This window comes from Solanum stenotomum, chromosome 8 (assembly GCF_019186545.1).
Source record: "Solanum stenotomum isolate F172 chromosome 8, ASM1918654v1, whole genome shotgun sequence".
Classification (NCBI taxonomy): domain Eukaryota; kingdom Viridiplantae; phylum Streptophyta; class Magnoliopsida; order Solanales; family Solanaceae; genus Solanum; species Solanum stenotomum.
Window position 1 is genome coordinate 18,248,984 of NC_064289.1, and position 59,403 is coordinate 18,308,386.

General features: G+C 32.5%; 3 protein-coding genes and 3 pseudogenes across 3 annotated transcripts; all 6 read left to right on the top strand.

Moving 5' to 3' along the window:
- Positions 1-1,087: 1,087 nt before the first annotated feature.
- LOC125873569 (uncharacterized) lies at positions 1,088-1,627 on the top strand (annotated as a pseudogene).
- Positions 1,628-8,510: 6,883 nt separating this feature from the next.
- Positions 8,511-9,271, top strand: LOC125873570 (vesicle-associated protein 1-2-like; annotated as a pseudogene).
- A 6,465-nt stretch (positions 9,272-15,736) lies between these two features.
- Positions 15,737-17,647, top strand: LOC125872710 (stearoyl-[acyl-carrier-protein] 9-desaturase 1, chloroplastic-like). Its single transcript, XM_049553479.1, has 2 exons — positions 15,737-16,354; positions 17,093-17,647. The coding sequence occupies exons 1-2, from the start codon at positions 15,737-15,739 to the stop codon at positions 17,645-17,647; spliced, it is 1,173 nt and encodes a 390-aa protein (XP_049409436.1).
- Positions 17,648-23,033: 5,386 nt separating this feature from the next.
- Positions 23,034-24,393, top strand: LOC125872714 (stearoyl-[acyl-carrier-protein] 9-desaturase 6, chloroplastic-like; annotated as a pseudogene).
- A 21,640-nt stretch (positions 24,394-46,033) lies between these two features.
- On the top strand, positions 46,034-52,241 carry LOC125872711 (stearoyl-[acyl-carrier-protein] 9-desaturase 6, chloroplastic-like). The gene is made up of 2 exons (XM_049553480.1): positions 46,034-46,670; positions 51,588-52,241. The coding sequence occupies exons 1-2, from the start codon at positions 46,065-46,067 to the stop codon at positions 52,140-52,142; spliced, it is 1,161 nt and encodes a 386-aa protein (XP_049409437.1). The 5' UTR covers positions 46,034-46,064; the 3' UTR covers positions 52,143-52,241.
- Positions 52,242-55,071: 2,830 nt separating this feature from the next.
- LOC125872712 (stearoyl-[acyl-carrier-protein] 9-desaturase 1, chloroplastic-like) lies at positions 55,072-56,994 on the top strand. The gene is made up of 2 exons (XM_049553481.1): positions 55,072-55,694; positions 56,455-56,994. The coding sequence occupies exons 1-2, from the start codon at positions 55,077-55,079 to the stop codon at positions 56,992-56,994; spliced, it is 1,158 nt and encodes a 385-aa protein (XP_049409438.1). The 5' UTR covers positions 55,072-55,076.
- The last annotated feature ends 2,409 nt before the right edge of the window (positions 56,995-59,403 follow it).

Sequence of the window (59,403 nt, forward strand, 5' to 3'; positions counted from 1 at the left end):
CTCGATGATTAATTTATATTGTGGAGGTCCAAAATTGGGAGTCAACAGAGGAGAGAGGCAAGTGAGAGAGGTGAATTGTATTTGTATATCGATTAGATAATTGTATATATGTAAATACTATGTATATGTATCAATGATTGTGTTTGTATATCTGCATAAAATTTAAATCCGTATACAATTGAATCGAGTTAAAATATTTGTATTTGTATATCAAATCTCTCTCTCACTTTATACAAACACAAATTATACATAAAGCGAGAGAGAGAGAAAGGCAAAAGAGAACTGGGTAGGGGAAGATTTGTATTTGTATAATTATAAGTGTATAAGACGGATAGATATGTACTTGTATTTGTATATACAGTCTCTTTCGCTGTATACAAACACAAACACAAATTATGCATTTGTGTTTGTATAAAGTGAGAGAGGCGAGGGAGAGATGATTGAAAAGAGGAGAGTGGCAAGCGAGATTTCAAAGAGAGGGGAGAGAGACGAATGGCAAGAAATTTGTTGCGAATTGGAATTAAATGAGACTGTAGCTATAGCATTTATTTTGAACTAATAGTTTGCTATAATGCACATTTTTTATTAAAAAGATTTGCCCTGAAAAGCTAGGGGCCTAAAACATCCCATACTTTATGGCCTTTACCCGAACCTGATCCTGTTAACGCATATAGGTGAATGTCAACCCTTCGAGCTATCAATTACTTTGTTTCGTTTTAATTATATGATATGATTTGGTTAGATTAAAAAAATTAAATTTATATCACATAAATTGAAACAGAGAAAAACACATTACTCGTTACCCAATGTATATGAGAAGTCTAGCTGCCTCCAATGTTAGGCCTCAAAAAGATACTAGTATGTGGAAATTGGACAACAAAGGATGATAATCCGTGAAAAGTGGGTATCGTCTCCTTTATAATCAAAACATAGCACCCAACTCGCAGGACCAACTTTGGAAATTCATCTGGAGCATATCATTACCCCCAAAGGTGCTTAACTTTATCTGGAGAACTTTGAGAAATATTCTACCTACATGTGAGAGCCTTTTCAAGAAAAAATGTGTAGCTAGTTCAATTTGCCCTCGATGTTGGCAAGCGAAGGAAACTGTGAAACATTGTTTGGTAGATTGTTAATTTGCAAAACAATGTTGGATTCAATCAAATTTTGATTGGCATGATGCACTAGGAGATTTTATGGCGTGGTTTGAAGGACAAAGAAAGAGCAATGCAAAAAAAAAAATGGAAGAAGCAATCATGATTTTGTGGATCTTATGGGAAGCCAGAAATAATTTATGTTGGAATAATAAACAAAATGTGTCCGCTGCCACTTTGTACCGTGCCAAGAAGGAGCTGGAGGAATGGAGGAGTGCCAATACGGGAGCCCAGATGAATGTTGTTGCTAAAAAATGATAACTAAATGGGAGTGACCTCTGCCTGACACAATTAAATGTAATACAGATGCCTCTTATGATATCAATACCGATTTGGCAGGAATAGGCATGGTGCTGCATGATCACTTGGTTCAATTTATTGCTGGGAAAACTTTATTTCTTGGTCGTGTGGCTAGCCTGTTGTTGGCCGAGATCATAGGCGTGCGTGAGGCTCTTAGTTGGCTTAAGGAATAGTTTAGTAGAACGAGGCTGGTTGTGGAAATTGATGATCTACTTGTGAAGCAAGCTCTGGAAGAAAATTTGATGAATTACTCTTATTTTGATTCTTTAGCTTTTGATTGTAAAACTATTATCAAAGAGTTAACTTTTCTCTCTTAGTCGACTGTTAAAAATTAGCGAATCAAGTTGCCCATTATCTTGCTAGAGCATCTGTTTTTATGTCTGGTTCAATGGAATGAGATACTAACCCTCTATCTCTCATTATCAATATACTCATTTTCGATTTGAATAATACATGATGAAAGAACCATTTTAAAAAAATGTAAGTGAGAAGTTGTAGGAGATCTAAAGTAGTTAGTATCTATATATATAGTAACTTTTATATATAAGAGATTGCAATTTTAGCATAATGTATGTAGCAGTAGTACTATTTTTCTCTTTCCTGACATTTAACAATTTCGTAGAATTTTAAAAAAAATTCACTGTGGATTGTGACTTTCATCAAAAGTACTACACCAACAATTATTAAACTCATTTTGTTCCATATTACTTGATCACTTTCTATTTTTCATGATACTTAAAAATTATAAATAAAAAGATAATTTTATTAATTCACTTTAAAAGAACTTTTTGAAAATTATACAAACAAATGTAAACACTTTAAAAAGAATTAATTACAAAGGTAATATAGGAAAAACTTAATTAATGCTTTATTGATTTAATAAAATGGACAATTGATATAAGATAACTAATTTTAATAAGGCGATCAACTAATATGGGATAAAGGGAGTAAATACTGATCTATATAAGGTTACTAGCAAATTTCACTATTTCAGTATGAAGGGGCTTAAGGCTCAATTAGATTCCTTACTTGCTTCAGGGACATTTTCGATTCTGCGATGCGCTGATGGTGCTATCTAGGGGTATTAAAATGAGTTTAAATATACGTAATTTATTTAGCCAGTTTAGAATATTATGAGTTGTGTTGACATTGAATTTTGAACCTCCCTGATAATAATTAGTTTTTGAGTTTCTTGATTCTCAAACGATTTAGAATAATTAGCTTTATAAAGTTCCAAATAGTTTGAAGGATTTTAAGTAATATCAATTAGTTTTTATAGTATTTTGAATAACAAATATATTTCATATAATTATGTACGCAATTAGTATATTTTATAAATATTTGAGAATCATATCAAAAGGTTTCTACATTGTTTTAGTAAATACTTTATTAATTTAGTCTAGTATAATTTATAGTTATAATTTTGAGTATTGAAATCAGTTAGTTTATGTTCAAATTAATTATTTTGTTTCGTTTAAAATTTAGAAGCTCGTTAATTAATTTATATTAATTGTAATGATTAGTGAAGCTTACTAAACTTGATCAATTTGGTTAAGGCCTTAACTTCCATCGGCCATGACTACAATTTTTCTCAATTGCCATATTGGCCAAGCTTCACCCCAAATTTTATATCATTTTTTGGCCCAATCTCGTATCAATTGCAGCCCAATATAATGACAATCAGCAACCCCCAATTTTGTCCAATTATTTCCAGCCCACCAACATACAATTATAACAAGTTACATACAACAATACCCATCAGCACAATTCCATACGTACAGCGTACCAAATACCGACCCGACCCCAGAACCTATGTGTTCTTCTTCTCCTCCAGCAGTCCAACGCGAAGAAACCCAGGAAAAACGAATCCAACCCAGAAATCGACCCAAAACGAGCCCAACTTCAGCGATTGTGTGAGCCAGAGACAGTACACGGCGTCCCTTGTCGTCTCCTTCAAACGTCGCTTTCTATCGTACTGATCCCAACAGATAAGCAAGCACGCGTTTTCTCCCCTTTCCTCTTTCGAAATGGGGCGAAAATTGCAAGGAAAAGATGTCGTCCCAAATTGGTGAAAGTTTTTGGATTTTTGAAATTCGGAATGGGCCCTATTTCTATCCGTTCTACACCCTTTCCCCCCACATCCGAAACCTACTTTTCCCTTCTATATATTTCCTTTTATTCACTGTGAGGGGGGGGGGGGGGGNGGGGGGGGGGGGGGGGGGGGGGAGTTGGAGAAAATTCTTGAAAGGAAATTTTTGGGTTGGAAAATTTTCCACAGAGAACAACTTGAACGAAATAGCTAAAGAAATACCTACTAAATACACTATAAGAAATCAGAAAAGACAAGTAATTTCAGCCTGTAGTCGATATTTTCTGCCCATTTTTCTTGGCTGCTGCTCATGGTCGAAGTTCTGCGTGGTGAAGTTCGTCTCTCAAGCCCGTCGCCTCAGTTCGTTGCACTAAGAAAGGTATGAATGTTACTTTGAATTTTTTCCATTCATTGCTCATTGCCCTCCACGTATAAAAATAATAATAATAAATAAATAAAATAAAATAAAAATAATATATATATATATATTATGTCTTCATGAATTTCCCATTTATATTAGAGTTTAAATATTGTGCTACTTACGACTAATTGATATATGCTCCGCTTATTTATTCATTTTTATCTTATCACTTTATTTCATTCCCGAAAGTGCTAATTCTGCAATTTGTTTATCGTTTGCATGTGAAATCGGCCCGAGTTCACCATGAACTCCCATATTTTTCTTGCATATCGAGAGAGCCATAAAGGCTCAAATGCCACTTCTATTGAGTCAGTCAATCGCTAAAATTGACGAACAGGTCCCCAAGTCGAAAGAATATGCAACAGATTGGAGAGTTGAAAAATTGGGCCAAAGGCCCACTCTTTATTTCAAAATTGTATTTTACTATTTTTGGGCCTAAGCCCTTTATTGTAATTATTCTTATTTGTTAGCTATTAAGACAGGTACAAGGAGACAAGAATTGGGCCAAAGGCCCAAAGGAAAGCAAAATTAAAAAAAAAAATTAGTTTAGGACAGATACTAAATACTAGGCCTTTGGTCCCGAAATAAAAATTAGGCCCAAATACTGGCCCAGGCAAACAGGAAAACCAGATTTGGGCCCGAATCTCTTCCCCTCTTCATAGTGATTATGTTTATTTACGTGTTGATATTTGTTGTTAATCTTAAGGTCAAAAAAATTCAAATCCCCGGAAGGCGCCCATTTTAATCTAACTAAATCGGTCTTTTAAATGAACTTGAAGAATAATTTTTGAGAGATATCTCACTTAAATACTAAGTTCTACATTCCCCTCGTTTTTCCTTTAAAATGACCTCAACTATAAAGAATAAAAAAATAAAAAAAAAAGTTCAATTTTGCCATTTAAGTTAAGTTAAATCATGTTAGCCAAATAATTAATTGTCGGATAACTGCATTAGCGGGTGTTCTAGGTGCTTTAAAACTCTTCCTAGAACACTAATAGAACCCCTGAACCCCCTTATATTTTCAAATTGATTCTCTGTTTAATCGATTGAAAAAATAGTTTTCTTGATTTTTCTTTAAAAATTAAGTGGCGACTCTAAAACCAGTCAAAATATATTTTCCTTATGAAACAAGTTGAACTCAAGATAATTTAAATTTGTTTAATTCTAATGTATTCAAGTCTCCATTTGGATTGACTTAAAAACATAGCTTTTAAATTAAAAATAAAAAGTCAAACTAAAATAATTTTTAAGTCAAAAAATAAAAAGTAGGAGGAGATCTACTTTTAATTTTTGACTTATTTTAAGTCATTTTTTCACTTTGTCAATCATTCCTAACTTATTTTAAGTTATTTGTGACTTACTTTAAGTTATTTTTTATACTCTCTCTGTCCACTTTTATTTGTCATGTTGCGTTTTTCAAAAGTCAATTTAACTAATTTTCAAAGTTAAATTAGATTATATTAATTCGATATTTTAAACAAAAAATTTAGATATTAAAAAACTATACGAAAAGTACTATATATTGCATTTTTTTGCATATCAATATGAAAAAATACATCGTAAAGTGTTAGTCAATGTTTTTATAGCTTGACTCTAAAAAAGGAAACTATGACAATTAAAAGTGGACGGATGTAGTATTTGTCAACACTTCGAGAAGTCAAAAATTGAGTTAAAAGTAGGTATGACCAACTTTTAAACCAATCCAAACACCCTCTTAATCCATTTAAGAAGAATTCTCAATTGTGCCAATTTAATCTCCAATTTTAATCCATTTTAATATTCTTTATTTGCATAAGTGTAATATATGTCTCCGTATTGACGGTAATTGATATGCATTACCATTTATTTTATATCTTTTAGAATTTTTCTATCTATTTGTTTTTTATTTTTTTGAGTTGAAATTCAATTTATGGTTATAAAGATAAATAACAATATGTTAAAAATATTGAGATTCAATGGGTCAAATTGGGTTGGATACCCAATCCGATTTTTAGTTCATTTGAACCCAAATGTATGACCCAATTTAATTTCTATTTTAACTCATTTAATTTTAATATTTCTAGTTTCAATCCAACCCATTCATTTGACACTCTATCTCCCGATCGTCCTTGTCTGATGTCTTGTGGATGAGCCTTCTAGAAGTAATGATTTAGATAAGGTGGCAAACACTTCTTGAATTGTATTAGATACTACTTTTTTAGACCAACTATTAGATACAGCTTATGTCTTTTATGACTTGTATATCGTTATTGAACGTCTTTTATTGGCTTTGTTGGTGGTTTTTGTTTGACCGTTGAGAAATTTCGTGTTGGACTTTGAGGTGGTTTGGGTTGGAGGATGGTCTATTAAAGTTTGGGTGAAATGTTGGTATTGATGGTATATTGTAAAAAAAGATTTGGGTAAACAATACAAATTCTATTAGTTTGAGTAAATTATTTTTTTCATGCAAGTTTTTAATATTACGAAAAGTTATTAGAATCTAAGCTTTGGATACATGGGTGATGTGTAAGCGACTAAGTTGCGTTCTTGAAAAATAACAAGCAAGAAAGGAAAGTAGCAGCAAACAATAATATCTATATTTCAATAGTTTATGCGAAAGTTACAATCTTTATGAAATCTAATGAAAAAAACGTAATCCCCTGATTCTATTCTTTACGTTTGTCAACGGAAGAGTTTACTTTGTCTTAAGTTGATGAAATTCTTGCAGCTCAACACTTGAAGATAGAGACTTATGCGGGCGACTTGCAAATCATCTGGTGGTATGAAAATCCCTTTACATGTGTGAGCTAGGTTTTAAGGGTATTTTGGTCTCCAAGTAACTTTAGAGGATCTTGGGCTTGAAGAGCATGGGTTGGACTTGTCTTGTCAACTTAACAGACTGTCCCTAATGTAATTTGGACTTTAATTAAGTCATATAATTTTATCTTAAATATTAATCTAACTTTATTAACCAACAATTTAACTTGATCAACATATCATAAATTTATGATTTAATCCAAACTTAATATGGATTTATCAATAAAACTTCACAGTCGATAACATTTATCTCGGAAACAAAGGTCAAATTAGGATTGGTAAGGTAAGGCCTGGCCATCACTTACTCTCTCACTCTCTTATCTCCTATCTCGCCTCTCTCCTCTCTCGCTCGCTTCTCTCCTTATGTATTTGTATTTCATATTGTTTCTGGGGTATCTAGTATAATTCACATGTATCTGAGATATATAAACTATCACTACAAGAAAAAAGGTCACTAGGGACGAGAAATATGGTCCCAAAAGGTCTAATTCTGGTCTCTAAAGGTCACTAGCGACGAGAAAAATCTGGTCGCCAACCGTCCTTATAGGTTCCGTCGCTAAAGGTCAATAGGGATGAGATTTAGGTGCCAGTCCATAAATCTATTTCGCGACCGGATAATGTTCTAGTCCCTAAAACTCTTTTAGAGATCATAATTCTAGTCCTTAAATATAACAATCAATTAGCACCTTAAAATTTCACGACGAACTTCTCTAGTCCTAAAAAGGTCATCACGACCAAAAATCTAGTCCCTAAAACTCTTTTAGAGACCATAATTCTGGTCCTTAAATATAACAATCAATTAGCACCTTAAAATTTCACGACGAACTTCTCTAGTCCTAAAAAGGTCATCACGACCAAAAATCTAGTCCTTAAATAGTTTTAAGGACTCACACACTGTTGGTCCCTAAAGCTGTATTCAAAAATTATTTATTTATTTCCAATATTAAAGATGATTTATGGCCAGAAAATGTGGCACATAAATAACACTTGCTTGTTCCTATCAAGGCTCTCTTAGATAATATAGATTACTAAATGCATCTAGATAATTTTAATTAAAAGTATTGATCAACATCCCACAAACAATATACTCACAAGACTATTACACAACTCATTCACCAAAAAAAACTAATATTTCTAACTATAATATAATATAATGTGTTGCCAAAAAACCCTTAAAAAAAATGAGCAATTTGTCAATTGTTTCAAAGTATTCCAACTTGCAGCTTGACTTGTAAACGGATCTCCAAATCCTGTGAAACGTACAAAATAAATTTGTTTAGAAAAAAAAAATTATGTACACAACCAAATCACACAATATATTTTAGTGTTGATAAGAAAAAAATTATGTGCACAACCAAACACTTCAAAGTCATTCAAAATATCTTCTCTTTGGAGAGTCCCTTGCCATGCTTGGCTTAGGAACCTAAAAACTTAATCACAACTCACAAGAGAACTCATAAAGTAGGTCTTTTAAGTCTTCTTTTCTCACAAGTCCATTAAGCTGGTCGTACTCACAAGAATTCACAACTACGAACATAATTTTTTTAATAAGAATACCTTATATAACAACATGAGTACGCGCAGAACCTTGATGTTCATGTCCAATAACTGAAGTCAAATGATGTCGATCCTCAAAAAGAAAATCTGAACTTGATGTATTTTCATAGTAGTAATTAACAATATAAGGAATCATTTCTTTGGATTCATTGTGCTGGGATATAGTTAATCAACTTCTTATCCTGCATAATACATGCCCCAAATTCAAGTGAGCACCTGATGATCAATCATTTGAATATTTACTGCTAAAACTTTAGAAACGATACAACAATAAATTTAGTGTAATCACACAAGTAGAGTCTAGATAGTGTGGTGCTGTTGAAGTGCAACAATGATATCAGGAAGAACAATTCGGCTAATTATATTGCTTTCAAGGTGAAGACCACAAATCCAAAGAAGTATTGTGTGAAGCCCAACACTTGAATTGTCATGCCTAACTCTTCCAGCGATGTCATAATTAGAATGCAACTGCGGAAAGAGGCTCAACCAGTCATGCAATGCAAGGATAAATTCTTGCTTCAAAGTGTTGCTGCAAGCCCTAGAACTACTGCAAAGGACATTACTCCCGAGATGTTCATTAAGGAGTCGGGGAATTGTGTGGAGGACTGCAGGTTGAAAGTGATTTATGTTCCCCTCAAGTGCCACTGCCTATAAGGGAGGGGTCTGAGGAAGGTTCTCATCCTAGGACTTTAGTATCCGAAAATAGAGCTGTAAATATATTCGAGCTTAATAATATTTCAAGGTCATATAATGCACAACAAGACAACTCGTTGGACAAAGGCACTAATTTGAAAGCTGACAGAGGAGAAAATTTCTATTATGCAGTAAAATAACAAGCGTCAGCAAGAACATAAGAGAAGCCGTTGCATTGCTGGACATCCTTCTGGGCTATCTTCTCACGGAAACATAATCCTTACGCATTCTTGCTATATTTTCAATGCTCCAGTTGTTTGAAAAATTTCAGAACCTTAAGTCAATTAAGTGTCTGGTTGACTTAAATTTGTACACGTTAATATCATTAATTTTGTAATGACCTTTTGCTTCTGGCAATCTTCATATGACCAACTAGTTTGACTTCCTACTTTTGGCAACTCGAGAAGACAACATTAGTGTATTGATCAAGTGTATTTTTTAAGTTATGAATAAAGCCAAGTGATGGATATTATTGAAAATTCATTGTAGTAGATTGATTTTATTGACATGATGAATTACTTGGATTAAAAAAAAAGACAAGAATTTTAAAAAACAGATACACATTAGTAGCACTCACTTGTCCCTTGGCAATGCCTTCTTGATTTCTTGTCTTCCTCTGTTTTCCGATATCTTTTTCAGTCATTTATCTGAGTTGCAGATACTCCAATAATTCTTTTGGAAGTTGTTTGGTTTTTTCCTCCTCATAATCCTCTTTACCACACTCATCCTCTTCTTGCTCTTCACCTTCCTCCTCATATTCATCCAAATATTTATACTCCTGAATGAACACAAAGAAATTGTCAAATCAAAATAGAAGCTAATCTGCGAACTCAAAAGATCATTGCAAGAAGAGTTGGAAATGATATTAACTTTCTCAGAAAAGATCAATTTCCCCAACAGTATTTAAATGACTAAATCGAGTGTGTTCACAAACATCAAAATGGTCTTATAATTAAAAAACATATCTGATAAAAAATTACACAGACTCGTCATAAGTAGATAAACAAAAAGGCTGATTGATGATTGCTCTAACTCTCAGTTTGCTCCCTCAGTCTTCGGATTGTGCTCCTAACTGTCACAGCACTTGCAGTGCTATTGAAGAAAAAGATGAATCAGATACTCACACGAAAAATTGAAGAGAAATATATGGATAAGGGAATAAATTATTACTTCAATGTATAAGCACTTCTTGCTTTCCTCTTCACTGCATACTGCTCATAGTGACAAGTATATCTTCAGATCACATGTATATAAGACAAACCAAGTAGAGCAGAAAGGCATTCAGGAGATGGTGAAATTCTGTTGCATATACCTGCTAATTTATCCAAAAGACTAAGAAAAACATACTTTCCACAAAACTCGCATAAGTACTTGCTATGCTGGCAAACCTCCATTTTCTTAATCTGCTTTCACAGACTGGCACCATAACGGGTACCTAAACATATATGACATATTTAGAAACATAACTTTGCTGGACTAATAACGGAACACATTCTATTCAACTGCAGCAAAGAGTAAAAGGCAATCTATGTACAAATAATCAATGTTAAATGAAAAGTCTATGATGTAGGAGTTCTAATCAAATAACCAATGGAACACAAATGGGATAACTAGATAGATGCAATTATTGGATATTCTTAACAGACCAAAATATTTCTGCAATTTTCTATGGGAGCTCTTTCTATTTGCTCGAAAAAATTGTCAAAAAATTATCACATTAAATTTTGCAGCAAGTATTTGTAGATTGAATAAGCTAAAGTTATATTATAATCAAGAATACAAGGAATATTGACACATCTTTGTTTAAGTAAGGTGCAACTAAACTGTGATTTCAATTCTTCAGATTCAGCGTGGCTGCCATTCTAGCTTAATACCAAAGTAATTTGTGAAATACATATTGAAGCAAGTTAATCAACCATATTCATGCATATAAAACACAGCTCTATTAGTGTACTTATGTGTACAAATTTACCACGTGGACAATGCAAATTTTTTGTGCAAGCTCCCACAATATCCTTGATAAAGTTGAACCCCACCTTACCAAATTCTTAGAGCTCAAATAAATCATCTATCAATTTCTATAGATAACAATGCTATAACATGTGGAGAAAATATAATCACACTGTAAGTGCCAGAGCACCAAACTTTCAATAACAACATAGATCAAAAAATGAGTAGAGTAAATTGAAAATGTTTAATCTCTCTGATTCACTTAACATGTATACCCACTTCAATATCAATATCATAATCTCAAAGATAACCCTAACTCATAAAATAATTCTCACTTGAAATATCAAGATCTTAATAGCAAAGATAACCCTAATTCAGGAATCAATACCATTTGAACAGAGGAAACTTAATCTAAAATAATTTTAATATGGAATATCATTTTAATCCTCTTAAAGATCATTGTGTAACAAAACTATGAGGCAAAAACTCAAAATAAAAAGAAAAAATCGAGCTGGATATAAACAAAAGATCTAACCAAACAGAGAGATCTGAAGAGATCAATGGTGTCTATACATAGCTCCAAACTCGACCATGAAATTTCTATGAAAAAGATCAAAAGTAGAAGGGAAGATGGCGGCATGAGGAACTAGAGATTTGTGGAGAATCTCAGAAGAGCGTTTTTGAAATTGCTCATCTGAGAGATGGTGTAGATTAGGGTTTTCAGACAACAAGTGAATTTTTACCCTTCAAGTTTACTTTGATTTAGTTTTTTCTTTATTTATCTCACTCTTTTTAAGAGTCAAATTTGTAAAGTGATGCTCTGTCCCATTTAGTTTGGAGTATAGGGACCACTTTCTCATCATTTTAGGGACCACATTTAGTCCCTTTGCTATAAAATCGAGAATTAGGGACCAAAAACACATATCGTCCTTGCAGATATACATTTAGGGACTAGATTTTTTATCCGTCACAAAACTCTGGTCTTAAATAAGGTTTTTTCTTGTAGTGTATATCTTGAAATCTGAAATAAAATTATTAATTAGTGAAATATTATATAATTATTTCAAACTATAAACAAAATTAATATATATGGTATAAATATATGTCTACTAATGTAATTTATAGTTCTTTATAACTGGTATGGCATAGATATAGGTCTACTAATGTAATTTATAGTTCTTTATAATTGGTAGGTGGCATCTTATATTGTAAAATAAATATTTGGGTTGGGTTGGAGGATTGACAATGGTAGTTTGGGTGATTAATTGGCATTTATTGTATATTGTAATGTAACGTAATATATGGTAATGTACTGTCATTGTAATTGTTTGGCATTTTTTGGGTTGGAGGATTGACAATGGTAATAAATATTTGCCGACAGTTTTCCTAACAGAACACCAACCGACTCTGGTGAATTGGTTTTATATTTTTAAAAAATACGTAAAAAATATGTTCAAATTCTTTTTTAAATTAATTTTATATCTAAATTAATGAAAGTGTGAATTTTATGTCCAAACTATCACTGATAAATACACTTCTCTCTTTTATACATTCTATTGATGATGTATACTTTCAAAAAAAAGAAATTATCACCTTGATAAAAATAAAATAAAATAATAGTATTAGTTAAAAGTTAAGAGAAAATGGCCAAATGACCCTCTAGACTATTACCGAATTTTCAACCACACACCTATACTTCACGAGAGTCTTATTACCCTCTAAACTATTTTAAAATAGAATAAATAACCCTTAAGTGCTGAGTTGACATATAGAGTGTAGTTCACTCACTTTGAGGGAGTGAGTTGTCTATTCTTTTTAATTTCCTTTTTTTTTCTTTTTCTTTTTTTTTATTTATCCATACAATTATACTTTCTTCACCATTATCATTGTTGAAGCATTATCAATGGATGTTTGGTATAAAAATTATCAACAACTAATGCATTTTATGAATTAATAATTTTTCAATAGACTTATTTAGAATATAGCAAACAAATTAAATTTATTTTTAAAAAAATTACTGATTTTTTTTTTTAACCATCATGGACTCAAGAGTAACAAAATCAAAGTGAAGTAATTATATTTTAAAAAATAATATTTTCAATCTTATTAGAAGGAACTGAAACAAAGCAATTTCTTCTACATTTTTAAAAGAAGGATCCTACATATTCTTCTAAAACTCATAAAAAATTAAAATAAAAAACTCACATTAGAAATTAATTATAAAAGTTTAGAAGAAGAGAGACTGAGGAAGAGAGAGATTTCTCAAAGTGGTGTTACAAATTGGTTTCAAATTGATCTTCTTTCACTTGGTGCATGATTTATAGCTCACATTTCCTTCAAATTCCACCCCCTCCCCCCCTATTTTCCCATAAAAGAAAGAAAAAATTCCATTATTTAAAAATTGTCCGTTCGAAATATATTCTTTTTTGACTTTTCCCAAACCAAGCTCAATAACTCATTCACGAGAATAACAAAATATCTTATATATTACGGGATGTGCAAAAATCGAACAAATTTTTTTAAAAACATGAATAAATTATTGAATTGGTTGAATGAAAGATTTGATTAGGACCGTTATCTTCTAGGTTCTAGATATTTGGAGTCTATGAAAAGACGACTTGAATTTTCGTTCTTATAAATTATTAGAGGTATAGAAATTTATTAAGGTAAAAAATCGTGTTCATTATAGTTAGGGTTGAAGAAATGATTTGGGAAGAAAGGAGGAGGAAGGAGGATAATTTTTTTTTTAAAAGAATTATTAAATGGTTAAATACACATGTCAAGTGCGTGTATTTCACCACAAGAAACATGTCTGGTAATGACGTTTTAGGAAGGAAATAATTTCACTTTAAAATTGCTCAGGCGGGTAATAGAATTCCCGTAAAATATAAATATGTAGTTGAAAATCCGATAATAAATGGGGGGTCATTTGGCCATTTTCTCTAAAAGTTAATGACTAAAGTATCTATCTATAAAAAAAAAAACTAAAACATTTTTCTTGCCCCAATCTACCATCTCCTCCCACCGTACCCTTTTTTTTTTTTGATATATATATAAAATCTTACTTCATAATGATTTGGGAAGAAAGGAGTAGGAAGGAGGATAAAATTATTAAATGGTAAATACACATGTCAAGTGTGTGTATTTCACCACAAGAAGCATGTCTGATAATAACATTTTAGAGAGGAAATAATTTACTTTAAAATAGTTCAGGCGGGTAATAAAACCCTCGTAAAGTATAAATGTATAGTTGAAAATCCGATAATAGGTTGGGGTCATTTGGCAATTTTCTCTAAAAGTTAATGACTAAAGTATCTATCTAAAAAAAAAAAAACATTTTTCTTGCCCCAATCTACCATCTCCTCCCACAAAAATCTTACTTCATTCACCCCCCCCCCCCTCCAACCCGTTAGACACCCCTTCATTCCCAATTTTTTCTAAATATTATTTTAAAATAAAAAAATAAAAAATTCTACCCAACCACAACTAACCCTCCACTTATAATTTTTTTTTTTCATTTTGTGTTTGATATATGCATATATTTTTAGATATATATTTTTACTTTTTGCGAGATATATTTTAAAATTAAATTTCATTTCTATTATATTTGACAACACAAGACAAGAAAAAAATATTTTCCTAAAATACACACACATTCAATTTTGGAAAGGGTGGGGGTGCGGGGGAGTGGTGTGGGTTGAAGTAAGATATTTTCAAACTTCTATATAAGAAATTTTAAAAAAAGTTGGGGGCGGGTGGTTGTTGTACCGGAGGGGAAAGAGGTGGTAGAGTGGAGTAAAACAACATATTTAAATTTTGTTTTTATTTTTAAATTTTAATAATTTATTTAATTTTTGTCAACGGAATATTTTTATCAATGTGAAATATGTTTAAACTTAATAATATAAGTATGAAATTTAAAAACATGAATTAACTTAAGTGTGCTTTTGAATTTTGATACTTCACTCATAAAAAGAGAAAAAATAAAAAGCAAAAAATTGAATAACTAGACAGAGAATTTCACGCTGTCAGTATTTTAATGTGATAAATAATAATCTTCAAAAACATTTGTAATTAAAATAATGTTTTCTTTTATTTCACAAAAAGAGAAGATAAAAAATATTTTAAAATAACGCATATTTTTTCCTTTCAAACATTCAATAACCACATTTTCTCCTTGGAATAATTTTGGTATCGTTTAATTCTAAAAACCTTTTGTTTTTTAATTTTTTATTTTTGGTTTCGTGTTCCTTTATTTTATGGTTTTTTTTTCAACATTGATAATTTTTCACTATTTTTTTTTGTTTCTCAACACAGTAGTATAATATTTCAAGAATAAAGTTTACTAGTATAGAAAATTGTTTAGTTGATTCTCACCTTAAATATCATAAAATTTAATATTGAAATAAAAAAATATAATATGGAATTAATGATATTAATAAATATCAATTTTTTGTATGGAATATTGTAATTTTTACTTAATTTAGAGAGTAGTTTTCTAAAATTAATTGGCTTGATTATGATTATGATATTTGTTAATATAATATAATTTTGACATTTAAACTTTAAATAAGACACATGTCTCTTATCTAGAGGTGCACTTGACAAAATGGAGAAAAGGGGGTAATGCAGGGGGCCGGATCTGGGAAAACCTTATAAAATACATTCGATTAAAATAATCAACAAATTATATATCCATCCATATAAATAGGATTTCCTTGAAAGCAATATTTGTCACTCATCTAATAACACTCTTTATTTAACCTTCTTTTAGTCATGATGCAGACTACAAATTTCTCCCAATTCAACATTCCATCGATTGTACCGGCGTCACGTTCCCCTACAACTACCATACTCCGTCGCAAAACCACCTCATCATGGAGGTTATCTCCGGTCCTCGCGGTGGCTTCACCCACAACTTCTCCATCACGCCACCAGGTCACTCACTCAATGCCACCAGAAAAATTGGAACTCTTCAAGTCATTAGAACCTTGGGTTTCCGAAAACATCCTCCCACTCCGCAAGCCCGTAGAGAAATGTTGGCAGCCCATTGAGTTTCTCCCTAACCCATCTCAAGGCCCCGAACAATTCGAGGAAGAGGTTCGGGCCCTAAGGCAACGAGTTTTAGGGCTTTCGGATGAGTACTTTGTTATGCTTGTGGGTAATATGCTAACTGAGGATGCTTTGCCTACTTATCAGACTGTGATTAATACGTTTGATGGAGTACGCGATGAGACTGGATCCAGCCCGTGTCCATGGGCAATATGGACACGGGCATGGACAGCTGAGGAGAATCGACATGGTGATTTGCTACGGACCTATCTTTATCTTTCAGGGAGAGTGGACATGTTGATGGTTGACAAGACACTACAATACTTGATTGGAGCTGGAATAGTAAGGCTTCTTCTGAAAATCTGTAGAGAATTATTTAGTTAAATACTGTACCAGATAACTAAAAGATGCCATAAATAAGTTAAATATATATGAAACCACCAAATATATGATATTTCTTTGCACTAGACAAGTACATGAAGCATAATAAATAAAGATATGCTAGATGGGAGTTACACATTAATTAAGTTTGAAGTATTTGTACCTTATTCATATTATTAGATGACCGTTAAACAACGACGTTATTATTTTTAAGAGTATATTGTTTTAAGTACTATTTTTTAACCTGGTTTAAATGTGAGAATAAATAATTGACAAAGACCTATGATCATCCAATTTTGAGTGTACCACAAAAAATATATTTTTCTATAGTTATCATATATATTAAAGTTATTCAACTTTAAGATTATCACACATAATTAACTTTTTTAGTTTTTGACACTTAAAAGTCATTTAACTTTAAAATTTATCGCACAAAAGACAAATGAAGCAAAACATTTAAGGAGGTTTATGAAATTTCTCAATCATAATTAATTTTATTTTTGTAATGTGGAGTCATATTTTTTGTACAAAATATATAGAAAAGTCGTGATATTTATTTTATAGTTAACTAAGTTAAAGTTGAATGAATTATTTGATCATGTAATAAGTAGTTTTTGAATTTGAAAATACTATAGGCAGTGGTTGCATGCAACTTCTTATAATTGTCATGTATTTTTGAAAATTCTTTGCATATGTTAGGACATCGGAGTAGAGAACAATCCGTATTTGGGCTATGTATACACATCATTTCAAGAGCGAGCCACGTGTTTGTCACATGGAAATATGGCTAGGCTAGCTACAGAAGGCGGAGACCCCATGCTAGCACGTATATGTGGAACCATTGGTGCGGACGAGAAGCGACACGAACATGTCTACACAAGAATTGTTGAGAAGTTGTTAGAAGTGGATCCAAATGCGACTATGCTAGCTATTGCACACATGATGAAGAAGAAAATCATAATGCCAATGCATCTTATGTATGATGGGCAAGATCCGAATATATTTGAGCACTTTTCTGCCATTAGTGAAAGACAAGGGATTTACACATCTCGTCATTATGCTGAAATATTAGAATTTTTTATAATACGATGGAAATTGGAAAAACTTGAAGGCTTAATTGGCGAAGCAAGGCGTGCACAGGATTATGTGTGTGGACTTCCACCTAGGGTTAGAAAGTTGGAAAGTAGAGCCAAGAAAATAGAGCCACGTCAAGTGAAGTTTAGTTGGATCTTTAACAAACAAGTGATTGTTTAGATGAATTGATTTGAAATAAATATATAAAGCTAAACTTGTCCTTTCACTAATAATAGTTTTTTATTGCCTAAGCTACCAAAATAAACTTGTTTTTGAGACATACCAATTTTAACGGATGTCTGTACCTCCTCTGCCCTTAGGGGTAGGTGCGCACGTATATACTACACAGTGTATTGTGCTTTATATTAAAGAAAAAATGGTCAAAAATATCCTAACCTATTAGAAATCGTTCAAAAATATTCTTCTTCCATCTATTGATTTAAAAACGCTCTTAATATTTTGGGCAAATTACAAAAAATACATACTTTAAAGGCAAAATTACAATTCATCCCTTAAAAGTTTATAATTACAGAAATCCCTCATTTTCGCACATCAAATTAGTGTATCAGCGCTTATATTATTGTATCTCGCGCATCAGATTAATGTATCAACACTTATATTATTGTATCTCGCACATTTTGTTAATGTATTAACGCTTATATTATTGTATCTCGTGCATGTATCAACACTTATATATCTTTGATACATTAATCTGATGCGCGAGATACAATAATATAAGCGTTGATACATTAATCTGATGCGCGAGATACAATAATATAAGCGCTGATACATTAATCTGATGCGCGAAAATGAGGGATTTTGGAAATTTGTAAAATTTATAGGGGATAATGGTAATAAGTAAACTAAAATGTGGAATTTCTATAATTTTTCCTAATATTTTTCTTAGGTTCAAAAATGCTCTTTAGTTAACAAAAATATAACATGGAATTTAACTAAGCAAATGGTCAATTTTCATTGTCCACATAATTATTTTATCAAATAAAAAATCCTCATCCAACCCAATACCCAAACCCGTTTTCACAGGCAGTTTTCAGCTTTTCTCTTTTCCTTCTTCTTCCTATGTTTTCTTTCTTTAAAAAACAACATTCAATTCCAAAAATAGCAGTAAATTGCAACACTTTAATTTGGCCAAAAAAACAACTACATTGCACTATTTTAACAAGACAACATTTAAAATCCGTATTCTAACAGCTAAATTGCAGCACGCATGATAAATAAAATGTGAATTTTAAGCCTAAAAACAATAAATTTCAACCAACAAACAAAAATTAAAATGAAAGCTTGAAACCCAAAAAATAACAGCTAAATGTAGATTCAAATCCTCCAAAATTACATAGCAGATTTCTTATCCATTTCTCCACCAAAATAAGTTTAGAACTATATTAACAAGTCTTGTATTATATTTTTGAAATTTTAATGTCGCAGGGTGGGAATTTACATACAATATTCATCCGCATCCATATCATGAAATGATTTGCAATCAATATTCAATAGCGATTACATGATTAGCCTTGAATAAGACAAGAAAAATGATTTTTTAAACATTGAATTTGAAATAAGGAAACACAAATTAAATTAAAATGACAGATGAAAGAAAGGGGAAGGAGAAGAAAGAGGAGCAACTTTCACATATAGCAAACATAAAAATCATATTTATATGTTATAACTATAGTTTGCATAATTGCGCTCCATAACAAATTTTATGTTTGCTATGAAGCTTTTGATTTGTATAATTCGCTACAAACATTCAATTTTATACAAATTGTTTAGTTTCGTATAAATTCATTTATACATTGTAATTTGTATAATAAGATCTGTATTTGTATAATTATAAGTGTATAGGATGAAAATATATGTATATGTATTTGTATTTGTATATACACTTTTCTCTCGCTTTATATAAACAAAAATACATTTTATATCGAAATGTATAAAATGACTAATTGTATACCGAATCAGATGACAAAAAAAGAGGATGTTTGCTGTGAATTACAATTAAAATAAATTATGGCTATAGTATTTAATTTGAATTAATAGATTGCTATTTCATACAATTTTCCCAAGAAAGAATGGAGAGAGACAACAATTGGGTTAGACTTATTAGAAACGGGCTTCGGTGTTGGGATGGGTGAGTTTTTTTATTTGATAAAAAAAATTAGGCGGACCAATGAAAATTGACCATTTGTTTAATTAAATTCCATGTCATATTTCTGTTAACTAAAGGACATTTTTGAACCTTAAAAAAGCGTTAAGGACATTTTTAAAGCAATAGATGAAAGGAGGATATTTTTGAACCATTTCTAATAGGTTGAGGATATTTTTGACCCTTTTCCCTATATTAAATAATAATATCCATTATCAAAGAAATATAAGTACAGTGCATCTCTTAAATTTGACTTGCCATGCACCACAAGAAAATGTTCAACTTATGAGGTTATTTTGTCGATTAATAGCAGTTTAGAGCCCAACAAATTGAATTGCGAGCATTTTTAAAATCAGTACAATTATTCTTGCCATCAATATATTTGCGGCCGTTAAATTTGTGGAGATTTTTAATATTAATTTGTTAAATTTATAGAGATTTTTAATATTAATTTGTGACAGCTTAGAACCTTTATATTTTTGCATCTTTGGTTGTAGACCATTGTATTTATGATCCTATCAATTGGCTTCATTTGTCAAAGGAAGTCATTTTTTTTATATCGTATGGGGATTTGGCCAGACTCCTATCTTATATATTATTTAGGTAAAAAATATATAAAGGGATCAAATCTTACCGCTAGTTACAAAGGATGCAACTTGCAAGGGGGGATCATTTCACTTGTAGGATATAGTTAACATTAATGTCATAACTTGTAGATAATATAACATGTGGCTTTGGCGCAAAGTTGTAAACTATGGTAGTAGAAAAAAATTCAATGTATCCTCTGTGGTAGCAATTACCAACAGCTAAATGAAGGGGTCTAAACCCTCTACTTAAAGTTAGGTATTGTGATGTAATATTAAAAATGATTTTTAGTGGTAATTAATTAATGATAATAATTTAGTTGTTGTTAATTTTATTTTTTTAAGGCAAGACGTAATGTATCTAACGCCGTCATTAGCTTTAAGTTTTTTCTCTTGTTTATTTTTGTGAATTGTGTCAACGTTTTTAATTCCCCAGCTAAGGGTGTCAAATGGCGGATTGGGTTGAAATGAGAGACATTAAAACGACTTGAAATAGAAATTGGATTGGGGCATGACTCGCTCAAATTTACTTTGGGCTCAAATGGGCAAAAAAGGGGGTTGGATCATGACCCGCCCAAGTTTACTTTGGGTTCAAATGGGCTAAAACAATTGGTTGGGTCATGACGCGTCCAATTTGACTCGCTTAATCTCAATAATTTTAATATATTGTTATTTAACTTTAATAACAACAATTTGAATTTCAACTCAATTTTTTTTTTTTTAAAAATTACAAATGAATAGATAAATCATAGAAGATACAAAATACATATCTTCAATATAGAAACATACATCTCTCCGCTAATAGAATGTTATGCAGTTCTTTTCGCATAAAATCAAAAAATTGTGCCTTTTTTTTAGTTCCATATAATCTTTTACTGTTTTGTTGGTATAAAATTAGAAGGACAAATTCTATACAGTGATAACTACTGTTTTGAGATGAAGGAGAAAAAGAGAGAAGAAGAGAATATTAAGTAAAAAAATATCTATAAAAAAATCTGTTTTTTAAGAAAATTAACAGGTGGGAGAAAAGACAGTAAGTGTTTTGAGGTAAACAAGGAAAATGAATATTTTTTTTTTGTTATGGCCTATTATTAATTATCATTATTATTTTTAATTTGTTTGTAAATTTATATTCCATTTTTTCTAACTTACTTTTATTTAACAAAATGTTATATTTCGTAATTGTTTAATGTTAAAACTTGAAAGATAAAGAATAATGTCATAACTAATACTTCCTCCGTCCCATTTTATGTGGCAACATTTGACCGGGCACGGAGTTTAAGAAATAAATGAAGACTTTGAAATGTTTACCAAATTGCCCTTTAAAAAGTAGACTCTTTTTTCTCTCTCCTCATAAATGTATTGGAGTATTATTTTAAGATTAAATGGGACCAACAAGGATAAAAGAGGAATTGTACCTTTATAAACTTACCATATAAGGAAATGTGACATTTTTTTTGGGACTGACCAAAAAGGAAATAGTGCCACATAAAATGGGACAAAGGGAGTAATAATTAGTCTTATATATGTCAATTATAAAACATTTACATCAATGCAAATAAATAGTCTTAAAACTAATTGAAATTAAAGATAAAATTGGGCTCAATTGAAAATTCTTTTAAAATGAATTAAAGCTTGAACGAGTTGAGATTGAATTCAATTCAAATTATCTTTAAGTCCAGTCCAACCCATAAAATTTTGAACAGATTAGTCAGGTTACCTATGCTTTTGGCTCATTTTTTACGCCCCTTTCCCAGCCGTAAAATACGTGTGTACACGTGTCAGAAATCAAAACCAGTTGTATTAAACATTACTGGACCTAAATCTATCGCAGGGACCTTAACGATTATAACATATGGTATACTGTACTCTCTTTCTAAAATTAGATAAATGTACGGGATCTAAACACTCTAGTTAGTAAAGTTAGGTATATCTCAAAAAGAAGGGGTCAAATCACATATAATCTCAGTGTGCGCGTCAATAAAATGGTTAAAATGAGACTTCTTATTTCTTATTAAAAGTTCAGCTTAAAATAGACATTTCAGGTAAACAATTTTTTTTTTTTTTTTTTAATAAAAAAATTGGTTGGATGATTTTTTTATAGATGAAATTCTAGTAGTTGAGTGACCTTTGAGTTATAAAACACAATTGATTGACTTTTTAGGAGAAATATTTTTAGTTGAGTAACTTTATTAAAAAAAAAAATCTTTAGTCTAGTGGCTTTTAAATCATAAAATAAAAATGACCGACTTATTGAGAAAACTATTTACAATTGAATATTTTTAGGTTATAAAACAAAGATTAGTAATTTTCTAAGAAAGTCGTTCATAATTTAGTGATGATCCAAAATATAACTACTTTCGTTTCGTTTTATCTACGTCATTCTCCATCTGATTATATCTCTTTGCTTATCTAAAGAAAGAAAATACCCAAAAGTGATGCATTAGAAATAATGCAATGTTAATTGTCTCACAGTTGCTTATTGGGCTTTATGAACGAATTACATTCTACTTTTTTTAAAATTACAAAAATTTCTTAAATTTGGTGGAATTCGGATATCATCCCAAAAAGTCCCAATACTTTGCGTCCCGATTTCGAATATATCCCTCAACGTATAACGTGTAAAGCTCCCTGCCCAAATTAAATTGCAAACAATCATGGAAACTATAGAGTAGCTATACTTTTTTTTCTGTGTCATTTATGAATTAGGGCAATCAGTTAAAGAATCAACAAATTATATATCCATCTATATAAATAATAAGATTTCCTAGTAAACAATATTGGTCACTCTTTAGTATTAAACTTTGTATTAGTCATGATGCAGACTACAAGTTTCGCCCAATTCAACGTTCCATCGATTGTAGGGCGTCACCTCCCCCTACAACCACTATACTCCGTCGCAAAACCACCTCATCACGGAGGTTATCTCCGGTCCTTGCCACCAGGTTACTCACTCAATGCCACCAGAAAAATTGGAAATCTTCAAGTCATTAGAACCTTGGGTTTCCGAAAACGTCCTCCCCTTCCGCAAGCCCGTAGAGAAATGTTGGCAGCCCATTGAGTTTCTCCTGACCCATCTCAAGGGACCGAACAATTCGAAGAAGAGGTTCGGACCCTAAGGCAGAGAGCTTCAGGGCTTCCAGATGAGTACTTTGTTATGCTTGTGGGTAATATGCTAACTGAAGATGCTTTGCCTACCTATTAGATCTTGTTTAATACGTTAGATGGAGTACGCGATGAGACTGGATGCAGTACATGTCCATGGGCAATTTGGAGCCGGGCATGGTCAGCTGAGGAGAATTCATCATCCTCCTCTATCAAAATGATCAAAAAGGAAGGTGAGCTTGCTTCTTATTCCCGTGTTTTATCTCTTCACGGACTTATCTTTATCTTTCAGGGAGAGTGGACATGTTGATGGTTGACAAGACACTACAATACTTGATTGGAGCTGGAATGGTAAGGCTTATTCTGAAAATCTTTATATATTCATCTTTTTTTTTTATTTTTCCAATATATATTTTTGAACGATCCAATTGAAACAACATTATGTAATCAACTGTTGCATGCAACTTCTTATAATTGTCATGTATTTTTGAAAATTCTTTGCATATGTTAGGACATCGGACTAGAGAACAATCCGTATTTGGGATTTGTATATATACACATCATTTCAAGAGCGAGCCACGTGGTCGTCACATGGAAATATGGGTAGGCTAGCTACAGAAGGTGGAGACCCCATGCTAGCACGTATGTGTGGAACCATTGCTGCGGATGAGAAGCGGCACGAACAATATGCCTACACAAGAATTAGTGAGAAGCTTCTAGAAGTGGACCCAAATGCGACTATGCTAGCTATTGCAGACATGATGAAGAAGAAGATCATAATGCCGATGCATCTCATGTATGATGGGCAAGATCCAAATATATTTGAGAACTTTTCTACCATTATTGAAAGGCAAGGAGTTTACACATCTCGTCACTATGCTGAAATATTAGAATTTCTTATAACTCGATGGGAGTTGGAAAAACTTGAAGGCTTGATTGACGAGGCAAGGCGTGCACAGGATTATGTGTGTGGACTTCCACCTAGGGTTAGGAAGTTGGAAAGTAGAGCCAAGAAAATAGAGCCACGTCAAGTGAAGTTTAGTTGGATCTTTAACAAACAAGTGACTGCTTAGATGAATTGATTCGTTAGGCGAACCCAAGATTTGAAGACTTTGGATGCACCAATATTATCTTAATTTAAGCATTAGTGAAACTTTCAAATTAAGGTCAAGGTGGGTTTGTTCTATTGAATGATCATGGATTTGAATCTCTTATCTAGCAATTTAATGTTATAAATAAGCCCCCTTTAAATTCAAAATTTATAATAAAAACAGTAAAATATAGTTCTTGCAACCTAGGTCACGAGAGCGGATGCACTGGCCTTTACCAACAGTACCAAGTGTCATCCTATGCTTTCCATGGGTGCACTATTACTTATATTTAGTTTATGTCAGTTTCTCAAGATAAATATACATATATATACATATTTTTTTCTAAAATTAACGGGTGCACATGCCTATAGGTGGGTCTGCCTCTGGTCATAAAGATGTAAAACAAAAGCTTAATTATCCTTTCACTGATAATCCTTTTCGCTAAGCTGGTAAAATAAACTTATCTTAAGACATATATACTTCTTATTAAATCCACATAGGGTTACCATTAAATATACTTCTTGTTTGAATAATCTTGTCATAAAAAATTAAAAGCACCTATATATTTGGGAGAAACTACGTACTTTTGTCAGTTTTTGCTTTAAAAGATGGAAACTAAAACAATTTTTGCAACCACTCAAATCACTCACTTTCACCTATAATCACTACAAGAAAATAGAAACTAGCTACAAAGTAAAACTAGTACGTCGTTGTAGCTAATTAATTAACTATGGCGAGCAGAACATATATGCTTGCAAATGAAGAGGCAAAGACACTACGTTTTAATCATCTAATACATTTTTCATTTTTGTTATATATAACAGACAAACTAGCTAGGAACTATTTTTTTCTGGAACGGTTTTGAATTTTACTACACCCTCCGTCCCATTTTATGTGCGGTAGTTTGGCTCGGCACGGACTTTAAAAAATAAAGGAAGACTTTTAAAATTTGTGGTCCAAAATGAATGATAGAAATTTGTGTGGCTGTAAATCATTTCATTAAGAATAAAATAGACATGATTTCATAGTTAAATTATTACTTAATATAGAAATGTGTCATTCTTTTTTAGACTGACTAAAAAGAAAAGTAAGTCACATAAATTTGGATTATATAGGTTAGTCCTTCGCATGAACACTAAAATGTGAAAGGCTTGGTTCATTTTGTTTTAATTAACTCGTGAGTTTATTCTGAATTTTACAATCTTGATTAAGGATCATCAGATACGCATCAATCCGATCTATTGTAGGAATATAAATGGAACTATCTATCTCTCAGATGGATCGGGAAACTAATGAGGAACTAAGGGATTAAGAGTTTAATTCCTAGGTTGCAAGAGGTTATAATCTGAAATTTTTTCTCAGTGATTTAGTGAAGTTATTGAAGAAATACTATGTGAGAAAACGTGATTTTTTCTTCCTTGAACAAGGAAGTTTCCATAAATATTATGTGTCTTGATGTTTTGTAGTCTTTTTACTTATGTTCTTACACCGTTCTCAGTTAAGGACATGATCCCTTGAGTCGTGGTGGATTCTCACAAGCCATCAAGAGAAAATGATATTTGTATTGTTGATTTCTCAGATGGTCACTCAATTTATATGTATTATATAGAAAGTCATTTTCTTTATTGAGAAAATGAAAATCAAGAAAAAATGTGACTTTATGAGATAATAACAATTAATAGAATGATTATCTGAAAAATTAACTCTTCGAATTCTAATAGGTGTGCTTGATCAATCACTACAATAAAAATAACTTTTAGTGGCAATAAATAGACGCGTTAATAAAGGGTGCTAAAGTCTTTACCGACATTATAAGTTAAGTGTCATTAGATTCAATGTCGATAAATGCTTTAGGGACATATATAAAGAGTACTAATTGTAACGACATGTTCCCGTCGTTATAGAAAAGTCAATGGGGAAAAATTTGGGGCCGAAAAACTTTTTCGTAGTATTTGGATTTTCCCAACCTTGTCCAGATTTAGATGAAATCGGAGTCCTTAAGGTGTAGGGAAATCTGGTAACAATCGGGTGAAGTAATTATGTTGTTGATTACATGATTAGTTAGATAACTCGTTGAAGAATCGGTACGACTTTACGGAATTGAATTCGGGTGAGTAGAACTCCCAGAATAGATCTTGGCGTAAATGATATTTTCTGAGCGTCGTTGGTTAGAGGTGTGCTGTGAAATGGGAATCTTAGATTTCTTGAAATAACTTTCTATCTTGCGTAACTCGTTTTGGCGCTGGGTTTTGCATCTCTGGCGGGGCTGCTATAGCGGGGTGACGACCACTGTGGATGGTTCGACGCGAATTAAAGTCGTTAATAAATCCTTAAACAACTTCATTATGCACTTTTTGACTTTTAGAGCTAAGGAACGAACCCCAGGCGACTCCTACTCGTTTTTCACCATTCTTGAGGCTTAAGGTAAGCTTTTCACTCTCCGAATCCGTTTTTCGATCTGTAAAAGGTAATAGAATTGGTAAATATTGATAGGGGAGGGTTTTGTTATAGATTCTATGGTGGAAATAACCCTAAATTGGATAATTGGGATAATGGGTTTGATCTATGGATCATAAAATTGTTAGTAATTCGGGTAATTAGTGATTTCTTATTGATTCCCGTATTATATTGATTGTTTGTAGACCAAGAACAAGCGGAATGAATCCGAAAAGGGAATGATCAAGTTTCTTAGGGTTTCAAGCTTGTTTCGAGGTAGTAGGTGATGGTTGTGATACTATGATTGTGTGATGTATGCTTGTTCTTGCTTCATTATGATACTTGTATACGTATGAATGTTACAATGTTGATCACACTTGTTGTAAATGAGATAGATGAATGATGATTGCCATGAAATCATAACTTAAATGTATGATCTTGATGATATACTTGTGATTGTGATTGTGGTGTGTTGAATGGATCGGTTGCCACGTTTTGGCATAACTAACTTGGATTGGTTGCCACGTTCCGGCATAACTATGGGATCGGTTGCCACGCTTCGGCATAATTATGAGATTGGATACCACGTTCCGATATGCTAACTATTTGGGTTTGGGTTTCATGAGAGGACTAATGATTTGATATAAATGTGAAGTTGTTCGTTGTTCGAAAATATTGATAATATTGTATGTGTTGATATATATGCATGTGATTATAATGTTGTCTTGACTTGCTTATGTTGCGCGCACTAGTGGGATAACCGCGTGATCCTACCAGTACACTGGGGTTGTGTACTGATACTGCACTTGCTCTTATTTTTGTTAAGTACATGGCATCTTCAAGTGGCTATTAACAAACCTCGCTTAGAAGATCAGTGATCATCTCGAATTCAAAGGTGAACCAATTCTTCCGGGCTGCCATGATTTCTCTTTCTGTCTATGTTCACATTTTAGACTTAGACTAGTTCTTTAGATGCTTCTTGTGTTAGTTGGGTTGTACCCATTTCTTGTTTAGACTTGGTCATTGTTAGTAGTTTTGGTACATTGACTTTCAGGTTTTAGATAGTATTTCCACATTTGTTTAGTTGTTAGACTTTTATAGGAGTTTATGGGAACTCCCTATTTCTTTCTTAGCCTTTAACTTGCTTCCGTAATTTAAATGCCTTAGTTGTGGTTAGTTGCTTGGTTTGGGTTGTAGTAGCGGTTCTCCTACCGGAGTGTTAGTGTGGGTGTCAATCACGACGGTCTGGGTCGTGACAAAGTTGGTATCAGAGCGTAGGTTCATTGATCTCGATGTACCGAAATGAGTCTAATAGAGTCTTGCCGAACGGTATGGGGACACCTTTACTTTTCTTCGAGAGGCTATAGGACTTTAGGAAATCTCTCTGTTTTCTCTTGTGTCCTTTCGTGTTAATAACTTGATTCCAATTGGTATCTGTCGATTCAAATTGGTATCTAACCTCCTTCAATCTTATGTCCGCAGATGGTTAATACTAGATTTAACGGCGTCAAGCTAAAGCCTCCTGTCGATTCAAATTGGGCTTTGTTATGACTGGTAATGAGCATGAAATGTTGACTAAGTTTCTGAAGCTAAAGCCTCTTGTGTTTCTTGGTTATGAGAATGAGGATGCTTATGAGTTCATTCTGGATTGCAATAAGAGGCTTCATAAATTGGGTATTGTTCATCAGCATGGGGTTGAGTTTGTGTCTTTCCAACTTCAAGGTGAGGCTAAGCAGTAGTGGAGAGCTTATATGGAATGCAGATCTTCTACTTTACCTTCACTTACTTGGACCCAATTTCATGCTCTGTTTCTAGAGAAATATGTGCCTATGACTTTGAGGGATCGCAAGAAAGATGAGTTTATGGCTTTGGGGCAAGGTGGTATGATCGTGACTGCTTATGAGGCCAAGTTCCATGCTTTGTCTAGATATGCTACTCAATTGGTGACTACTGAGGAAGAGAGAATTCAGTTATTTATTAGGGTATTAAATTTTGAGTTACAAGTATTATCTGTTCATATGACTTCTGCAGGGAGAAGCTTTAATGAGGTGACAGACTATGTTAAGAAAGTGAAGGGGGTGAGGCGAGGCGGACAAGCTAAGGCATGGGAAAAAAGGCCAAGAACTCGAGAAACTTTTAAGGTTCTTATTCCAAGGGGTTCGGAAGGCCAACGCTTGCAGCCAAGCCAATTCAGTCCGCTATGCCCGCCTCTACAGGTAGTTACTCGGAAACTCCATCTCATAATTTTCAGGATAGTCAGGGAGTCGCGCCTTCGACGGGCGGCATACCATCTTTTGATCGTATTTGTTACAACTGTGGAGAACCTGGGTATATGAGGAGAGATTGTCCCCACCCACTTGTGTTAGATTCCGCGCAGCAGCAGTCTAGAGCAGTGGTACCAGCGGAAAATGGTAATAATGGTCGAGTGCGTCCACAAGGTAGGCGAGGAGGTAATCAGCGAGGCGGAGGAGGTAGAGGAAATGGTAATGGTAACGGAGGTAGGGGTAACGTGCAACTAGGCAGGGAAGCGGTTCGTCATGATGATAAGGCTCATTGTTATGCTTTTTCGGGCAAGAATGAGGCGGAGACGTCTGATGTGGTGATCACAAGTACTATTCTTGTATGTGATCGAATGACTAATGTGTTATTTGATCCGGGTTCTACTTATTCGTATGTATTCATGAGATTTGCCTCAGATCTTGATATGATTTGTGATATTCTTGATGCCCCTATTCGTGTTTCTACCCCAGTTGGAGAGTCAGTCATAGTTACCCATGCCTATCGTGCTTGTCTTATTTTGTTTGTGGAATTTCCGACTTGGGCTGATTTAATTATTTTGGATATGATTGACTTTGACATAATCTTAGGCATGACTTGGTTGTCCCCTTATTATGATTTGCTTAATTGTAATACTAAGTCCGTAACTTTAGAAATTCCGGGAAGAGAAAAATTATAGTGGTAAGAGGTGTACAAGCCTAAGCGAACTAAGATCATATCCTCCATTCAAGCTAAGAAATTGATAGGGCAGGGATGTTTGGCTTATTTGGCTCATATTAGGGATGTTGAGATTGAAGCTCCATCCATTGGGTCTATTCTTGTGGTGTTGGAATTTGTAGAAGTGTTTCCTAATGATTTACCCGGTATGCCTCCGGATAGAGAGATAGATTCTTGCATTAATTTAGAGCCTGGTACGTGTCCCATTTCTATCCCTTCATAATGCATGGCTCTGACAAAATTAAGAGAGCTTAAGGCTCAAATCCAAGAGTTTCTTGATAAGGGGTTTATTCGTCCTAGTGCTTCCCCATGGGGTGCTCCAGTTTTGTTTGTTAAGAAAAAGGATGGTAGTATGAGAATTGTTTTATTTTTTAAAAAATAGACTGGTTTAGAATCGTCACTTAATTTTAAAAGTAAAATTAAGAAAACTGTTTTTTCCAAAAAATTAAAACAGAAATCTAATGAAAATATTAAAAGGGGATTTGGGGTTTATATTAGCATTTTGGAAAGGGTTTAAAAACACCCAAAATGCCCACTAACATGCGATTATCTGGTAATTAACTATTTGACTAAAAATTTAAAATAAAAGCATGCTTTATTTGAAGAGATAACAACTTAAGACTTGAAATTATTTTTAATTAGAAAATGGGATAGTATAAGGATATTACTTAAATAAAATATTTTCAAAGTAATTTAAGTAGTGAAATAAGTATAATTATTTAATCTTTAGAAAATCTAGAAACGACTATCTTTTTGGGGAAATCGAATTAGGAAAACCTTAAAATTAACTAGCAAATAAACAATTAAACAAATACGAAATAGAAAAGAGAGAGAGAGAGCGAGAGAGAGTCTTGGGCCTAAGACCGGGTTTCTGTTCGCCTTGATCAGTACTTGAGCCTAATTTCATTTTGGGCCTTTGACCCATTTTGTACCTATTCTAGACTAACAAAATAATAGCCAAAATAAATGGGCCTTCTGGCCTAATAATTACAAAATACAATTGCTGAAATTTTAGGAGGGCTTTTTGGCCCTCTTTCTGCCGTATCACAATATATACAACATGTATACAATCCTTGATCTCACTCCGAACATTTGCATTTCAGCTCTCGTGGACCTGTTCTTCGGCTTTTCAGCCTTATCTGCTTCATTTGCACCTACTGCCTGACTCGATGGAAGATAAATTGGGCCTCCGTGACCCATTAAGAGATGCGAGGAGAGGAGATAGAGTCCATGAGAAACTCGGGTAGATTTCATGACAAGGAAAAAAAGAAAACAAAAACAAAATAAAATTAATGATCAAAACTGGAAGGACTTATTAATAACTAAAAATGTGAAATGACTAAAATATATTCTTCCTAGTGAACCCAAATCAAAATTTCAAGACACATGTGACGTTAACAAACAAATCCATACTTGGCATTATATAAATTGCATTTTGACATGAAATTTTGAGGTAACATTTGAAGCAGTCAACCAGAGATTTGAAAATATTTTAATAAAGAGCAAACTCAGAACCGTTAAACGTTTGATAAGGGACATATAAACATTCTTTAATCAAGATAAGAAAGAAAACTTGTCAAGGACAAATGCTTTGGTCCCATTTAATGATTATCATTGTTTGAAACACATAAGAGAAAAGCATAACAGTAACATCCCAACATTAATGCCTTCACAAGACTTGAACTTTCAGGACAAAACACCTATTAGCACTAATTGGAAAGAAAACAAAACCAAGGAAATAAGACACCAGTGACTAAAATACATTGTGGACTACTAGCAGTATAAAAGAAGTACCCAGATCGAGTATCAATCTACTTTAATAACACGAAGACTAAACCTTTAGAGAGATTAGACATCCATGACTCAAAAATAAACAATTGAAATGATATGATCTCACAAGGTAACACTACTAAACTTTAACAAGAAAGTAACTTTTTAAGCACTTACTAAGGGTATTGTAAACGAACAAAATCTTAATATACCATTTTCATGAAACATAGCAGAATTTTTTAAGCAGCACATTAAGAAGATTTAAACAAAAAAAAAGGGATAAAATATGACTCTTTTCGGATAAGCTTACACACACAAAATGAACCAAACATCCTCATGAATATGGAATGACATATATACGACAAATGAGATAGAGAACAATTATGTATGACGATAATACATTGAAATTGCCAACTACATATTAGAAAACACACCAATGATTGAAAACTCAAATCATGACCAAAACGAGATAATTACTATTTCAAACATATTTCATATAGAATAAGACGAGCTCAAACTTAACTAAAACGAATGCACAACTACTTCATCAAATTGATCGCTAACCAAAGTAAAATAAGGGGAGAGAGGAAATTACCCTTTTCGAGGTAGCGAACTGGACGAAATGAGCTAATCACAAAGACGATTCCACCAGCGAAATGAGACTTCGAGAAACAGCAAAAGTGCCGAGTTCAAAAAAGAAATCGAAAGTTGAGTACTCTTTATCTCACTTGTCAATTTTTGAGTCTATTTTTACCTCAAAAATCTGTGTATTTCTGTCTATCATTTCCTTTATATCGACTCAAAATTCACAACCCCTAGAACGAGGTAGAATGTGCCTTTTTATAAATGAAAAATAGGGTAAAAAATAGGGGGAAATCAGGAGGGATTTGGAATGAATTTTTGAAATTCAAAATTTGAATCCCTTGAGGATAAGGTTGAAGTTGCTGGAATAGTACGAACTTTGTACAATTCCTCAACGGAATTTAAAGGAGGAGCATCCGATTTGGTGCAAGGGCAAAATCAAAAGAAGAATGCGACATCTGGGAAATTCTCGTACGGAGAGGATAAAGGAGAGAGGGAGACAGACGTGGGTCGGGTTTGCTTTTTTTTGGATTGCTAGAGGTTCTGGGTTACAATTTTTGCTGGAGGAAGAAGAAGAAAATGTATAGGGGGCTTGGTCGGTATGCTGTGCGTATAGTTGCTATGGATGTATTGTATGAAAAAGGAAGTGGGCTGGGCTGCTGAAAATTTTAATTGATTGGGTCTTTTATAAAATGTACTAATTATATGTAAAAAATATAAAACACATATATTATTTAAACATTATAAGAGTGACAATACTATTTAAAATAACTTGGAGATTATTTTATATTTTCAAAATTTTCTAAAACTAACTATTTTAAATCGTTTAAAATTTAAGAAGCTCGATAATTAATCTATATGCGGAGGTCCAAAATTTGGTGTCAACAAGAATGTGTATAGATTATCGGCAATTAAATAGAGTCACTATTTGAAATAAGTACCCCTTGCCTCGAATAGATGATCTTTTTGACCAATTGCTAGGTGCATTAATTTTCTCTAAGATTGATCTAAGATCAGGTTACCGTCAATTGAAAATTAGGCCTGAGGATGTGCCTAAAACGGTGTGTAGGACTCACTATGGGCACTATGAATTTCTAGTTATGTCGTTTGGTTTGACCAATGCGCCTACAATTTTCATGAGTTTGATGAATTGGGTATTCAAACTGTTCCTTGATTCATTTGTTATAGTGTTTATTGATGATATTTTGGTCTATTCGAATAGTGAGAAAGAACATGCCAACCATCTTCGTAGTGTTTTGGGTGTTCTTGGGAAGCAAAAGCTATATGCTAAATTTTTTAAGTGTGAATTTTGGTTGAAATCGGTTTTTTTTTTGGGGCATGTAGTTTCAAAAGAAAGGGTAATGGTAGATCCTCAAAATATTGAGGCGGTTAAGAATTGGGTCCGACCAAGTTCTGTGACTGAAGTTAGGAGTTTTGTGAGGTTCACTAGCTATTATCGTCAATTTGTGAAAAATTTGCTTTTATTGCCACTCACTTGACTAATTTTATAAAAAATGAGATACCATTTGAATGGATTGAAAAAATTGAGGAGAGCTTTCAAAAGCTCAAGACTCTTTTGACCCCGCACCTATTCTAGCATTACCGATTGAGGGTAAGGATTTTATTGTTTATTATGATGTTTCCCATTCTGGGTTGGGCGTTGTGTTAATGCAGTATAAAAATGTTATAGCCTATGCGTCGCGCCAATTGAAGGTGTATGAGAGAAATTATCCATGTAACGACCCTTTCGAAAGGATACTACCACCTAAGCAAGAAAACTTAAAAGAGATTTACTATGGCCATACTGATTGTAGTTTAATAGAGGGATTAGGTTCATAAAGGGAAAAATTAGATAAGGATGTGCATCTTGTACATTTAAACATTTATGTGATGTCAAAATTGATATGGCACGGGGTTTCAACTTATGACGGAAAAACCCTCCCAAAAATAATTTAAGCAAATAACCGATGAGCTTTTCATGCATATATTATCTTCACACTTAAGAATGAAATAATATGAATATTACCCATTTCGAAGTACCGAAATCAGCCCGTTCATGCTTCACACAAATATTCAAAACCAGCCAATAAATTATGAGATTTTTATGCATATATATGTATTGTCCTCACATTAAAAAATATATATATATATCTAACTTTCGAGTACTCAACTAGGTGATTCATACTTCATACCATCATTCAAAATTAGTGGTAAATTTAATATATTACAAGACTTGGGCTTTCACGCCCCAAAAGAACAAAACACATAGCCATACTTAATTTACAACCCATGGTGACACGATCAGTAAATATACAACAAAAAGATCATGTACAAGTCCCAAGGTTTATACAAAATATAGATGCCTAAATGCAAATGTGATCTTCCTTAAGGCTCTCAAAAGCTCCCTCTCCAATGGCCAACTTCACGCATCCACTCGCTCATTCCCTACGATAGAAACAACTATCGCTAAGCATATAGCTTAGTGGTGCAAAACTATAGTTTTGGAGCCATCCGATTCACAAAATAAACCTTCTCAAGTCATAAGCAACATAATTGAACATAATTAATAAATCAAGTAAACAATATATAAAGAGTATCAAGTTCGATATTTAAAGATCCAAATGTCAAGAACGTTCATAGCATCATTTTCCAAGAGATTCAACAACAAGGTTCGCCCAATATGTACATCATATCTTCACACCAAGCACAACCAAGTATCAAGAAGGGTCGACGCCCTATATCAAGAAGGGTCAAAGCCCAATAATCAAGAGAACCAAGAACCATATTAAAAATGGTTTTCTAATTCGTACTTAAAATGGACAACATCCATACTTAAGACGAACTAAAAATCCAGAGTCAAGATGGCAAATGATCCGAATCAAGAGGCATGCCAAGAGTGACAAAGTCACAGCCACAAGAAGGACGAGGTCCCAACAAGAGTGCCAAGTGATCAAACAATCCGTACAAGTGGGCGAGGTACACAAGCATCTTTAACTTCTCAAAGGATACCAACACACACAATGCAAAGTGACAAGAGGTAGCCAAGGTACCAAGATCCAATTTCAAATATACTAGAGGTTAAAAGAGTGCAAGTACAAGTTTATACACAAACCTCAGTGCTTTAGCAAAGAAACAGTCCAACCAATGTATCAAGGTCCTCAACTTGTTCACGAGTATATACAACCTTTAAAATACAATTAAACAACTTATTTAATCCCTAGCAGCTCAATAATATTGATGTAAAACGGGATTATCATCACAAGTAAAATTAGCCTGCACAAACACAACAATGCTCCAAAACAGTGATTCTGGCCAGCCTAGTACCTCATGTCGCAACTTAGATTTGAAACGGAAAACAGCAAAACTAGACTTTATACCCTTCATGAAATATGTAGATACATCTCTTAGGGTTGCAAACAAACAAGAATCACCGCAAAAGGTATTTTGTACAACAAGATATAGTCAAAACACTAACAGCTGTTCATACAGAATTTGAAATTCTAAAATCTGGACAGAACTTGTCCTATGTTGCGTCCCATATTTCGAGTCTATAACAGCTGAATCAGAGTTTGACATAAACATAAGAGTTGTAGGTCTATCAATTAGCTTTCCAAATCATATTTACTCACTATAAACTAAGCTCTAGAACGAGAGTTATGCATATAATACTAAACACTGCCCAGTTCAGCAACAGATTTCAACACTTACCAACAAGAAGTGTGTGTTCTTGAATTCCAACCAAAAGGGCCAAGTTTTCTCTTGTGATTTTGAAGAACAATCTGTTAAGCTAAGGTTCTAATGTTTTTAGACTTGAGGAAAAACGAAATTAATTATAGGGGTTGGAAAAATATATCTTCCAAAGGTGATACTTATCACTTAAACAAAAGTCACCAAAAGGGGCTGCCCAACAAAATGTTGGCTGCCCAAAAAGCATACATATATATCTATACGTATATCCCTTACCTTCCTTTTAAAGTTAAACAAAATTTTAATTAGGATATTACCTAAACACCCCATCACAAATCCTTAAATTACGATAAGAATTTATGCTAAGCAAGTTGGCAATTTTCACAACACTTCAAGTTCCCAAAATGAGACTAAAACATATTCTAGTAATTAAGCAACGGTAAATCGACATCCTACTCGTTTTTCACCATTCTTGAGGCTAAATGTAAGCTTTTCACTCCCCAAATCCGTTTTTCGATCCGTAGAAGGTAATAAAATGGGTGAATATTGATGGGGGAGGGTTTTATTATAGATTCTATGGTGGAAACAACCCTAAATTGGATAATTGGGATAATGGGTTTGATCAAGGGTTCATAAAATTGTTAGTAATTCGGGTAATTAGTGATTTCTTATTGATTCCCGTATTATATTGATTGTTTGTAGACCAAGAACAAGTGGAACAAATCTGGAAAGGGAAGAATCAAGTTTCTTAGGGTTTCAAGCTTGTTTCGAGGTAGGTGATGGTTGTGATTCTATGATTGTGTGATGTATGTTTGTTTTTGCTTCATTATGATACTTGTATATGTATAAATGTTCCAATGTTGATTACACTTGTTGTAAATGAGATAGATGAATGATGATTGCCATGAATTCATGATTTAAATGTATGATCTTGATGATTTACTTGTGATTGTGATTGTGATGTGTTGAGTGGATCGGTTGTCACGTTCCGGCATAACTTTGGGATCGGTTGCCACGTTCCGGCATAATTATGGGATCGGATACCACGTTCCAGTATGCTAACTATTTGGGTTTGGGTTCCATGAGAGGACTAATGATTTGATATAAATGTGAAGTTGTTCGTTGTTCGAAAATGTTGATAATATTTGTCACGCCCCGAGCCTACACCCTGGGCGGGACCGGCACCCGTAGACCATTTCTGGCCCCAAGCAAACCCTTGGCCTGACTTTCTTAACTCAATAGAAACTTAACTCAACAGCAAACTCAAGGCAAACACAAGGTTTCAAAACAACTTAACTTATAACATCTGGCCACAAGGGCAACTCGAGTATCAAAATAGGATATTTACATATATACACAGAAGAGAGACTCAAAACTAACTGACTGACTGTCTATGAAGCCTCTAATATACTGAGATGGATGTTGGGACAGACCCCGCAACATCCTAATAGAACAAAACTAACTACACAATATAATTGGGTCCTCCGGAATGCAAGGAGGCTTACCACTGACTCTGGAGTGCTCAGCTAGATCAACGACGTCCTGGATGTTGATCCGGGATACCTGTATCTGCATCATAATAAGATGTAGGCCAACTGGCATCAGCACATGGAATGTACGAGTATGCGAGCTGAAAAGCTAAACTACGACTTAAGCTGGAAAGGAATACAAGAGAACACTTACCTTGGCCCTGTACGACTCAAGAATAACTTAACTGAACTAAATAAATATACAAGGCAATAAGATACATGCGATATAAAAAGCTTTTAAAACATTTCAAACAACTTAATTCGTTAATGATTAAAACAATAACAACTAAACTTTATTTATATAAAAGTAATATAAATTTAATGGGAGATTCTTTAACCGACAACCACCACTATGAGCCCTAGTGGTGGTACAACGTTTTACCTCACGTTGCCCAAGGACCATCCTATACCTTGCCGTGATATATGACCTTACTTTTGCTTAGTGGATCCACTAGACTAATCTTACGTGATCATCTAAAAAGAGTGATACGTCAAGTCCCACGTTGGCGCATGGTTCTTAGGGAGAGTTGAGTTAATATGAACTCGTGTCCCCAACTCGGTGCTCAATACTACTCCCAAAAATACTTTGGCTCATAAGTTTCTTTTAAACACATCTTTATTTAATTGAGATAATTACTCAAAACTTAGCCCAAAGGCTCTTTTGGAAAACATGGTTCCTCTCTTACTCAAATGTAAAACATTTATAAACCTCTTTGGGAATACTTAGTTCCCTAATAGTTTTTGAGAAATTTACTCAACTTTTTGCTCTTGATTTAACTTGAAACTCGAGACTCTTTTCTTGACTTGGAACTCAACACTCTTGATTGACTTTGAAACTTGAAACGAAGTTAAAACGTTCAATAACGACTCTTGAAAAGCTTGGAGGACTTGCTTGGACTTACTACTTAACTTTACTTGACTTGACTCTAACTTCACTTTGACTTCAATCCTGACTTGCCTCGGATTGAACTATGGATTCAAGGTACATGATCACACGTATTTAGATGAGTTTGGGATGTTTAGAAACACTTTGGAGTGTTGGAAACAACTAGGAAACATAGGTACAATACCTAGGAACATGCATGAGAAAGTGTGGAAAGAGAGGGGGAACTTGGTGTCCTTGGCGCTCTGCAAGGCGCGGAGCGCCAGCCCTTGAAGCTCAGAAAGCACCTTCTGGCGCTCTGAGAGGCGCGCCACCCCAAGGGCTGGACCTCAGAGTCCCCTTTGGGGCGTGCTGGCAGGCGTGACGCGCCAAACCCTTCCCCAGAAAACTCGACTTTTCTTCCTCTTTTCTCCAACTCTAAACCTCTCTAACCTCAATGGATTCAACCCCAAACATTAAGGATCATAAAACCCCTCAATATACAAGAGATTCAACTCAAACACACAACCAAATCATGTCCCACAACCAACAACAACTTCAACAACACAATCAACAACATCAACAACACAACCCAACAACTTCAACAACATATCCAATCTTTCTCAATAATAATGAGTTTGGTGTGTGGGGGGAAAAGATCAACCCATACTAATAACTCACATACCTTGATAGGGATCACCCCCGACGATATCCACGATGATCTTTGACGGAAACTTATTGATCTCTTCTTTCTTCTCTTCTTCTTCTTCTCTTTCTTCTTCTCTTCTTCACTCAAGAACCCCAACTCTTTTCTCTTTTAAAATGGGACAAAATGATCCAAATATCAGCCTAACACAACAATATAATCCCAAAAGAAATGGCTAGGGAAAAGACCAAAATGCCCTTAAAATTTCCGAACGGATTCCCTGCCAACTGCCCAACTTTCAAAGGGTATAACTCGCTCATACGAACTCGGAATTGAGCAAACTCAGCGTCGTTGGAAAGATCATTCCATGAGCTTCGCAAAAATAACTGGAACTACTCCTAACTCATCTTGAGCTAGGAGTTATGACTACTCAAAGTTGGCCTAAAACTCACTTTTTCCCATACTTGGCCAAATTTCCAAAATTTTAAATTCTTTCCAAAAATGAAAATTTCCCATTTCTAAGCCTCTTCAATTATTTCACATTGCCGGATGTTACAATATTGTATGTGTTGATATATATGCATGTGGTTATAATGTTGTCTTGACTTGCTTATGTTGCATAGTGGGATAGCCGTGTGATCCTACCAGTACACTGTGGTTGTGTACTGATACTGCACTTGCTCTTATTTTTGTTGAGTACAGGGCATCTTCAAGCGGCTATTGACAAACCTCGCTTAGAAGATTAGTGATCATCTCGAATTCAAGGGTGAACCAATTTTTTCGAGCTACCATGAGTTATCTTTCTGTCTATGTCTACATTTCGGACTTACAGTTCTTTAGATGCTTCTTATGTTAGTTGGGTTGTACCCATTTTTTATTTATACTTGGTCATTGTTAGTAGTTTTGGTACATTGATTTTCAGTTTCTAGGTAGTATTTCCGCATTTGTTTAGTTGTTAGACTTTTGTTGGAGTTTATGGGAACTCCCTATTTCTCTTTTAGCCTTTAACTTGCTTCCGTAACTTAAATGTCTTAGTTTTGGTTAGTTGCTTGATTTGGGTTGTAGTAGTGGTTCTCCCACCAGATTGTTAGTGTGGGTGCCAATTACGACGGTCTGGGTCGTGACACTAATTGCCTCTAAAAATACATATTTAACGGCAATTGAGCAATTGCCATTAATTAATTAACGCTAAGGATAATTTTTTTTAATGTAGTGAATAAAAATAGATTATATTGATTGTGGACCATTTTATTTACGACCCTATCAATTGGCTTCATTTGTCAAAGGATGCCGTTAACATTAATGTCATAGCTTGAAAATTATATAGAGGAAACATGTGGGTTAAGCGTAAACCACGTCAAAATTTAATGTATTCTCTTACAAGTAGTAGTAATTACCCCATCTAAATGAAGGGGTCTAAACGCTATACTTCTTAAAGTTACGTACTGAAAAGAGAAGGAAAGAAAAAATAAAAAGGAAACACAGAAAATAGTTTTGTCTAAATTAATTTATATTTACTTCAACGGTTAAAGGGTTAAAAACATACATAAAATTACTTCACTTTATTGAATTTTCTACTTGAATTATTAAAAGTATGAGTTTTCTACTTGAACTATCATTCACGGTTAATGAAACACACCTAGACGTTGACTAGACCAAACGTTTGTCTAAAAATACTTCTAGGCACGTTTGCCCATAAAATCTTCATCCACAGTCATATATAATGTCTTTATTTTCTGACAAATTATGTTTTAAAATATATTTTTAATTGACTTCTTTAAAATTCTAAACTCTCCCCTTTCAAGTAGGAAATATCAATTCCACGACAAACACGAGACCATGTCTAAGAAGGTGGAGAATATGGTGACAGTTTTAACCTTTTAACCTAATGTTAATTTATTTAGATTTGACATGGTGAAATTATTTCTTCGCATTGACTTTTTAAAAATCAATTAATGGGTATATTTTTTAAAATAAACTTAATTTGTTGGATATGTTCTGAATAAGTCTATTGAAAAATTATTTATTCATAACATGCATTAATTGTTGATAATTTTTATACCAAATATCCATTGATGAAGCTTCAACAATAATAATGGTGAAGAAGGTATAATTGTATAGCTAAATAAGAAGAAAGAAAGAGGAGAAAAAATGCAAGTTAAAAAAAAAAGGCAATAATTCACGCTCTCAAAGAGAGTGAAATACACTCTCTATGCCAACTCAACACTTAAGGAGTTATTTATACTATTTTAAAGTAATCCAGGGAGGTAATATGGTTCCGTGAAATAAAAGTGTGTAATTGAAAATTCGGTAACAGGCAGGGGGGTCATTTGACTATTCCATGTTTGAAAATACTTAATATAATAGTTAAACGTTTAGCAAAACATCTGAGAAAGTACTAAAAACTAACTAACTTTGCCTGTCTATGGAACCTCTACTGTCTAAAGATAGGTGATGGGACAAGACCCACGAAACACTAAAACCAAACAATAAACTAAAGTCCTCCAAAAGCAAAGAGGTCTCAGCAAAAGTTGACAAGTGCATGATGTGATCTTAATGGAATGCATGTTGATGATCCTAAGTACATTGGATATATGAGTATGTAATAGGGGTGAATAAAATAAATTATTGAACTGAAGGGTTGAAAGCAACTCAACTGAATCAATATATGAATATGAAGTGAAAACCATTTAAGCTTTACAATAAGATCTGCAGTAAAAACAATATGAAAATAATATACTTTACTCTGTTGGGGAGTTTCTCTAATCGACAATCATCACTATAAGCCTAGCGATGATACAATGCTTCACCTACGTTAAAAAGGGTCATCCTATACTTTACCGGGGTATAAGATGCTAACTATAACTATAGAGCCATCCAATAAGTCTTCTTAAGGCAGAGAGGAGTTGTCCGAAAGTCGATTCGCTCTTATCTTATGCTGGCTAGGTAGTTTTGTGGGGTTCCGAGTTAAAAATAGACTCTTACCCAAATTGATGTTCGATACTACTCCAAGAATGATTAATATCAATATGCTCAATAGTCCTCTGAGAGAACTTACTTTACATTACTTTCACTTTTCTTTATTGAAGTATTTTTCAGAAAAGCAATTATACTTTTTCTCTTTCTGAACTGTCAAATAGTACATATGAAACCATTCATATCATTTTCTTTAAAAATTCATTTCAAAACATGCATTTAAAATGTATACTTTCAAACTCACCTTTTAAGTTCAAAATCGTTTATAAGAAATCTCATATATTAATCTTTATAAAAAAATAGGGTTCATGTGATATGAAGCATGAACAACAATTTAGAATTCAATATGCATAACAAAAATAAAAATATCAACGGTTAAGAAATTGAAACTCACAATAAGAAACACAACTGAATTCAGATTTAGAGAAAATTGGGGATAGAATTCTAAACATACAGTTTCACTGACTGAATTAAGATGTAGGGTGTAACTCTTTCTATGACTAATAGAAGTGATTCTTAGGTCACTCACTCAAAATACTCTATTATAATTGTCACGATCCAAACTGAGTCATGAGTGGCACTCACACTTAACCTCCTAGGTGGCCGAACCAATGAATTCAACTCCAACTTATATTTATCATTCAACTTACAAAATACTAATCATAATGCGGAAGCTTAAATCTTATCAGTGTAAGAAACACAAATCCATTAAAGTCTACTTTATGTCATTCCCAAAACCTAAAAGTCATCACATCAAGGATATCTAATCTTAAAATATTAAGTCTAAGAGTATTAAAGACACCAAAATAAAAGAATAAAATAGTTTATGTCTGAAAACTAAGGACATCATGCAATGACCAAGAGAATCCAACACGGCTTGAATAAATAGCTCACCCTGGAACATGATATGCTGGAGACTGGCTAGAGCTGAGGGCAAGTCGAAGTCGTTGGTACACTCGTTGCACTCCACAAACGAAAAACAAAGAAAAACAAAGAAAAACACAAGTAGGGCTCAGTACAGGGCAACTTGTACTGAATAGATATCGTTGGCTGACTCAAAATAGTAACTAATATGCATAAAGTAATAGCATATATAAAATCAACTATAACACTTAGCGGGCGATAAATAACAAACAACATGAACAAGTGACAACTGAAGCAAGTACGTAATCAATCACAATATCAAGCACACACACTAGGACTCATGCCTCCACACCATGCTCGTTTGGGAAATGGGTTCTTTGAGATTGAGTTCAGTTAATTCAATATGTTTTCCTCTTTAATGTTACCGTGTCAGAACGTGACACTCTGATCCAATAATACCGTGTCGGAACGTGACACCCCGATCCAATAATATGATGTCTGAACGTGACACCCCGATCCAATAATATCGTGTCGGAATGGGACACCCCGATCAAATAATACCGTGTCGGAACGTGACACCCCGATCCAATAATACCATGCCGGAACGTGGCACCCGATCCAATAATATTGTTAATTTATCATTTATTATCACCATTTTTCACTTCATTTACAATAGTTCATCAAGCCTTCTTTATTCAGGCATCACTTTGATAAAAAGGGTTTCAAATTATAAATCTCACGGTCTCAGGGTTTCAGACCAATCACAAACTACACAACCAGACATTCAAGTACATAGAGAACTTCACAATATCACTCAATGCATATCAATCACTATTAAGAGTCTATCTATCACATAGAATAAACCATAACCTACCTCCACTGAAGAACCGAAGTCAAGCAAGCTACTTTTCCAAAGCTTTTCCTTTCCTCAATGCCTCCAAACGTTTACAGTCTATTAAACATGCATAATTCATAAGTAGATGAGTCTATAGACACCCATGTTACTATATGTCTTGCCTAGACCCGAAAATTCACCCAATTCTATAATCAATTTTCCTAAGTTCAAGCCTAAGGATAAACCTCAATTCCTTCAATTAGCCTAACTTTAATGGTATTCGAATTATACAATACACCTAATATTTAATTATCTATTTCCATAATTTAAAACTTAAATTATAATGTGATAACTAAATAAATTATCTAAGGACGAACATCGAACAGTTGACAAACTAACATATTCCAATGCTTCCAATGTAGGCGTTAATCCACCCTAGTTATTAACCTAAATCATTATCCAATGACAGGGCAATCATTGTCTAATGATTGGCGGCATGAGAGCCATCCGATTCTTTACCCATTTTCCAATTTCCTTACCTTACCACTGACTTGTTTCCAACTTTTCTTATTCAACCCTTTTTATTCTCTTTACAACCAACATTATGACACATTAATTAAAATATGGCCCGAATATCTACACGAATTCACATGAATTTCATCACAGCAACGAATTGCATCGACAGTAACATACACGCCTAGTACTAGGCTTTCATCTTATTACCCCAATATTATAATAATAATAACAATAATACGATCCCTATCAATATATCAAATACACAACTTTAAGCTTGATTACCTGATGGAACAACCGCTTCGTGATTGCTGCAGGTATGATTCCTCGCCTAAACCCTTATTCTTTCTACAAAATATTTACTCCCTAATTATTATATAAGAACAATTATAAAAGTGTGAAAATAGCCCACTATAAATTTTAATGTTATCTTCTTTAACCACCAACTAAAGTAATTATTAAAACTATCGATCCCACTAAATTCATAAATATAGTTACGAATAGTCCAAAATACTTATTTAAAATCTACCGGAAAGATTTTATGAAATAAAAAGCTCTAGTACCTAAAACGACCAAATGGGACGTTACAGTAGTAGTCTCTGGTAAAACAGTCATAACATTTTACTCTGGACTCAAAATGAGGCAAACTTGGTGGCGTTGGAAAGATGACTAATAAAACTTCAATTTTATAGGTAATGGGCCACCAAAATCATTATGTGCTGAGCAATATAATTATTTGAAGTTGACCTAAGTAGAATCTTGTATCAAAACTTAATTGGTGAGGAAGCTTTCAACTCAACTTTGTATTAGGGGATTCTAGTGACCTTAATTCATATCTCCCTCACTAAATAATTGACATTAACACCTAAGAGAAATTTAAGAATACCCAATACGACCTTATATGCAAAAGAAGAATGGTTCAGATCTTAACTTAAATTTTTTTGAGGTGTTACAGTTAATTCCAAATGTGACAAGTAAAAGTGAACCTAGAGCATATGAATATATTGGTTTTCTAGCTCTTTACTACTCCTAGTTCTTAACATTTAAGAATTTATCAAGATATTAAAAGTAATTTCATTTTGGATAATGACTTTCATAATAATATCACATCAAGAAGCTATTAATTAAAATAAACAATTATTTTATCTTTATCATCTTCCATCTGATTATGAGTCCGTTTGAATTGACTTAAAAATAGTTTTTAAGTCAAAAATAAAAAGTCAAACTGAAATGACTTTTAAGTCAATAAAATACAAAGTAGGGGGAGACCTACTTTTGGTTTTTGACTTATTTTAAGCCATTTAAACTTATTTTAGGTCATTTTTGACCTTGCTAAACACTTCCTCATTTATTTTGAGTCATTTTTGTCTTATTTCAAGTTATTTTGTATATTTGCTGAACACTTCTAGAAGTCAAAACTGACTTAAAAATAAATTTGACCAACTTTTAAGTCAATCCAAACACTCTTTATATCTTCCTGATTGAAACTAGAAAAAGTGCAATTTTAATTATCTCTCTGACAGTTGCTTATTGGGCTCTTGTCACATTTTACACATAAATGATCATGACGGCAAAGCTAATATTTAGAAAAGAACTTGTCCTATCTTAAATTTTAAGAAGAGATAGTGTCAAACATTTAAAAGATAAGAAACAAAAGAAAAAAAGAGAAAACCATGTACATGAACAACTAATAAATGAAAAAAGGATAATTGAAGCTTGTACGAAAGCATTAGAGCATCACATCCTCAAAATAAAAAAATCATAGAAACTATAAAGTAGCTAAACTTTTTTTTTCTGTGTGCCATTTATGAATTAGGACTTAGGTTAGCTAGTGGCTAAACAAACTTATATCCATATAAATAAGATTTCATTGTAAATAATTTTGGCCACTCATCTAATATAAATAATATTTCCTTGTAAACAATATTGGTCATTCTTTAATTAAACTTTGTATTAGTCATGCAGACTACAAGTTTCTCCCAATTCAACATTCCATCGATCGTATGGGCCTCACCTCCCCCTACAACCACCATGCTCCGTCGCAAAACCACCTCATCGTGGAGGTTATCTCCGCTCTACGCAGTGGCTTCATCCGCATCTCGCCACCAGGTTACTCACTCAATGCCACCAGAAAAATTGGAAATTTTTAAGTCATTAGAATCTTGGGTCTCAAAAAATGTCCTCCCACTCCGCATGCCTGTAGAGAAATGTTGGCAGCCCATTGAGTTTCTTCCTGACCCATCTCAAGGGCCCGAACAATTCGAAGAAGAGGTTCGGGCCCTAAGGCAACGAGTTTTAGGGCTTTCGGATGAGTACTTTGTTATGCTTGTGGGTAATATGCTAACTGAGGATGCTTTGCCTACCTATCAGACCGCGATTAATACATTTGATGGAGTACGCGATGAGACTGGATCCAGCCCGTGTCCATGGGCAATTTGGACTCGGGCATGGTCCGCTGAGGAGAATCGACATGGTGATCTGCTACGAACTTATCTTTATCTTTCAGGGAGAGTGGATATGTTGATGGTCGAGAAAACACTACAATACTCTATTGGAGCTGGAATTGTAAGTGTTGCTCTGAACATTTTTATAAAATTATTTATTTAAGATAGACCTATATTTAACATCATATAACCTAAATAATGCAATAAATAAGTTGAATGAAACCACCAAATATATTGCACTACTCCTAAAAGAAGTAACGAACATTCATTAAATATTTAATTTACTACCCTTTTGTTCCAAAATAATAATCCATCCGTTCAATTTTACATGTCATTTATTTCTAAGAGATTAACTTGTGTGCACTGACTACTGTGTAAAGTTTTTTACACCATCAGGTAAGTTAATCGATCTCTATGTTAATCTCTATTTCTAAAGAGTTTAAGATTTGTGGACGGTCAATGTATAAGATTTTCTACACCATTAGGTAATTTTTAAGATAAACATGGTAACTTAATTAAGTAATTAATAAAATATCTTTTTTAATATAATTATAATTACAGTAAAATATAGTAAATGAAAATTGAGTCCTCTTTTCTACTCCAACCAAAATTAATTCATATTTATCTTCTTAATTAATCAAGTTTATTTGTTTTCTACATTTGATTTTTTTTTTCATCAGAAGTAATTTTCAATGCCACAAATAATTTCTTAATTGTCATTGTTTTTTCTTTTGAAATTTTGACAAAGTCATTATCTGTACACACAAGAAGAAGAATTAAAAAAAGTAGCAACTTATTATTATGATATGCAATATTACGATATCCCAAATATCCTAAAGATAAAAAAGTTGATAACAATATAATCACTAATACAAATATAATTACTATCCCTGAGAAAATTCACAAACAAGAAAACATGTTTTTTACTGAAAATAATTGAAAGATCAATACAACGAAGATGCAAAACTAAAAAAAAATAGAACAAGAAGATAAAGAGATAGAACAAAAAAAAATCAGATTTAGAAAACCAAATAAACTTGGTTAATTAAGAAGACAACTATGAATTAATTTTGGTTAGAGAAGAAAGAGGACTCAACTTTCCCTTGCTATATTTTACCGTAATTATAATTGTATTCAAAAAGATATTTTATTAATTACTTAGAGCATGTTTGGCATTGCTGCTAAAAATTACTTATTTTTAGAAGCACTTTTTTTAAATAGCTTTTTAAAAAAGTGCTTTTGAAAAATAATAATTTGTATTTGGTTAATTCATTTGAAAAGTTCTTTTGATAAGCAAATCGTGTTTGACTATTAGAATTTTTTTAATGAAAATATGCATATTCAAATTTTCAATCAATATTATACATAAATTAATTAAATATTAACATAATGACTTAAATATAATTCAAAATATCAAGAAAAATAAATTTAAAAACTATACCACAAATTAAACCACTATATACAAAAAATTCACAACAAAAATAAATAAAATTCTTCATATTTTTAATCCTACAAAAATGATGTTACATTTATTTTTGATTCTGTAAAATAAGACGTAAAATAATATATAAAATATAAAAGAGAAAATACATCATTACCCCATTCAACTATAACACTTCTTTTAATAAGACACTCAAACTTAACTAATTTAAAAGTGGTAAAAGTATCACATTTTTCAGTTAATCTCACCTATAAGAAAGAAAGTGAATACACGCACCAACTATTACCTACCACGTATCAGTTATTTTTAATTTTTATTTTCATTTGTTTCTTATTTATTTTTTTAAAACAAAAATTCCCTCCTCTTCTTCAAAAGTATGTTGGACGACTGTAAATCCAACCTGTTTCTCCTCTTCGCTGCCGCCGGCACCACTGCTACAACACCATTTCAATCATTTAATTTTCTATCATCCAATCAAAATTAATTTTTTTTTAAAAAAAAACTATCAACTCAATGGCATTGTAGAAGCAATTTTTTTTTTCTCTTTTCTCCATGATTAATATATATATATTTTTTTTTATGTACTTTGCCTTTTTATTTTTACACAAAATCAAAATGTGTTGCAGAGAATGAAACTCTCTCCCTAACTCAAATACTCTCTCTGACTCAAAGATACCCAACGATTCTGCCTCCATCGTAGCCTCCAATTTCTCCGGCGCTATTCTTATTGGCCTTTTTTGATCTTTCTCTGTCACCTCACTCCGCTTTCATCTCTTTGTCTTTTCAATAATCTCACTAATTTCGGTCTCCCTCAGAAGTCCCCTTGGTTACCTCAGTCTACTGGGTGAAGAAGATAAAACGATAAGAATAATTGAAAAAATATGATAAAATAAATAGAGTAAAAAGAAACTAATATTTTTAATTAAATAAAATAATATTTTTTTGCTTATCTCACTCGCTAGTGGCGAGTGAAATACACTCTATGTGCCACGTAGGATCAAAAGGAGGTAATAAATTCACTTTGAACAAGAATAATGGGGTACCAGGACCTTTTCATAGTTTGAGTGTCTTTTTTTAAAAAAGGTTATAGTTGAATGGGTAATTATGTATTTTCTCAATATAAAATAATAATAATAATAATAATAATAATAATAATAATAATAATAATAGTATATAAAAATAAAATAAAAAAATTATTATATAAAAATTAAAAAAAAATTCTTGTATGAAACTTAAGCAAATTTATGATATATGTTAATTAATTAATATGGGATATATTGGTAAATATATATATATGGGAGGGATATTTTAGTCTTCAAGAAAATAATTTTTTGCTTCTACTTTTTTTAAGAAGGAGAAATTTTTAGCTTCTTCCCAACATCAAAAAAACTGTTTTTGCTTCCATTTTAAAGCAGTTTTGAGAATTTGCCAAACACTATTTTTTTTTATAAAAAAAAGTGCTTTTATCGAAAAAATATTTTTGGCCTCCCATCAGCAATGCCAAACAGACTCTTAATCAAGTTACCATGTTTATCTTAAAAATTACCTAATGGTGTAGAAAATCTTATATATATACTAATTGTGCACAAAACTTAAACTTTTTTCTAAAATAGATTTTTATTTTTATTTGTCACTTTTGACATATCAATAAAAAACAATATTTTTTCCCATGTTTTACCCTCAACATTAAATACTTACTCCGTCTGTTCTTATTTAGTTGTCCACTTTAGAAATGATACATATATTAAGGCAACAATGATTAGCATAGTGAAGTTACAATTTTACCATTATAGTACAAATTTACAATTCCAAAATAAATTTACTCAAGATAACTAATCAATGCTCTGGGAAGTTCATAAGTTTATATTTATGACAACTTTTCACTTCAAAATTACAGCCACTTCTTTAAATTCAAGTGAAATAAATTGGAGGGAAACAACATACACTTTTACAATATGCTTAATTTTTCCCTTCGAATTGAATGCTTCTATTCGATCTTCATCTTTCCTTTATAAATTTTTGACTTCAATAATTTTTGGATCTTCAATCAATATAAGTGAGTCTTCTACTTTGATAGGAGTATTAGTTGAAACTTCAAGTTTATTTCTATGTATTTTTTTTAGTAAAAAAATTGTTCAAAATTTTTACTCATAAATTAACGAAATATTTTTTGGGTAACTTAAAGGATTATGTAACTCTCCAAGTATAATAAATGTATTGTCTGGTTCCAAAAATGATGAATTACAACTTAGAAATTTTCAAGAAGTTTAAATGAGGGTATAATAGGAATTTTTTTTTGTCCTTTCTTGATTTGTCAAAATGGAAAAGTAAATAGGGACAACTAAAAGAGGAAATATGGACAAGTAAATAGGGACAGAGGGAGTATTTTTCAAGACATCATTTAATAGGGGATAGTTTAGTAAAATACCTACATCATTAATTATTTTCTTAATGGGTATGTCAAGTCAAAATATGACAAGTAAGAATGAATGAAGAAAGTAATTAATGTTTTTAGTTTAGGCACACTACTTAATTAAGTATATTTTATTTATTTCTATGAAATTACCATCGCCAAAAGGCTGGGTCTTTGGCTTAAGGGGGTAGGCTTGCCCATTCAATCTAAGAAACTACACATTTCTAAAAATGAAAAGTGTTTTTATTAACTTAACTCTAAATAAGGAGTGTTAATAAATTTTAAGGGAAAAGGGTCTGATATATCTCACAATTTTGTCATTTAGAGCTGATATACTCTTCGTTATGAAAGTGGCTCATATATACCCCTACTTATATACAAATGACTCACATAGACCTTTTTCCTCTAACGAAAATGAAAAAATTAATTTTAGTTTAATTTTTTATTATTTTTTAAAAAAACATATAATCCAATATGAGTATATTTTAATCCTCCTCAAACATATATTATTTTGATGGTCAAATTTATTTATGTTTCACTAATATTCTTGTAAAACTTATTATAGATGACCAAATTTTTTTCTTCAAATAAATTTAAATTACAATATAGACAAAAAAATAGTTTTAAATAATAATATAGCCACAAAAAAATAGTTTTAATTATTTTTTCTTTACACTAAGGAATGAAAGAAAAAAATAAAATAAGAATAAGAAACTCAAATAATTATAATAAAGGAAGTCAAAAAATAATTTATGTATGAAAAAGTTTAAAATATACCTTGAACTTTGCTAGAAGAATCATATATACCCCTAAATAATTTTAAAGAAAATTAAAAGTCATAATATAAATTTAACACTAATTTTTTCACTTCCGTTAAATGAAGGGTATATGTGAGCTTATTTTGTAACGATAGAGGTATATGTGAGCCGTTTGTATAACGGTAAGGATATATATGAGCCACTTTCATAACGAGGGGCATATCAACTCCAAATGACAAAGTTGAGGGGTATATCATACCCTTTTCCCTTAAATTCAAAGACCGCTCATTCCAAATTCAGTCGAAAGTCTTTGAATTTGCAATATTAAAGTTTGTGTATTAAAATCATATAAAAAGCAATTCCCTGCAAATTTTTGAAAAATACATATATTATAAATATAAATTGTCTATCATGTTTGCATCTTAGGACGTCGGTGCAGAGAACAATCCATACATGGGCTTTGTGTACACATCATTTCAAGAGCGAGCCACATTTCTAACGCATGGTAATATGGCTAGGCTAGCTATAGAAGGCGGAGACCCCGTGCTAGCACGTATATGTGGAACCATTGCAGCGGATGAAAAGCGTCATGAGAATGCCTACACAAGAATTATTGAGAAGTTGCTAGAAGTGGACCCGAACACGACTATGATAGCCATTGAGAATATGATGAAGAAGAGAATTACTATGCCATTGCACCTCATGTATGATGGGCAAGATCCGAATATATTTGAGCACTTTTCTGCCATTTCCCAAAAGCAAGGCGTCTACACATCTCGTGATTATGCTGAAATATTAGAATTTTTCATAACAAGATGGGAATTGGAAAAGCTTGAAGGCTTGACAGGGGAGGTGAGGCGTGCACAAGATTTTGTGTGCGGACTTCCACGTAAGATTAGGAAGTTGGAAAATCGAGCCAAAAAATTAGAGTCACGTTCGGCGAAATTTAGTTGGATTTTTAACAAGCAAGTGAATGTTTAGATGTATTGATTTGTAATAAAGATGTAAAACTAAAATGTATCCTTTTACTTTTTACTCGTTACTAATAATAATAGTCTTTTTGGCTAATCTACTAAAAAATGAACTTGTCTTTAGTGAATAGTGGTTTGTATTTAGCTAAATTATTTTTGAGAAGTACTTTTATTAGTAGTTTGTGTTTGGTCAATATTTTAAGTGTTTTTAAATTTCAAATTACGAAAAATATAAATACTACTAATTAATTCGATAAATATAAAATTTTGATATGAGTAATCTTGTTCTAAAAGAATTATAAGTATTTATATTTGGAAGAACCTATATGTTTGTCAGACTTCAATAAAAATATTGAAAATCAGGGAAAACAAAGCTTGAAAAAATATGCTATAAGCAAGGAAAAGGAAATTGATGGTAGTAAAAGGGCCAAATTCGTCAAGACACGCAAATTATTTTTATAGGGAGCAACTGTATGCCTGTAACATACTTTTGTCAAAAAAAAAAAAAAAAAAAAAAAAAAAAAAAAAAAAACTGATCTATTTTAATGTTATTACAAAAATGCCCCAATACCAGAGACAAAGCAAAGGACATGCAAGGTCTTGAAGCTTTTATAAAAGATGCTTAGTTATTTTGTCATAAGAAAACTAATCGTTTGATAGAGTGCATTAGAAAAAATAATATATGTATTAGCCTTGTGTATTACTAGATCTGTTTGATATTCTTTTTCAATCTATGTATAATTAGTTATACACTCTATTGTGTATTAAGGTGTGCATTGCTAATACCATGAATTTCTAGGTATTAGCAACGCAATGATTTTAATGCATGCATTAACATGATAAAAGACTCAATTGCTTCTCAAAACCTTTTTTTACATTTTTTTCCACTATAGTAGCGGAGGGTATTTTTGTAAATATTTTTTTCATGCAATGCATGCTATTTCTAATGCATCAAACCAAACAAATCACTAAAATAATCTACGTATAATTAATGCAAGCATAACAAATAAATACATTGCTAATACAAGCATTATTAATACACTATATTTAACAGTGTTCTTATAGACTCTGCCAAATGACTCAAAGACTTTTATGCTTATAGCTAAGCGTGGCAACGAGACCTGAACCGAGACGGACCGGAATCGGGCACGATGGGCCAGAATCGTACCTGAACCAGGAAGGACTGGAACTGATAATTTGGGAAAAAAATATGTATACCCGTCCCGGACCAGTAACGGACCGGACCGGAAACCGGGTCCCACGACTATATTTAAAAAAAAATAAATTATTAAAATTAAAAAAATTAGAAACATTACTCAAATAATATTAAAACTTTTATAATTTTATCAATAACTAAGAGATCGAAAGTAATTAAGATGAACTTACCCAGTACTTAGTATGTCTGGATGCAACCCATATTCTCTAGCGAAGACGAATGGAACGATTCCTTGGGGAAGAGCTGCCTGAATATTAGGTATAAAATTAAATTTTCTATTTCCTATAGTTATCTTAATTTATTTAAACTTATAATATATGATAAAATAAAGTTTTTTTTTCAAACCAAAATATTGCATTTTCAAATGAAAAAAAATGAAAATTCTCTACAACTAAAAGCTTTGAGTTCATGCATGCTCTGAAAAATGTTATTACAAACTTCAATAATTAACATCATGGTGCACGAATTGAACCACTAAACATGTAGTTAAGTGTAAATATAATGTCCAAAACTTTTATGTCATATGATTGTTTGAATTAAAATTTGATAACGGTATTATTATCAATGTTCAATTTAGAAAGAATTAAGTAACATATATTGTTAATGAGTTTAACTAATGTGCACCAATAATTGAATTTTTTTTTACATTATTATGTCAAGAAAAAAAACTTAATTGTAGAATTTCTATAGTGAGTACACACAATTTAATCGTAGATAGTCATGCTATATTTAAATATATTGTAATAAGTAATTATTTGGCTTCAAAATTACAAAGCTTAAGTTTTTTTTAAATATTTATCTATGAATATTTTTTGAGTGACCTGATAATTACTTGTACAATTGCGGTATGAAGTCAAACTCCTTTAAGTCCAACGGCAATAGAAGCGGCTGACATTACTAGAGGTCCACCTATAAATCTTATGGCCATCCCTATTGTTGCCATCTTAGTACCACACACAATTATTCGAGGTTGAAGTGCCATAAACAACCCTATAAAAATACCATACACATATTGAATATAATGTTACGTTGCTAGGCTAGTACGGCTCGCTTGGCTCTTCCAGCAATTACTTACTAGTTATTTCATTGGGGTAAATATTGGTAATTATGTGACATACCTAAACTGAACATTGACATCCCAAGGCCTGCATCTGAAATTATTTTAATGGAATATTTTACCAAACTTGGCATCCCCACATTCCATCTTGCTCAAAAAGCTAGGCATCTTTGTTAGTAAGTACTCTATGATTCAAGGAAAGTAAAAGACTTTTTTTTTCCTTTTCTGAAGATAGTACTAAAGTTTAGTCCCTCTATTCGACTTCTGAAGAGGTTGAACCATCATTAAAATGACCCTTTATGGAGTACAATGCCAACAACCAGTAAAAAATTATATTAGTATATTATATTAACCAAAAGAATTAAATTACCTTCATTAAGTTTCGAAATTACATGGTAATTTATTAAGAAATACTATGTTTCAATTTGTTCGTCTAGTTTTAATTTGACACAATATATAAATGTGGTAATATATAAATGTGGGATTATTCTAACAAAATATAAACTTGTGGATCAACTTTTATATTTAAAAAATATCAAATCATTATATGAAATTTCTAAATCATAATTTTTGGAGAATATGGTATTTCATCCATATAAATAGGATTTTCTTGTAAGCAATATTTGTCACTCATCTAATAACACTCTTTAGCATTAAACTTTGTATTAGTCATGATGCAGACTACAAGTTTCTCCCAATTCAACATTCCATCGATTGTACGGGAGTCACCTCCCCCTGCAACCACCATACACCGTCGCAAAACCACCTTATCACGGAGGTTATCTCCGGTCCTTGCGGTGGCTTCACCCGCAACTTCTCCATCACGTCACCAGGTCACTCACTCAATGCCACCAGAAAAATTGGAAATCTTTAAGTCATTAGAACCTTGGGTTTCCGAAAACGTCCTCCCACTCCGCAAGCCTGTAGAGAAATGTTGGCAACCCATTGAGTTTCTCCCTGACTCATCTCAAGGGCCCGAACAATTCGAAGAAGAGGTTCGGGCCCTAAGGCAACGAGTTTTAGGGCTTTCGGATGAGTACTTTGTTATGCTTGTGGGTAATATGCTAACTGAGGATGCTTTGCCTACTTATCAAACCGTGATTAATACGTGGGACGGAGTACGCGATGAAACTGGATCTAGCCCGTGTCCATGGGCAATATGGACACGGGCATGGACAGCTGAGGAGAATCGACATGGCGATTTGCTACGGACCTATCTTTATCTTTCGGGGAGAGTGGATATGTTGATGGTTGAGAAGACACTACAATACTTGATTGGAGCTGGAATAGTAAGGCTTCTTCTGAAAATCTTTATATATTCATCCTTCTTTTTTATTTAGTTAAATACTGTACACAGTTTTTTTTTTTAATACAATAACACCAGATAACTAAAAGATGTCATAAATAAGTTAAATATATATATGATATATGAAAGTTGAAACCACCAATATATGATATTTCTTTGCACTGGACAAGTAAAAAAAAATGAAAAAAAGTATTGAATAGATAACCAAAAGTAATAATATTGTTATAGTAAATGAAGCATGATAAATAAAGATATGCTAGATGAGAGTTACACATTAAATTAAATAAGCTTGAAGTATTTGTACGTTATTCATATTATTATATGACCGTTAAATAACGACGTTATTCTTTTTTGAATATTGTTTTACCATTTTTTTAACCTGGTTTAAATGAGAATAAATAATTGACAGAGACCTATGGTCATCCAATTTTGAGTCTACCACACAAAAAATATTATTTATCATCATACATATGTATTAAATTCATTCAACTTTAAGATTATCACACATAATTTACTTTTTTATTTTTTGAAACTTAAAAGTTATTTTACTTTAAAATTTATCGCACAAAAGACAAATGAAGCAAAATATTTAAGGAGGTTTATGGAATTTCTCAGACACAAAGTAACTTATTTAACCATGTAATAAGTAGTTTTTGAAGTTGAAAATACTATAGTCAGCGGTACGGTTGCATGCAACTTCTTATAATTGTCATGTATTTTTGAAAATTCTTTGCATATGTTAGGACATTGGATTAGAGAACAATCCGTATTTGGGCTATGTATACGCATCATTTCAAGAGCGAGCAACGTGTTCGTCACATGGAAATATGGCTAGGCTAGCTATAAAAGGCGGAGACCCCATCCTAGCACGTATATGTGGAACCATTGCCGCAGACGAGAAGCGACATGAACATGTCTACACAAGAATTGTTGAGAAGTTACTAGAAATGGACCCAAATGCAACTATGCTAGCTATTGCACACATGATGAAGAAGAAAATCATAATGCCAATGCATCTTATGTATGATGGGCAAGATCCGAATATATTTGAGCACTTTTCTGCCATCGGTGAAAGACAAGGAATTTACACATCTCGACATTATGCTGAAATATTAGAATTTTTTATAACACGATGGAAATTGGAAAAACTTGAAGGCTTGATTGGCGAGGCAAGGCGTGCACAGGATTATGTGTGTGGACTTCCACCTAGGGTTAGGAAGAAGAAAATAGAGCCACGTCAAGTGAAGTTTAGTTGGATCTTTAACAAACAAGTGAGTGCTTAGATGAATTGATTTGTCATAAACAGAGGCAAACCCAGGATTTGAAGACTCTGGATGCAGCAATATTATCTTACTTTAAGCATTAGCGAAACTTTGAAAGGTCAAGGTGCATGGGTTTGTTCTACCGAATGATCATGGGTTTGAATCTCTTATTTAGCAATTTAATGTTATAAATATGCCCCCTTTAAATCCAAAACTTATTAATAAAAACAGTAAAATATGGTTCTTGGGCTCAAACCTAGGTTGAAAGAGAGGATGCACTGGCCTTTACCAGCAGTACCAAGTGTCATCTTATGCTTAAGATTTCCATGAGGGCATTGTTACTTATATTTAGTTTTTGTCAGTTTCTCAAGATAAATATTCATATATATATAATTTTTTCGAAAATTAATGGATGCACGTGGATCCGTATCTATACATGTGGGTCCACCTATGATCATAAAGGCGTAAAACAAAAGCTTAATTATCCTTTCACTGATAATCTTTTTCGCTAAGCTGGTAAAATAAACTTATTTTGAGACATATATACTTCTTATAAAATATAGTTTAGTAAGTGTTCGAGAGAACAATAATATGTAATTGATTAAATCATTTGAGAAGGACTTTTAAGTATTAGTTTGTATTTAACAATATTTTTAAAAAGTAATTTTAGATGTCAAATTACGAAAAACATAGTTACCACTAATTAATTTGGTAAGTATGAATTTTTTATTTGAATAATCTTATCATAAAAAATTTAAAGCACCTATATATTCAGGAAAAAAAAAAATTGAGCGAGATACAACCAACAAAAATTGCACGAGGATTCACTAACTTTTTAACATGTGGATTGTGGCCCAATTTGTCCTTCAAATATGTACAAGAAATCTAAAGGAAAGAGAATATAAGTTTTGAGTGAAAATTAAAAAGAAAATGTGGGTCCACACCAAATTCCAATAAATATATTACTACTCCCTTCATTCCATATTAATTGAATTTTTGAGGTGTTTCACACTCTTTAAGAAAAGTAAATTAAGACATAAATTGAACATAGTTTTTCATTTTTACCCTTATTAATTAATGTTAAATTTATTGAAGTCATCATATTGAAAATCCAAATGAAGGGTAAAATTGAAAGAACACTCTAAAAGTAATCTTGAAAACTGAACAATTAGGTTAATCTGAAAAATGTAAAATGACTCAAAAATTCAATTAATATGGAATGGAGGGAGTAGTAGATTATTGGATTAAATGTGCATTGTGGGGCTCAATTGTCACTCATTCCAACAAGAATTTTAGCACTCCTTTCTGACTTTCTTCTTCTTCTTGAACATCAAAAAAAAAAATTACATTCTTTTCTAGCAAATTAATTTCAATAAAAAGTCAAAGATGCATGTTCAACTATTGAAATTAAACATGCAATTTTCTTGAAGATTGGTGTTTCAACGTTGGGGATCTTGTCAATGTCAAAAAAAAAAAAAGTTGATAGTGTTGTTGATGCTTAAATAATTGAAAAGTTGATGTTGATCTTGATTCTTCCCTCTAAATCTTGCTCAATCACTTTGATCCTTGTCTGCAATTTTTCGTTATTCATATTTTTCAGGTATGAATTTTTTTTAGCATAATGATTTTAAGCCTTTAAGAAGATAGTGGGTTAAAGAGATTGTCTGTAAATAGTTTGATTTAATTGATATTTAATTTGAATGCACAAGTTGTTGCAAGAGGGTCTTTTTACATGTCATTTCTAATGTCAAAATACCCAAAAATCACATGCTACACAAATATTTACTACTAAATTACAGATATAATTTCCACATTTTCCTTTTAATTTTCACTTAAAATTTATGTTCGTTCTCCTTTTGATCTCTCTTCTACATATTTAAAGGACAAATTGGGCAAACAATCCACATGTTAAAAAGTGAAGGGATCATCATACAAATTTGTTGGTTGTACCTCGCTCAAAATAAAAAATTTCATATATTTGGGTAAATATCCACATAAATATTATGTGTATTACTTGTTGTTTCGTAGTCTTTTTTACTTATGTTCTTACACCATTCTCAGTTAAGGACCTGATTTATTGACTCGTGGTGGATTCTCACAAGCCATCAAGAGAAAATGACATTTCAATTGTTGATTTCTCAGATGGTCACTCAACTTATATGTATTTTATCAGAAAGTCATTTTCTTATTGAAAAATGAAAATCAAGAAAAATGTGACTTCATGTAATAATAACAATTAATTGAATTATTATCTAAAAAATTAACTCTTCGAATTCTAATAGGTGTGCTTGATCAATAAAAATAGATTATATTGATTGTGGTCCATTTTATCTAGGGTTGGGCATAAAATATCAAATTACCGAATCGAATCAAAGTTTTTGGTAATTTGGTATTTGGTAATTCTGTATTTGGTATGATATTTGAGAGTAA

Bases quoted from the DNA above. Each gene is read 5' to 3' on its own strand.
- LOC125872710 (XM_049553479.1), top strand. From the start codon at position 15,737: ATGATGCAGACTACAAATTTCTCCCAATTCAACATTCCATCGATTGTA. The intron at 16,355-17,092 runs GTAAGGCTTCTT...TGCATATGTTAG, and splicing joins ACTTGATTGGAGCTGGAATA to GACATCGGAGTAGAGAACAA.
- LOC125872712 (XM_049553481.1), top strand. From the start codon at position 55,077: ATGATGCAGACTACAAGTTTCTCCCAATTCAACATTCCATCGATTGTA. The intron at 55,695-56,454 runs GTAAGGCTTCTT...TGCATATGTTAG, and splicing joins ACTTGATTGGAGCTGGAATA to GACATTGGATTAGAGAACAA.
- LOC125872711 (XM_049553480.1), top strand. From the start codon at position 46,065: ATGCAGACTACAAGTTTCTCCCAATTCAACATTCCATCGATCGTATGG. The intron at 46,671-51,587 runs GTAAGTGTTGCT...TTTGCATCTTAG, and splicing joins ACTCTATTGGAGCTGGAATT to GACGTCGGTGCAGAGAACAA.